At 36.3% G+C, this 72089-nt stretch overlaps 1 pseudogene; it reads left to right on the plus strand.

The window, feature by feature from the left end:
- Nucleotides 1-27519: 27519 nt before the first annotated feature.
- On the plus strand, nucleotides 27520-52500 carry LOC106831810 (rho GTPase-activating protein 42-like; annotated as a pseudogene).
- Nucleotides 52501-72089: the final 19589 nt, after the last annotated feature.

A 72089-nucleotide genomic window follows, 5' to 3' on the forward strand; every position in this document is an offset into this window, starting at 1 on the left:
TGGTCCTTGAGGGTATTATGCTGAGTAAAATAAGTCAGAAGGAGAAAGTCAAATACGGTATGATCTCACTCATAAGTAGAAGATAAAAACAACAACAAACAAACACATAGCAATGGAGACTGGATTTGTGGTTACCATAGGGGAAGGAGGGAGAGGACAAAAGGGGTGATTAGGCTCACATGTGAAGAGATGGACTATAATTAGTTTTTGGGTGGTGAACATGTTGTAATCTACACATAATTCGAAATATATTGCGATGTACATCTGAAAGCTGTATGTTGTTATAATCCAATGTTACTGCAATTAAAAATATAATAAAAAAATTTGAAAAATATTCAAAAAAAGAATTTGACATTGTTATGTAATAGACTGCTTGGTCTCTCTTAACATTGACAGGCTAATCAGACTGGCTCCTTTCTACCTCAGTGGGAATGTTTAAAAATTATTTTCACTATTTCGGTGAGGATTATAATTATATGCAAAGTCATTTATATAAAATCCCATGATCTGTACAATTGTGATCTTGTTTTATGTATATAAAATTGCAAATGTGACTAATTTAATAATTTTTTTTTGTTCCAGTCCCACAAAAATAGAAATTTCTTGAATAGTAAAGAGAACATAATCTTTCTTTACGTCTTCACTACCCTCCTTCCGTAAGTCTTGGTACAAATTGTGCAAGGAGTTAATTCTGAATACTCCCTGAACCAACAACAGTGAAAGATATGCATAAGATGGCACTTTCAGCCTTGAGGAGCTTACAGTTTTTTATAGACAAGCCACATCCAAGAAATATTTGTAAAAACTATCATGCATGTATAGGATACAATTTTATATTCTCGGGATAGATTATACAAAATAAGAGCATTTAAGAAGAGAAATCACAATAGAGTGAAAAGACAGGAGCAATGATTTCTTCAAGGAGACAAGACAAATTTATCACTGAAGGCTATTTAGGCTTTAATTGGTTAGAGAGGAGACTGGCAGACAGCAATCCAGCCAGGTAAATACATCCATTATTTCACCAAATTCTAGTGATTCTTTTCTAGCACTCTCACTTTTCTCTTCACGTTTTTTTCAACTGTAATGATGATTTACTTCTAACTATATTAAAAATATTCTGAATTCTATCCATCAATTGACAAATATCTAAATTTTTTTTCTCTCCATCTCAAAATATTTTTTAAAAGTTCTTACTTAATCTTTTTCTAATCTTACTGGTCTGGGATGAAGAGATGTTTCCCTTTCCCAACGTTAACATCTATGAAGAACTTCAAATCCCATTTTCTGGCCTTTTGCTTCTTCAGAAATGCAACCTCTCCATTGCTCTAGCTGCACATTCTCTCTCCTTTTCCTGAGTTTCTCTAATACTTTGTCTTCTCGTCTCTGATAACATCAGTGACATTTCTCCGTGTATTTGAACATATAAATATATGTCCTATCTCCTCTACTAGATTCTTGGTTCCTTTAGGATCAGTGGTATATTTAATTTATCCTTTTCATCTCAATAGTCTTGCACATGATATCTACTAAGTAAATACTTGTCACGTGCATGAAAAGCTGTGCACTTGCTTTTCTTGTCTTGTTCTGTCAAATGCTTTATCTCGGCAATTTACATAGCTTTCCTTACATAACTCCTTCTCTGAAAAATGGGGAAACTGAGATGCAGAACGGTTATGTAATGTGATGAAGATCAAACAGCTAGTAAGTGACCATGCCAGAATTCACATTTAGATTTCCCCCCTTAAATCTATAGCCATTTAAAAATCACTATTTGGATTTCTTCCTGTATCTCTGATATCTGATCTTAGCCCTGAAATTTGTTGAGCAACAAATAGAGTATGCCACTGCCCACTTGGATATCCCAACCTGGTTTAACGACACCCTCCAGGATAGATAATAGAGAGACACTATCAATATAGCTGGGGACATTGTTCCAACTGCTCTAGGAGTGACAGCTCTCATTCTTATCATATATAATTGTGTGTTTTTTGCTTCTTGATATTTTAGTTTTTATTTTTGGGTAACTAGAGAGGAGTTAGAGGACTTTTGGAAGATGGATAAGGTGTTAGTTGGCCCATTCCCAGTTAAGCTTGCTGTGCTCGATGTCCCCCTTTGTGGAATATGGACCCAAAGCAGAGTAGCTCAGGACAGAACTCAGGAGACCTTGGAGAGAAGCAAAACAGCTCAGGGTCCTGTTGACAAAGTGGAGCAAGAGCTGAGAAGCCAACCCTCTCCTCACCCACTCCTCCTCTCTGAGGGTGGCTACCTTAGAGGCTCCAGGAGGCGCAGTGCTGCAAGGATGGCACTGTTTCCACTGTGACTGTATTGAGTGTGATCTGTAGTGTTTGGTTCTATCGCAGAATAGCATTTAAAGAGGCACAGTTCAAGAGGGTAAAAATAATTAAACAGGAATTCCATTCTCCTCTCATATCTCCTGGAAGACAATAAAGAAAATAAAATTCATAAACCCTCCCTTCTTTTTCATTTCCAATTTTCCAGCACATCTACAGGCTCCAGAACATCTTTACCCAACAGCCTCACAAAACTTTCTCTAGCACCCTTCTCCTATGCTCCAACTCTGTGCCCATCCCCAGACACATACCCTTTGTTCTTTTCACATGGATTGATTTTTTTACAGCTTCATTGAGGTATCATTGATATACCAAAAAAACTGTACATATTTAATGAGTACAATTTGATGAGTTTGGATCTATAATATGACATAATAAACATATCTATCACCTCCAAAAGTTTTCTTGTGTCCCTTTGTTGTTGTCGCTTTTGTGGAAAGAACACTTAACGTGAGATCTATCCTCTTAAATTTTTGAGTGCACAATACCATATTGTTAATTATAGACACTATGTTGTACAGCAGATCTCTGTGATTTATTCGTTTTGTACAACTTTATACCTTTTGAGCAACAATTGTTCATTTCCCCCTCTTCCCAAGCCATTCTATTTTCTGCTTCTACAAGTTGACTATTTTAGATATCTCATATAAGTGGAATCACGCAGTATTAGTCCTTCTTAATTCACTTAGCATAACATCCTCACAAATAGTAGGATTTCCTTCTTTTTTTAAGGCTGAATAATATTTTATTGTGTGTATATATCACATTTTCTTTATCCATTCATCTGTGAATGGACATTTAGGTTGTTTCCATATCTTGGCTACAGTGAATAACGCTGCAATGAACAGGTATCTCTTCAAGATCCTGATTTCAATTTTTTAAGATATATAGCCAGAAGTGAGATTACTGGGTCATATGGTAGTTCTATTTTTAATTTTTTGAGTAATGTCTATACTGTTTCCCATAGGCGCTGAACCATTTTACATTCGTGCCAATGACATACAAGCGTTCCAATTCCTCTACAACCTAACCATCACTTGTTATCTTTTGTTTTTTTAATAGTCTTAACAAGTGTGAGGTACTTCTATTGAACATAGTACTGGAAACCTCAGCCAGTGCAACTAGGCAAGAACAAGAAGTAAAAGACATCGAAATAGTAAAGTAAGAAATAAAATTACCTCTCTTTTCAAATAACATGATCCTATATAGAAGAAACCCTAATGACTTCACAAAAAAACTCTGTTAGAACAAGCAAATTCAGTAAAGATGCAGTATACAAAGTGAACATACAAAAATCAGTTGTTTTTCTGTCCACTAATAATGAATAATCCTCGAAGGAAATTGAGAAAACAATCCCATTTAAACTAGAAGAAAATACTTAGGAATAAACTTGACCAAGAAAGTGAAAGACTTGTACACTGAAAACTATAATACACTGTTTAAAGAAATTAAAGAAGACACAAATAAGTGGAAAGACATCCCAAATTCATGGGTTGGAAGACTTAGTGTTAAAATGTCCATACTGCCCAGAGCAATCTGCAGATCCAACTTTATCTCCATCAAATTCCCAACGGCATTTTTTACAGAGATAGGAGAAACACTTCTAAAATTCATATGGAAGCACAAAAGATACAGAATAGCCAAAGTGATCTTGAGAAAAAAGAACAAGGCTGGAGACATCACACATACTGATTTCAAAATATTTTATAAAGCTGCAGTAATTAAAACAGTCTGGTACTGGCATACAGACACATAAACCAATAGAACAGAATAGACAGCCCAGAAATAAACCTGTGCATATATGGTCAACTGATCTTCAACAAGGGTGTAGATTGATTTAAACCACTGCTGTCTGAGCCTTTCTTCTTCTCCAGACCTGTTACCATCCTTTTTTTCTACTCACTGATTCTGCCTGAAAAAAATTCCCATAACATTTAGACACACACTAAATGTCTCTCTTAAGAGGGAGATGGTGATGGGTAAGAAGGAGTGGGTGATTAAGTTGGAAAGGCTTCTCTTTGACTAGTTAGGAGAGGAAATAGTTTGTGATTATGTTCGTATGTTTTGTACCATCACTCTGGGAAAAGCAAGGATAGCGGTGAAACATCCAAAAGGCTTTGAAAACTGTGAACATGGAAAAATGGAGCAAGAGGAGAAAGAAGGACTCATATTGAAATTTGCAGACCATCGTGGATATGCTGGTGTGTAACGTTGTTTGAGACCAGAACTCAATAATAAGGTGGATCTGCCAGGAAACTGCTTGGAGCACCAATTCAAAAGAAGCAAAATCACTGAAATAACTCAGAAATGATAGCAAGTTGTACACCCATATGTAACTCCTTTGATCACTATTGAAATATAAAGTATTCTTTTCTTCCTGCAGTAGATAATGCCCTTAAGAAGAATTTTAAAAAACCAAATAAAATGTTTCTGACTGGCTGTGTCTTACTATATAGTTGTTGAACCAATATTTAAAGACATCAGGTTGAAGGAACTCTAAATTACCTCCCTCCCTCGGCTACTTACATCATTCTCTAGCCCTTTTTGAATCTTTTTTAGTTCCAGAAATGAATGCAGTAATTTCAGTTTAGGCAGTTGGGAAACAAAAGCAGAGGTCCCACAATTAAACAAAAAGTGATGATCTCAACAGCAGGATTTTGGGTTAAATTGATATAGGCAAAACATATAGAACAAATGAAAGAATAAGGACATTAAATTGAGAGACATTCAATTATTTAAAAAATAAAATTAAAGACATGATTTTAAAGAATAAGTCTTTGACAAGACTTATTGAAATAGTGTGTCCTAAAATTTTTAAATAAAAATAAAATATAGAGATTGACTAGCCTGTTTGTTTTTTTCTTACAAAGGAAATGAAGATAAGGAAGTTTAAGGTCATTCAGCTTTTCTTTTTCTGAAGAAGATTACCTCTGAGCTAACATCCCCTGCCAATCTTCCTCTTTTTTCTTTTTGCCGAGGAAGATTGGCCCTGAGCCAATATCTGTGCCCATCTTCCTCTATTTTATATGTGGGACACCTGCCACAGCATGGCTTGATCAGCGGTAAGTAAGTCTGCACCCAGGATCCACCTGGCGAAATCTGGGCCTCCCCAGTGGAGCACACAAACTTAACCACTGCACCAGCAGGCTGGCCCCAAGGTCATTCAGCTTTTGATATCTTTGTAGAGTATTCTTTATGAACAAATATATTACTGTTCTTATTTCTTTTTGTTTTATATATAAGATTTTTTAACAAATAAATATATGCACATAGTTAAAAAACTCAAATGCTATTTTAAGGCTTGTAACAAACTCAGCAATCACCTTTTCACATCTGCCCATCCACCAGAACTTTTTTGTGATTTTAATTACATGCTTATATTTGTTCTTGATCTTTTCAGGTCTTGACATTATTATGGACTTCCTATCATCAAAATTGATCTTTTTTTTCCTTAGGCCACTTCCTCCACACACATAAAAATTTTTTTCCCCCAATCTCCCAATATGGTTATCTGGATTTAGTTTCGATCAATATTTAGTTATTACATTATTCTGACTTTGTAAATATTGTTCACAAAGTCACATAAAATGCAGTGATTACATTTTCTTTCCCATAATGTTCTATTTTCCTGAAATTAGTAACTGTTGCAGTGTGTGTGTGTTTGTTTTTTACGTGCCTGTTATTAATTTAGCCCTAACATTTCACACACAACTGTAAAACTCCTCTCAAAATACAGTGGGCATCATTTTACATTTTCCTTGGAGAATGTGGCAGAGAGATTGCATTAATCGCCCTACTTTTCGCATCTCCGTGCCCTTTGATAGCTCTCTCCCACACTGACTCTGGGCTTGGCCATGCGATTTGCACCAACCTCTAGGTCAGTAGCATTCTTGATACGGAGCAGGTTGAAGATGACAGTTTGTGCCTTTTTGCTTCCTCTCATGAGATTACTTCTCAGTTAGTTTGCTGTTAAGATATGAGGAAAATATAAAAGAAAGTTGAGTTGTCCAGCCAAGACCATTATAGCACAGTCAGCCCCCAGCCAACCTACTAGCTGACCACATGCATGAACTAGTCTAACCAAGATCAGTCTGGCCTAGCCCACATATGCAGACATGCTCAGCTGGTCCATAAACATGACAGGAATAATAAAAGATTTTTTTCTTAAAGCAACTAAATTTGGGGGTAGTTTTTACTCAGCGATATTTAATCAATACAAAGACATTTTTCCTAAAGCCTTTAGTTTTGCTCCAGTCTTGATCAGTGACCCTTTAAGTGTGCTAAACAGCTTTCTCCTGGGCTGTCTCCTTAGCATCTTGGGAATTCTCTTTGCCTATCTCCTATTGGGGAGACCATTTTTCCCGGATCCCATACATTTTGTGTTTCTTATTTCCTCCCTCATTTCAGCAGAGCACATCCTCCACTAGCATTTTAAGTAGGGATAATAGTTGGATATAAATTTTTTAAGGCCTACCAAATCTGAAAAGATGGTTTTCTGTCCTTTAGAATCAATTCATAGTTTAATCAAATAAAAAATTATACATGAAAAATCATTATTCCTCAGAATTTTGAAGATATTTTTCTCCTAACTTCTAATGTTGTTATTAAGAAATGTTTTTTATCTTTTTGAAAGCTTTTCAGCTCTTATTTTCATTCAAAATTCAAAAATTTCATAGTGCTTTGGTATGAATTTTCTTGAGTTTGGTACACTTTGGTATGAGTTTTATTTATTGTGTAAAACACTTAACGAGTTGCTACTATCTAGAAAATGATTTTCAGATTCAGTATTTTTTTTTATATTATTCCTTTAATAATTTTCCTTTCTCTATTTTCTCCCTCTAGAACCTCTTGTCTTGATATGTTAGACTTTTCAGATTGATCCTTTATTTTCCCCCAGTTTTCCAGCTTTTTATTTTTTTATTTTATCTGCTGGGAGAGTTTTCAACATTATATTTCAATCACTCCAGTGGATCTGAAATGTTTCTGTCATGCTACATTTAATTTCTAAGAGTTCTTCTTAGTTCTCTGACTATTTCTTTTCAAAAGCACTGTGCTTTTTTTTTTCCAAATAATTTTATTGGGATTATGATGATTTATATCGTTGTATAATTTCAGGTGTACATTATTGTTTATCAACTCCTGAATACACTGCATTGTGCTCACCCCCCGTAGTCCAATTTTTATCCATCACCAAACATATGTGCCTCTTTATCCATTTTGGCCACCCCCCCACCCCCCAACCTCCTTCCCCTCTGGTAACCACTAATTTGTTCTCTTTATCCATGTATTTGTTATCTTCCACATATGAGTGAAATCATGCAGTATTTGTCTTTCTCTGTCTGGCTTATTTTGCTTATCACACCCTCAAGGTCCATCTATGTTGTTATAAATGGGATCATTTTGTCTTTTCTTTATAGTATTCTATTGTATATATATATATCATATCTTCTTTATCCATTCATCTATAGATGGGCACTTGGGTTGCTTTCACATCTTGGCTACTGTGAATAACGCTGCAATGAACATAGAGGTGCATGAGTCTCTTTGGATCACTGATTTCAAGTTCTTTGGATAAATACCCAGTAGTGGGATAGCTGGATCTTATGGTATTTCTATTTTTAATTTTTTGACAAATTTCCATAATGTTTTCCATAATGGCTGCACCAGTTTGTGTTCCCACCAGCAGAAAAGCACTGTGCTTTTAATGGATGTGTATGTTCTTTAATCTCTCTGAATATATCAAAGTTTTTAAATGTTTTTTATCCCCCCTTTCCATTGCCTTTTTTCTCCTGAGTTCCTTCATTTCTGTGTATTTTCTTAGGTTTCTGTGTTTCGTGCTGGAGGCTCTCCTCACCGTTTGATGATCTTTGAATGTTAATTTATCTTTAGATCAGCATACATATATTTAGATCAGCTATGGAAAGCTGAATACTTGAATAGATGTTGTCGATTTGAGGCTTCCCTAAGGTGACCGGGCCGTGACCAGGCCTGCAGCTCTTCGTACCTGTCTTTCTTTTTTCCTCTGAGTTATTATTTTCCCCAGAGAAAACTTTAAATTGTGACTGGAAATTATAAATCCACTTTTTTGCTGAGCAAGATAGTGGGGTTGGGGGCTTCAGGATGTAGTACCCATCCTCTTCAGTTGATCCCTTTGTATTTAGTAAAGCCTCACCCTCTCTGCAGCCTCCCTTACCACCACTCCCAGCTCTGGCTCATGACACAGAATCCATATTTTCTCTCATACAACATTTCCACAGAGGAAAACTTTCGCCTTTTGCCAAAGTGGGAATGGATAATTTTGTGGTTGAAGGTACACAAGTAGCGACTTGTGTATAACTGCTCCTTATAATGATACACAATTATCTTGATTTCTTTTGTCCCATGCTTCCAAAATTCCCTCATGCCTCTATGCTTCAGACTTTCTCTGCTCCATGCAGGGCATAAACTGCCTCGATTGGTCTCACTGCTCCTCCAGTTTCCTCTGACCTGTTGGTCAGTTGCCACTTCTCTCCATCTGCTTTCAACTTCCAAAGTATTGAAGGCATCTCACGTCCCTCATTATCTTTTCCACTTTCTTTGTCCCTCTCTGTCTATACTATTATTTAAGATTTTTTGCTATCACTTTTGTAGACTTTGTGGAGGGAAAACATGTTTTCTACGTGCTGTATTTAATTTACTAACAACCTGAGTTCATGACTTTAAATGTCAAAATAGACCTTAAAATTCATGTAATTATATTATAACCTCTATTACTGTGGCTAAATGAAGTCAGACTAAAAATGCTTTTAAATACGTCCATCGAAAATAGCACAGACCTTAGGAATAGCAATAGTAAAGTATGGAAAAATATTACGTTAAATGATATACTTTTGTGAATCATAGGAGCCATAAAATGAAGTAAATATTTCATATGTCCTTGAAAATATATATATTTCTAAGATGGATTAATTCTAGGAAAACAAATGTAGAAAAAGCTTACCTGTTAAACAATGTCAAATTTTCCCATTATGAAATAAATATGCTAGTTTGGTTTGCATGTATTATTTCCTAACGAATTCGGGAGCAGTGACTATTCTAACCTACTACTATCTTTGTAAATAATGTTTTCTTACAACCTAAGTTAATGAGGTAAGTCTTGTTGATCTGCTCATTAAAGTTCTAAAAATAGCGCGAGTGATAAATGTGGTGTCAGAATTTCCCGGCAAGGGGAGAACCTGCAAGACTAACAGTGATCAATGCCCAATTCCAACGTCATGACGCTGCATATTCATTTAATGAACCTGTTATCTGTTAATTACTACTCTTCCCTGGATTACAACGATTACACTTTCTGTGAAAAACTTGTGATAATTTTGGGCTTTTGTTTATGATTATTTGTCATTTGCTGAACTTTTTGAGTGATCTGACATGGACTCCATTTTCTAACTCTATGAAGAGCTTCCATTATAATTTCAAAGATGAAGGGGATGATCTTCTCAGTAAAAACTTACTATGAAGAAATATCTTAAGAAACACAATTCTTTGGGAAGAGTTCAGTGCAGTTGCATTGGTGCTACTGAATTTTGTTCCGCAGTGCTATCTGTCATGAGTTCTATGCACTTACTAAAAATTCATGCTCCAAGATCCATCTCTTCTGAATTCCATGTCCCCTGAACAGCTAGGTGTTTTGAAATTAGCATTGTAATCAGGCAGTCGAGACTTGAACACCTACCATGTTTTAGGTGTAATAACCTTGGGAGACTCAATCACTCTGACACTGTATATATTCAGCTGTAAAACAGGGACTGTGCCACCCACCTCCTGAAGAATGAAATCTGCATATAAGACTGGTTAAGCTGTGCATGTGCAGCACAGTGCCCAGAGCCAGGCATGCTGCCGGTAGTCAATCAATGTTGGTTTTCTTCCGCAGTCAAAAAAAATGCAAAAGATGTATACACAAAGGTCCTAACAATAAGAACTTACAAAAAAAAAAAGGTTAACTGACCTGAATCATAAATTCACATAATTCAGTGTGTAATGAATTCAGTTCCTGATTCCATCTTTCTCCTGAGGAGTGGGCCATGCTTTCTGAATTTATTAGTATTTGAATCACTTGTTCTCACCAGTCAGTAGAGAGAATGAAGATGTGTCAGAATCAGATGTGGGGAATGTTTTTACCTTTTTTTCTGTATACTACATTCTTAGCCCCAGAGAGTCTGATATATCAACATCTCCTGTCAAAAATTCACTGTTTTAGGCCCATGAAACCCAATCCTTATTAAGACTTTCTGAAATCACATGTCAGGAATGTGAATTACTATAGAACCATGCTTGCTTTCAACTATGTTTGAATAAATGACAAAGTCCTCTCCACTAATTTCCTGATTTGTGACAGTATGTAGCTTCCTATTCTAAGTACTCAGGTATTCACTGTGTATATCCCAGGGCCATAGAAACCGCAAATTCTAAGCAGATGTATCAGGGCAGACATTTCTTTAAAACTTGACATGGCAGTAAATGAAAACTCTTATCTGTTTACAATGTTCAGATAGTATCAAAATATTAATATAAATTCATTCCATTTTAGCATTTTGTAAATCATGGAATTTCTAAGTTAAAGATAATTTATTTCTACTGCTGCTGTGGCTACTATTACTAGTAGCAGTAACATCACTGGAAAATATTTAGTCATTACTATGTGTTAACTACTGTGTTAAACAATTTTACCTTCATAATTTCATCTAATCCTTTCAACCATATGAGAAATTTCCTCTTGAGAATAATCCAATATAGTGGTTACAGTTCCACCTCATTGAACTATGAAGAATATATCTAACCCTTACTCCATATCAAAATATTTTACATAGTTGAGAACAATTTTATGTCTCATTTTCCAGATTAGCATTTTTATTCTTTCTGAAATGATGAGATGGTGATTCTCCTCTTACATTTTGGTAATTGCCCTCTAAGTGTCCCCTGGTTTCTCTATTTTCATGCTAATTGGAACTGGACAAAGCACTCCTGCATACAATAACTAAGGATTATCATCACCTCCCTTGTGTTGGATTTAGCGCTACTTCAATCTAATGGTTCGTTAGCTCTTTCGGCCTCTGCACCACATACCTATTAAGAGTTGTGTCATCCATGTTGTTCTTCTTCATCTTGTGCTCTGCTGAAAATTATTGGTGAACATATGTATGCATATGTATTTATAATATCTGTACCTCAAATTTATATATAGTTGATTACCATTTTTGTAAACTTGTAGAAATGATGAGTGCTACTCAATGCTATTACATTTTAAAAAATATAAAGTCAATTTATATTTTCTTTGAAGAATATAGACAGAGACAGAAGCTCAGATACATACTCTTGCCATCACTGATGTCTTGACCTCATTCAACTCTCAGCAATTTAGGAGCTGGTTGAAGTGTAACTAAAAAGGTACCAAAATAAATAATAAGCATAGCCATGGAAAACTGAACTGGTACTCGATTTAATTTTACTAGTGTGAGTAAAATGAAATGCCACTCTAATCTAATTCTTTAGACTTTTAAAAAAATCTAATGTATCCAAGAATACACACACAGACACACACACAGAGCCATTCACCACATAACAGACATTTCAGTCAGCAATGAACTGTATTTACAATGGTGATTCCATAAGAGTAGCAGCATGTAGCTTAGATATGTAGTAGGTTACACCATCTTCTTTTGTCTAAGTACACTCTATGACATTCACATAGTGACAAAATTGCTTAAAGATGCATTTCTTGGAATGTATCCCCATCGTTAAGCAACACATGACTGTTTATATACACACACACACACACATATATATATAAATGAGCTCTTAATTTAAAGGAGTGATTGTGAAGATTCTTGTAGCAAGTCTGTGCATTAGGTAATAGATTGTGGTGGTAAAGGGCCATTTGCGTGGCTATATGGAAGTTAGAGGATGCAAAAACTATTTAAAAATATTTCCAAAGCTTTAATAGTTTCCATAGTCTTTTATCATTTTCCCAGATTATTATAAAAGAAGTTAAAGAACCAAAGATAAGTTTTCTTTGTAGATACAGCCAAATGCCTACACAGAAAATATTCTATAATAGCTTTATTTTTTGGCTTATAAAATTATATACTTTGGACAGAATTGGACATTTAGAATTGGTCTTTGATCCCTCCATTGTTGAAAAAAGAGAATTTCTAAATAGAAAAGATGACTTAAACATTTTGTTCCCTCTATTTACCCAAAGTATTTTATTAGGTGAATGAAAATGTGTTTATATCTTAGGTGGTATTTTTTTTCCCCTAATAGATTTATTTGTCTCAGAGGATCTCTGCTTTTATATTCTTCCTTTCAAAACTGTACGTGAACTTCAAAATATGGCTTTTTCAGCATACATCTTTCTGCTGTGTATAACACCGAATCACATCCATGATTCTTTAGTTTATCCTGGCTCTATTCAGAGGAATGCCATCTCATGATTGCCCCTTCACATATAAATAATATTTGGTGAATGGCCCTTCTATAACTTTGAAATTGTCAAAAAGCATTCTTATACGCAAATTAAAAAGCAAACTGGTGAGAAAATATTCCAGAGTTACCCAACCCCTTTGTTTTTTCCTTTTTATTGTTTTTCCTTTTCTTGATTTTCTGACACTATCATTTTGTATTTAGCTCTTAGAATATTTCTCCAGTTTATATAGGTAAAATGAGAATCGATTCTTCAGGGATTAGGAACTTCTTAAATATCTTTTGTCAATGATGTTTATTTATATTACTAGAGATAAGAGACCAAAAGAAGTAACTTAGAAGTTAGTGAACAAGAATCACAAAGAGGTGAGAAACACTGGGTGTCCAATTTAGAATGTTGGAGGGCTAACTTTGACACACATTATTTTCCTCTTCTTTGCCATAATGCCTTTTCCCTAGACTTTCTATGTTTGGTAAGTTGCTTCCTTCCACTTCCCCTTAGTGACCAGTCATGTAAGAAGGGATTTGTTAGAAAGAGTCGTTTTAAACATGCAAAGAGTAGGAAAGTCAAAAAAGAATTTTTACTGTAGTGCTTTCTATCTCATCTCACTTTGAGTTATCAGGGGCACATTATAGGAGATTCTGAAAGTGATTAAACACTAAAAACCAACACCCTTCATTAATTAATTAATTTATCTAGTAAACATTTTATGAACATACCTACCTTGTGTCAGAAATTGTGTACAGTACTGGAAAGACAGATAAATACAATTTATCTTTACTCTTAAGGAATTTGTGGTCTGTTAATTGGGATGAAAGTAAAAACAAATAATTGAAAAATATTGTGTCAAATGCAGTGACAAGTATGTATAAAGCACTTATGGAGACAATAAAGAAAAGTACTTAACCCATCATTGGAAAACTAGGGGTAATTTCTTGGGAGAGAGAATGCCTGAGCTGACTCTTTTGTGCTAATTGGTGGTTAGACAAAGAGAGTAGACCAGAAATTTCAAGCCTGGCAAACAACATAAACCAAGGACCTAAAATATCAACAGTTTGGTATATTTCAGAAACATCAAGTCTTATAATGCTATTGCCTCACAAAATGTCAGCCAGAGAGTGATGGATAATGAGGTTACACAGGTAGCCAAAGGTCATGAAATAGAGAACTTTGTGTGCCACCTTAAGAATTTTAGAATATATCCATAAGGATAAAAATCACTTGAATTTTTTATTAAGAAAGAGAGTTTGTTAATTTGACACTCAAGCTGGTCAACTTTATTTATCATGTGGAGGATGAATTTTAGAGAAAGTGGAGTGTAGGAAAAGAGAATATTTAAGGTGACTCTCTAATAATCTATTGTGAGTTTTTTGAGACTGAATTGGGTCATTTTTATCTTTCTTTATGCTAAATTTATTGAGCACTTTCTTTATATTAAGCAATATTCTAAATCCTGGGGATACAAAGTTGAGTGAAACGAAATACATTCCCTATTCTCATGACTTTTATAGTATAGTGAGGGAGACAGATTTTAACAAAGTAATTACATAGATCAGGAATTGACAATCAATAACTCTCAGATCAAATATGACCTTCAGCTTTGCTATTGGTTGAATTACATCTTCTGAAAAAGATATGTTAAGTCCTAACCCCCAGCACCTTAGAATGTGACCTTTTTTGGAAATAGGGTCTTTACAGAGGAATCAAGTTAAAATGAGGTCATTAGGGTGAGCCCGAATCCAATATGACATGTCCTTATGTAAAGGGAAAATTTGGACAGAGAGAGACATGCAAAGAAGGAGAATGATGTGAAAGCACACAGGTAAGAGTGACTATAATGCATGGAGTGGTGAATCTACAGGCCAAAGAACACTGAGGATTTCCAGCAAAGATCAGAAGCGAGAAGAAACAAGGAAGGATTCTTCCCTAGAGGTATCAGAGAAGAGCACGGCCCTCTTGACACCTTGATTTCAAATTTCTAGCCTCCAGAAATGTGAGACAATAAATTTCTATTCTTTTTAAGACACTTAATTTTTGGCACTTTGTTATGACAGCCTTAGGAAACTAATACACACCCGTTTTTTAAAATATAATTTTATTAGAACACAGCCACATTCATTTTTGTTGTTGTTTATTTACTCAACAGCAAAGTTAAGTAGTTGTAACAGTGACTGTGTGGCCAAGACAGCCTGAAATATTTACTATCTGGCCTTTTACAGAAAGGGCTGATCCCTGGCACAAAGGAATGTAAAGTTACAAATGAAACACTAGGGAGAGAAATATACCTATAAGAAAGTGCAACAGAGGAAAAGAGAATGGGAATATTAAGACAGAGAAGATCTTCCTGGAAAGATACAAAGCATTATTGAGTATTAACCAGCTGAAGGTGGTGGAAGAAAGATTCCAAGCATAGGGAAAAACATATGGGTCCTAGCCTGAATTACCCTGATGGACAGCCTTTGAGGCAAACACTTGTATGGAGATATTTGATTTAGGAAATGACCCCAGGGAATAAAAGTGAGGGACTGGGGGAGTAATGCAAAGAAGGAAGAAAATCCAGTACAAAGGTACATTATCTGTCGGTCCCACTGGAGGCAACTAGTATGAAATATGGCCATGATCTTCTGAAGTGCATCTCAGAATTATCTCTGTGAGTATCCAAACATAGGCATCAGAGAAGGCCCTGGACAGAAAGTGAGAGAGAGCTGGCCAAGGCTAGATGCTGCCAGATACATCTGTGGGAAGCTAATCAAGGCCTTGTGATGCCTTGGCCATTGCAGCGAATGCTATGAGGAGTGAAGTGGTACACATGTGGTGCCACAATGTGTTCAATGTGAAGTATCTACAGATGTACAGTTGGAGGGAACGCAGTACAACTGAGGTATGGTGAAAAGGCTGGGAAGGCTATATTACAGAAAGTAAGGTGGCGAGCAGCATCCAATGTCGTTAGAGGCAAAATGAGGCTGAAGAGCTAAGGTAGATGCCAGACAACATAGCTTTTTGTTAATCATATTAAGAACTTTGTTCTTTATCTAACACCAATATCAAGCCATTGAAATATTATAACCAAAAGAAGAAACCGACTAGAGTTGGATTTTGGAGAGTCACCATTAACTTCAAACACCTCTGGCTATAGGTAACCCTGGCTGCAAGCATCCCACTATGGGGAATGGATTGGACAAATGAAAGAGGGACAAAAGGGAACATTTTCAGAAGCTATCAAAGTGGTCTGGTTAAGAGAGGATGGTAGCTTCCTTTATAGTGCAGAGATGAAAATGGAAAGAAATAGACATATTCAGAAACTGTTTAGTGTTCAGTAGGAAAAATTATAGCACCTGCTAATAGATTAGATTTTGGAGAAGTTAGAGTGGTTAAAGAAGGAGTTGTCAAGAATGGTAAACAAGCATCCATCTTGTGGAAATTGATGAATGTTGGTGCCAGCCATTGACAAGGAGACTATAGGAAGAACCAGATTTAATATAGAAGCTTGAGATACCTTTAAGACATCTAAATCACTATGTCAGCAAGGCTAGTAGACATATAAATCTGGAGCTCAGAAGAGTAGAATTGGCTGGAAAGAGAAATTTGGGGGCTACCTGAATTAAAAAAGTGATTAAAGCTGTTTTGTGGGCTGAAATTGACTGAAGAGACTGTAGAATGAGAAAAGAAGAAGGGGTAGGACAATCCTTGAGAAATGTAGATATGACGACCAGATAGAGAAGGATACATTTACAAAATAAATAAAAAAGAGAGACAAAGAGTGGGCACAGACACAGATCCAAAAAATATTTATGAAACGAAAACAGTAGACCTGGAAATTGATTAGAAGTGGGGATAAGCTCAAAAGATAAAAGAAGAATGACTCCTCACTTCCTAGTTTGCATGAGCAGATGGATGACAGCCAAGCTGGAAAGAAGATAGGGTGAGTTTTAAATATTTGGAATTTGAGGTGGCTGCGAGGCGTTTAAGTATACATATCCAAAAATTGTTATTACTAAGATTAGCTTTCAGATATATAACACTTGCAATATTCCAAGTAATTTTCAAAGCATTTATTTATAATAATGCATTAAATATCAAAACAGATACTACTATTACCTCCATTTTACACATGAGAAAACAGAGGCTCAGAGATATACAGTAATCTGCTCAGAATCACACAGCTACTAACTAGTGGAGCCAGAATTTAAAACTAAGAAATCTGGCTGAAGAACATTATCTCTTTATCACAATATTAAACTACTTTTACTATGTAAGTCTAAAGATAAGGTCGGAATATGATCTGGATATATAAATTTAGCAGTAGTCAATACAGGTTGGTGTTAAAACCGTGAAAGAAGAAGAGGAAGCATGAATAGAATAAAAAGAGTAACTAATAAAGGAACACCAGGGGGAAAAAGCCATTTGTAAGGTGGCAGAGCATATTTTCTAAAAATACAGAATAGGAATTATTGGATGAGTACAGAGAAAACCAGAAAAACAGGGAGAATCAAAAAAGCCAAGGACATAAAAAATGTTTAGAAGATAGTGACCAAGTAGCAAATGCAGTTAGAAAGGTCTGGTAGATTTAGGACAAATACATTATATGTTTATAGGGTGGGGAATCAGGACATCTCAGGTGACCCCAAAAAGTGCTTCTTTGGGAGTGTGGTAGCGATAAAAGCTGAACTACTGGAATTCATTGAATGAAAGAGCAATGAGAAATGAAAATAGCAAGCAGGCTTGCTTGTTTCAGACATTTGTATGAGGAAGTAAAACGAGATTGTGCAGGAGCTAAAGAGGGCGTTCGGTTAAGAGAGAGGTTTTTTAAAGATGAGATAGAGATTTAGATATGTTTATAGGTTACAGAACAAACAGCTAGAGAGGGAACAGGACTGATGGAACAAAGCTCTGAAAAAAACAAAGACGGGAGGTCTTGATGTCAAAGGCACTGGTGAATAGATCATGTTACTATGAGGCAGACTGCATTATTCTCTTCCATTTTCAACTAGAAGCAAGGGTAAGGATGGTGTTGATATAGATTTTTTTAAGTTACAAAGGAAAGAAAATTAGATAGATTATGGTTTTTAGGTTGTCTGCTGAAAGCGAAGTTGGTGGCGATTGAACTGACATTAGAGGAGAGGTGAATTTCTGGATTAGTTGAAAGAAATCAAAGAGCAAGATAAAAAAGAATAAGTAAAATGATTGATGGGACTAGCTAAAATTGTAATTGAAACACACTACAGTTTTCCTGGTGCTCATCTATACATCGGTTTAGTTTTAATCCTTATACTGGTAATCAGTAACCTGAGGATAATTAGTGGAAAAAAAGGGATTGTATTGTTGGCCCTAAGGACCCAAGAGTAGAGTGTTGCTGCATAGGTGCAAATAAAGAAAAAAGCTGCAAGAAAATATGAGGTATTGTTGAGAGTTTTGTTCAGATGCTCAATCACAGATTTTGATACAGGGAAGAGAGAAAGAAGGACCATGCAGGTTTATTGGATTCGGATAAAAACAGGACAATCTAGAGCCTGGAAATTTTGGAGTTTGATGAACATGATTATTGGGAATAATATCGTTGTGCAGCTGGAGACGTAGTGAAAGAATGGGATATTGGAGTTAAAGGTTTCTGCAGGGCATTAGTTCTGGTCTTTGACAAGATAAAAAGCATAGTTATGTGGAATAGTAGGGAGAGGTGGGTGGCTAAAGACTGGAGATGATTAATTAAGTTAAAAAGAGCCAGGCTTTGAAATTTAGGGTTGTGATGGATGTTTGGAGGCTATTCTTTCACAGAAGACGACCATAAGACATCTACTATAATTCTACTCAAGGAGATTGCCTCAACTCCAGTCACATGATAATACTGTTCTGAGAATACCTTTACCTCATTTTAAAGAGTCCTTACAAGGAATAGGGAAGGCAAAGAGTCTGATTTTTGAATATGAAGTAAATCTGAATTATATTTACGTACCCAGTCTGCTGGGGTGAGCAAGAGAACTACAGCCAGATAATAAGCAAGTTACTCAAACTGGTCAGAACTAAGAATGATATCTGATGAGATATAAAGTGTATGAACCATCATAACTGACAACCCGATCTTAAAACAACTTAAGTGCTTCATCTAAAGGTGAAAAATTAACATAATGAAGAAGCATCTAACTGCTTGTTTAAATACGCATTTCACATGTACCTTGATTTAAATCACACCTTTGCAGTCTTACGGCTGCTTGACCTTGGGCCAATTAGTTAACCCTAGGGATCACAAGTTCTTCAATCATTGAATGAGGATAATAATATTTACCTCAGAGTTGTTGTCAGAATTGGAAATAGTACATACCTATCACATACAACATGCCTAACACACTTATTACTTATTCAATGCATTTGTTTGAATTAGAAATAATAGTACAGGGGCCGGCTCTGTGGCCAAGCGGTTAAGTTCGCATGCTCTGCTGCGGCGGCCCAGGGTTCGGATCCTGGGCGCGGACATGGCACTGCTTGTCAGGTCACGTTGAGGTGGTGTCCCACATCCCACAACTAGAAGGACCTGCAACTAAGATATACAACTGTATACAGGGGGATTTGGGGAGATAAAGCAGAACAGAAAAAAAAGGAAGATTGGCAACACTTGTTAGCCCAGGTGCCAATCTTTAAGGGAAAAAAAGAAAGAAAGAAATAATAGTACAAATAATACTAGGATATTGCTTAAAACAGATTACATGTAATAGGTGTAGCTATTTCTCTAGGTTACTAGATTAAGATTTATTATTTTACTAAATTCTATTTACAAGTTTTAGATATTTAAGCTTCTCTCATAAATAATTATGATCCCAATAGTCCTCTAGGTCTTCAAATATATTGGAATAATTTTCTGGAATTATCTTAAGATGGTGATAAAAGGACTGACTGGTGACAATAAAATGAGGAAAATGATAAGCTCCCTTCAAGGTGGGGCAATCTGGTGTGGGTCCACTAGTATGGACAATCAAATGGTACTCATCAAAGTGGTTGTTTCCCAAGTCTACTGCCTCTAACCCCCTCTGGATTGGAAATCAACCCTGGAAACTTTATTGGGTAGAGCTCAGAAATCTGGCTGCATCTGGACTCGGATCCCTTCCATCTTTCTTCCAAAATTCTCCTTCCAGGACCCCAGTCCTCCTCTTTTTGGCTCTCAATTCCAAAAAGACTTATGCCATTCTTTCATGATTTCTTCTCAGACATCTGAACTTGATTGCCAATACAAACGGTTCTTCCTTGGAAACTCACACATACTTATTTTTCTTCCTTGAATATAGCTCTGTTGAATCCCAAACATTACAAACACAAATGCCTATCCAGTTTCTCTGAGGAGAGAGGAATGGTACCCTCCACTTTCATTTTTCCCTGATGTGTCTCCATATTTTAAGAATGAACAAAGGGAGTTATTTACTTGTAATGTTTTGGAAGGAGAACAACAACAAAGTCAAATCTTCAAAGCGACACCATCAACAACTGTGATGGTGCTGGGTTTAAGTTCCAAAACCCCGACTAAACTTTCTTAAATTTCCCCTCTAGCAGAATATTTTGTTCCAAGACCATTGAATGATAAATACAGCATAGGCAAAAATGCATTGCTCTTTTAAAGATATCTGTGTTTGTTAATTTTTTTCCTGCTTCCCTCTGCCATATATTTCACCACAGGATAAAAAGATGTAGAAAGAGGGAAGGTATCTTAGAACACTTCCCATAACTTTGGTTAGCTTAACATTAGGGAAGGAAAAAGGTTCCAATGGAAGTGTGGGTAAATCCAATCAGCTTTGTGGAGTGGCAGAATTTGAGTAGACAATGTGGCTATTGCTCATGGAATTCGGAAGTGGAAATGATTCTCAAACTTCTTCTATCTTTGAGCGACTTGCTCCAAGTCCTACCTAACCATTGAGTGTATATATTGGAGAAGGGCAGGTGGTGCAACAAGTGCTCAATCCAATCTAGAAAAAAAGCTAAAAAGCAAAACTTAAGCAATCATGTCAAACCATTTAAAACATAGGTTTTTGACCAGAAGCCAATGGAAATACCTTGAGTCATCTGTGGACCTACTAAAATTACAAGCAGAATTGCATGTTTGTATAAAATATTCAGTTTCTAGTTGAAGAGTCGTCAAGTTTCCACAAGTCGAAACTTTAAGAATGACTGCTGAATGTAGTAGAGTGGGGCAGGATGGGATGTAGGGAATGGAAGAGAAAAATCCTGTGTAGCCAGATCATCCATGACCCCGAGCAGGAGGCTCCTGAGATCACAGAGCTGAACCAGTAACAGCGCATCACCAGGGAGAACCAGTAATGGCTCTGAAGAAGAAGTAGGTTCTGGGTGTCTTATCTGAAGAGGATGATTTGAATTGTGTCTGAGTTTTTTCACAACTTTGAAAGGTGTGCAGAAAGAAACAGGGGAAAGAAGCTGCATAGTATTAAGTGTTCTCAGGTATAAGAGGAGGCATCATAAGCAAGGAAAAATATGCAAATGAACAAACTCCACATTATAAAAAATAATAGCCTTTACTACTCTTTGAGAATTATATTTTAAAATAAAGCCAAGTACATTTTCTGCTGTATCTTCAGGTGGAATTAAACCTCTAAGTAATAGAAAAATACAAAAAGCCCCAAGCTTAGTTCAAAATAACTCCTTCTGGAACTCCAAAGCAGAATACATTCCATAAACGTATTTTTATAGTAATAGTCTAAAATGAATGATCACAATGAAAAATTTAGTATTTTACAGGAGAGGCCTGAACTCTGGACTCTGCCCTTTAGCACACCGGTAAATTGACCTGGAATAAAGCTTCATGAGAAATGTTCCCTAATAACTGACCAACAATATTTTCTTTAATCTCCTGGTGAGACAATAGTAAGAGTTAATTTATTATTGTAAGTTTTTTGTGGATATGTAATGAGGAAAATCAAGACAAACCTAGTTATTAAAACCTTGGCACAAGGATTAGAATTACCCTAAAAACTCAGAGATTAAAACATTGGGTAACTCACATAGTATTAAAAAAATTCATCTCAAAATCTTCCAAATACTCTTGTTTGCTTATTAGTGCCAAGTTAATTTAGTTTAAATAGCATAAGAAAATCACTTTACATTAATTATGGCTTTTAATAATACATTGATTTTTATATGTTTTAATTTATGATTATTTTTTAAGTAAACAATAAGAGAACGAGAAAATAGCATTCATTTTTACTCTTTTCTTTTAAAATCCAGTTTTTTTCGAAAACAGTTTTTTCTTAGTAAGGCCTTATTTCTCTTCTTTGCAATAAGTCATCAAATCTGTAAAGAAATTGTTGGTACCAGTGAATAAGCTGGCAAATGGTTTGAGCTGTGTAGTGTATAATCAGACACTGCCCATTTTATGATTTTGTTCTACAGAAAAACATTTATAAGTAAGTATATAATGATTCTCTATTTTAGATCATTTTCTCCAGGTGAATGCAGAATTCTATTTGAAATAGAAACTGTATCTATGTCTGTAAGTGTGGTATGTTTGAGGAGACCAGTCATAACAAGAAATCAGAGAGCTAATTATAAATCATTTATTAAAACTCTGTCAATCAGAAGGGGTAATTTTTCTGTCAGTGGGAATTTCTAACTTTTCTACAAGAAGCTCACTTATAATAAAGACTAAATAAACAAACATTCTTAGTAGATACATGAATTATTAAACATATTTTCAAAAAGAAAAATGAATAAGGGATGCTAATATGCTTATAAATCCCTGGAGTCCCCCTGGTACCATACATGAGTAATAACATAGATCGGGGGGCATTGTGCATCTACAAAATTGGAACCATAACTAGTCATTTATCTCTGAATTATCCTTGACTTTTAAAATGAGAATAATTAAGCAATGTGAAGAATTCTAGAATCTGAGATGCTATGAATAATAGATTTTAAGGAGACATGAGTAAGAAAGTTACGAAGAAAGGGAAATACGACAAAAAATGAGTCCAAAGGAATTGAGGCTGCACTCATTCAGCTAACAGGGCCCAGACTAGCCAAATATTATTTGTCTAGCATTCTTTTAAATGTACCATAGTTTAAGGCCCCCTCACTTTTTATTTTGCTGAGGAATATCAGCCCTGAGCTAACATCTGTTGCCAATCTTCCTCTTTTTTGCTTGAGAAAGATTAGCCCTAAGCTAAGATCTGTGCTAATCTCCCTCCTCTTTTTATATGTGGGTTGCCACTACAGCATGGCTGATGACTGGTGTAGGTCCACAGCTGGGATCCAAACTCACGAACCTGGGCCACGGAAGCGGAGTGTGCTGAACTTAACCACTATGGATGGGGATGGACCCATAAACCCTACTTTTTAAATCTTAATAATTACCTCTTAAAATGTTTAAAATGTTACAGTAATACTGCCTGCTCTAACAGGTAAACCCTGAAACTCAATGACTTACAACTAGAGCATTTTCACTCCCTTGCACCACACGCAGTCCAAGGCTGCCAGGAGTGGGGATGGCGAGGGCCTCTACTCCACATGATCATTTAGGGATCCAAGCTGATGAAGACTCAGTCAACCATACCATTCACTACTTCCTCAGTCACTCTGTAAATTGTGATAAGAATAAGAGAGAGAAAGAGCACAGAGTCATCTGGGATAAGACTGAAAGGAGTATTTATCACTTCCACCCACATTTAATTGGCCAAAATGCAATCATATGATCATTCATAACTGCGAGAGAAAGTAGGAAGTGTAATCTAGCAGTGTGTTCAGAAGGAAAGAGAAATGAGTTTGGCAAATAGCTACCCGGTATCTGCCACACATGTGTGTAGGAAGAATTTTCAAAAGCAAAAAAAAGTAGTTGTTAGGACTTTTTAATGCAGTGATCTCTTACTTCTCAAACTTCAGTGGACATACAAATCCTTTGGGTATCTTGATCAATGCAGATTATGGTTCAGGGGGTCTGCAGAGGGGCCTGAGGGTCTGATTTCTAATAGATTCCCTGGTGATGCTAATGCTCCTGGTACACAGATCTCAAGAGCAAAACAACAGTTGATCTGGTCATTATGTGAAAACAAATCCCAAATTAATGACCAAAAACAACAGACTCAATGAGATGAAGTTTAAGCCCTATAGCCATCTTGTGTTTTTTCTTGGAATATATATTCCCTTTCCATGCCCTGATTCTGCTAAGTAAAGCGACTTTAATAATACATAGTTCTTTCGATGCTCAAAGAAATCTGGAGATTTATGAGATAATATCTGCAAAATGCTGTGGCCTCCTTGGGGAAGAGGTATTAGAAATATACTAGGTATTATGTTGTTATTAGCTTGTCATTGGCTACAAGGAAAGAATGTCCTCTTGGAGAAGAAGTGTTGCGTATTCCCTAAGTCTCTAAAAACCTGTGCAAAGAAGAGGAACCCTTTCCCCTGCATGGACCCTTTTCACCATTACTGTTTCCGTTGTTTCATTTTGACATTTTCTACTGAGGTATACAACAATCTGACTAAAGTATACATACAATCAGCTAGAAATGTGATGACTCTTTTAGCTTCATAACACACCTACTAGTAGTACAGAATTCAAAAATTAAAAAAGAACATATATATGGTATATATATATGTGCTGTGTATCTATACGTACATACACACACACACATCCACCACTTGCTGTAGCAGCTCAGGTGTCATGTGAGCAATAAGATTTAAGTATTCACAGATCCCTGGAAGATCACAGATCCTGTAAACTTTGTGAAAATTTTCCCTGTTACGGCTACATTTGCTTTTTACCTTTCTCTACCTTGGAACAAATAAATATCCCTTTTCATCTTCTCTCTGTAGCTGAAGCCATGAACACAGGGTTGTCAAGATTGGTTGATTCTTTGATTTATTCATTCATTCATTTATACTGATTTTTACCACCTGCCCCCAACCTCCTAGATAGGCTCAGAATTAGCTAGGGACAGGATTAACGGCAAAGAAAAGGACACAATGGGAAAGTGCACGTTAAGTTTCTCTCTTCAGTTTACAGCCTACTTTCCCATTTAAATTAAGAGGTTGTTCTCAGCACTTTGAAGAATACAAATAAAAAATTGCAATTGTTGTATCTTATGAAAAAAACATGAGTAAAATATAGGTAAAAGTCAAAAGACAAAGTATATTCTTATCCTCCCTCTTTGTTAATCTTTTCTAATGAGTTAAAATGAGTGCAAAGTGGAAAAAATGTCAAGTGTGGGATTTTTGAATAATAATATCATCTAGTCCTGAAAACATAGGATATAGTTATAGTTATTTTAAGGTACGAATATTATGCAACGTTGTCAGCATATAGCATTCATTTAAATATGTAATTTTTACATTTTGAGTGAATAGCAGGTTTTGTTGGTAATATTATCTGAATTATTCAAGCAAATGGAAATTTTCTCCTCAATATGCACAATATTGCCTCCATCACTTGAGAGTTAGACACTTGACCACAGTTTATTACCATAATAACACTAACAATACAGTATGTTATAGTAAATCTGGTTTTAACTATAACACAACTCTGAAGGGTGGACTAGATCTGATTATATTGTTCCAAATTCACTGCTGAGAAATGAAGATGATTTAGATGAAGCCCTTCTATATCAACTGTAGTACTGTTAATAGAAGAGAGAGAACTAACTAGGTTTCCTGATTCCAAATGCAAAATTACTTTAAAATTAGACTGATTAGATCAAATTAGATTTAATTTCCAATTCTCTTTTGTTAATTAGGTGTGAGTTTTTTCATTATATAAAGTCACATAGGTTCAGGATTTTTAAACAATCAGAGAGTACAGGAAGGTAATTGGCAAAAAGGTAAAATTTCTCCCATCCAAATTTCCCTACCAACCAAATTTTATTCTATTCCCCAGAGGTATGTGCTATTAACAATTTTTTTGTGTATACCTCCAGGAATTTTCTGTGCACATATAGGCATATATATGTGGTAAATATCTTCAACTACCTTTCTAACTATAACCCCAGTGTACACATTATACGAATTATATAGGCTATATAATTTCATGTCATGGTAATGATTAAAGTCCTGCTAATTACTTTAAATTGAAGAAGACTTTTCATTTGGATCACTTCAAAAAGTTTAATTTCAGAATTTTTACTATGATGAGAAAGCTACACTATGATAGTTATCCTTATGTCATATATACAAGCCCACATGTACATGGCCCCCTATCTATGTAGAAACACCTCTCTTTTCAGCTTTTTAAAATCATAAAAACCATTGAAGTAGGTGAATTCCCTTAACCACACTTCTCTCTTGTTCAGCCTTGTTGCTGAAAGGTAGCAGGTGCTGGGCTCGTTGTCCAAATTACACCACTAGCTGTATGTGGTGCTGTTTAGAGCGCGGTCACAGTGAATTCAAATCCTGTCCAAATACATCCTAAAAATGTTGGTTTGACCCCTAATTAGTTGGTGCATGTCCATAAGCCACCCAGTGAGGCTGTAGGGGTTGCAGAGTCGCATTATTCCTTCCAAGTGAGCTTTTTCCCCACCTTCTCAGCAGACAGATGAGTCTCTTATCAGAAGGAGCAGATGGCAGCGTGAATCTGTTTGAAATTGCAGACATGCACTCGGAGAACAGTTCCTAGAATTTTTTCGTTAGAGTGTATTACATAGGAGGACAATGGTGTTAGAAGCCTAGAGAAAAATTTCTGAATTTTGGTTCAGAAATGTTTCCTTGGATTTGCTTTAATACAATGTTGGGATTGAAAATGAGACAGCTTATTGATGCTTGATATTCTGAGATGTGGAACACTGATAAGTCTTTAAGATTTAAGAATTTCTGAACTTTAAACTAGTGGCCACAGAATAACAGTAATGAAGTCTCTCATCAGTTTACAAGTGCTTTCACATTTAGGATCTCATTTATTCCTCAGGGAAAATCAATTTTTTTAAGTCCTCTTTTACACATAAAGAAACTGAGGATCCAAGAGGCAAAGTGCTTTATTCTAGGGCACATGGCTAGCAAACAGCAATCCAACAAATTAAGTGTACTGATCAAGATGTGCATAAGTGAAGTTCAGGACGTGGGTGGGTGATGATTATGTGACAATCATTGTGGCAGATGTTTATATACATAATGTCTTATTTGTCACAAACTTCCTACACAGAAGGAATTATTACCTCCATTGCACACATAAAGTTACTATGCATAACTTGCCTAAAGCGGCCCTTTTAGTGAGGGGTAGACATGTTTCAAGCCGACGTCTGGTTAACTCCAACTTTCGTTCTCTTCCTACAATAAAAAACTAAAATGGCAAGTTAAAATGGACTTCAGCCCTACCTAGTAAGGATATGGTACCTGCTAAGGCTGATGGAATTGATAACTTGGTGTTTTAGTTTTCTCCAAAGAATGGTAGGTGAATTATGATAAATGCTATTATCATATGGCAGCAGAATATGGGCTTTTGTTGCAGCTAAAATGTGAATAGATATATGTACTCTTCCTTTTGATATTTTAAACAACATATGTACAACGCTTTGTGAATTTATGTTCACAATCTTTCTGTGTATGCAACTCTGAATTATAAGAGCACAAAGAACCTAAACACCTGGTACCTTATCCTGAATACACATACTTAATTATAGCTTCATTAAAAATTAGAATAATTGTACTCACTCCTGAGGAGTTGTAGAATTATGAATCATAGTACCCAAAGATGTCTGTGTCCTAATCCTCAGAACCCTTGAATATGTTAGGATGAATGGCGAAGGTAAATTAGGGTGGCAGATGGAATAAAATTTGCTAATTAGCTGACCTTAAAATAGAGAGGTTATCTTGGATTATCCAAGTGAGCCCAATGTAGTCATGAGGGTCCTTAAGAAAATGAAAGATGGCTGCAGAAGAAGAAACTCAAAGTGAAATGGACTAGGAAGAATGATCTGAGAAATGCAGTGTTACTGGCTTTGAAGATGGCAGAAGGGATCACAAGCCAAGGATTATGGGTGGCCTCTAGAAGCTGGAAAGGGCAGGGAAATGGATTCTACCCTAGAGCTTCCAGAACGAGTGCAGTCCTGACAATATCTTGATTTTAGCCCAGGGAGACTCGAGTCAGGCTTCTACAGAACTGTAGATAGTAAGTTTATGTTGTTTAAGCCACTAATTTTGTGGTATTTGTCATAGCAACAATTGGAAACTAATACAGGAGTGTCATTGACATTAAATGAGATTAGATAGATAGATAGGTATATAAATAGACAACCTGGCATATAGTAGGGATTCAAAAATAATAATTATTATTTTAACCATGTTTTATTTTCTTTGGCTACTAAAATGTTTTTAATCAGTTGCATTTTGGGTGGTATTCTGCACCTGATTTTGTGAGTCTTACAAAATGGCCTGAAACGGTTATATGTAAACTCATGCAGAGCTTTTGTCTGTGTGCACATGTATTTTGTACAAGGAGACATGTACAAAGTTCATAGGTTTGAAACCAGATCCTTTCTTCTATTTCTTTTTAGTTTTATTTAACTGTATATTTGGAAAACCTAGTTAATTTTTTAAACCTTAAAGGGAAGAAAGACAAAACAAAACAAAACAAAAACACAAAATAAAGTAAACAACACTAACAGAGATATGCAGAGAAACAATTGTTTTTATTTAACATTCTAGAAATCCCACAAGGATTAGTTCTCTTACTGTTTGTTCTATTAGCATTTGTTGCCATTTTATTTATTCATATTTTATTAATTTTGCTAGGAATGAATTTTTAATCGAGGAAGCTGTGCTTCAAGGGAGTTAATGACAGAGACTTAAATAGTAAAGGCGTTGTGGGATTAACATCAGTTTTGCAGGTTGGAATCACAAGGACTGCTTTTAATGCTCCTTTGTTCCTCATGGGTTATAAATCAAAAGTAAAAATTATGACCCAACTAGTATGTGCCAGAATTAATTTAGGTGCTGTGGATATAACAATAAACAACAGAGACAGAAATTCCCACCCTTCTGCTGGGGAAGACAGATGATCAGATAAGGAAGGAAAACGTTTACTTGTCTTAAGGCAACATGGAATTGAATGTATTTGAAATCCTCATGGTTAATTTCAAAGAATGGAAGAGCTTGAGATTTGGTTAGCTCTAGAATAAAGCAGCTGCGTCCTTTTCTGGATGATACAGAAATAAAGAATTTCAGATAAGTGAATCCTCTCCCTGTAAACGTCACTATTGGTGAGTTTGTAGGTCCTACAATTTGAAATTTTTGAGGTAAAGTTTTGAATGTGATATCATTATTATTGTGGACTTTGAAAACAGGGTATAATAAGCATAATTTGACATTTGATGATTATTGGAGTCTATTTTTATTATAAAGATGAACTTGGAAACTATTTAGCTGCACGTGGCAGATTAGCTTTACACAAATGGCCCCAGACTGTTGTCTTTTTAACTCATATATTTATCGAAACTCTTGTTTTCTCCTTCTTTCTTGGTTATGTTATGGCACCTAATCAGTGTACCTGATTTTTGCAGTTACTTTACTACTGTATTTTAGTGAAGTTATTTCTAACCTTGGGTTTGAGATAACTACATCTAGTAAATTTTGGTTTAAAATAAAGAGTTGGAGGCCTTAAGTAAAAACTTTCCTAAAAGTGCTTTCCAGAAAGTAAAGCCCATACACTTTGGTTCATGGATGTTTGCATTATTAGAGAATTTGATGGCTTACTTCTAGGGTCCTGGTTTTATCTACTACCGCTGAAGTTGCCATGGAAGTGAGGTAGTTATACATGAACCAACTCAGATTAATTCTTAGACACAACTCTACTTAAACATAGTTTGGAGCCTGAAAACTTGCATGAATTCTATTCATTTTAAGTCAATAAGTTGCAGAACATCAATCTCAGTACCTCTAGATCTGGAATCTGAAATACAATCTTATTAGAGAAACTCCTTAATCCAGTTTCCAGGACTGCCATGCTCTCTCTCCTCAATTTATGTGGCTGAAGGGTTTTCCAGTCAGAACCTACTCTAGACCATATGAATAAATAAACTTTGTTTTATTCAAACACATCCTGGTGTGAACTTCCAAGGAAGCCAATTTATCTAATTCTTGCTTTTGCCAGTTCCAGAGTCTGAAAGTTCCCACCCTTTGGAAGGTAAGATCTTCCTTCATAAAATTCTGGAAATACTATTATAAACAAATATAGTAAAAACCAACAAGTAATAATAAAAGAAGCACTATGATTTTAAGGAAATGAAAAAGAATTGACAAGGCGATATCTTATATTTTAGTGAATATGGTTTTAGCTTGCAATCATAGAATGCAGGAGCTACAGGCGTTCTATGATTTTATGCAAGATGCCCAGGGAAATGAAATGGAATCAATCCCCTAAAGTAACATATTAGGGAGGGAAAGAAGTAGGATGTGAACTTGGAAATTTGGCTCCTTGCCCATACTTTTTTTGTACCATACGGTGGTACGTTGCTCTTTTGCTGAGCAATTTAATAATAACAATAGTTGCAGTGTTTTTTGGTTTCTTTGAATCTTCATATCAATTACATAATGGTGGGTATATTTAATCCAATTTAAGAGTTTAGGAGGCTGAAGCTAAGTGAGGTTTACTGAAGAGCACAGAACAGCAGAGCTGGGCATAGCAGCCAGGTTTTTATTATTTCAAAAACTTTGTGTAAGATGCTAAAAATAACAACCACCCTATTTACGTTATATAAGTATCTGAAGATAGAATTTGTGATAAAAGTCTTTGAAAGATGGAAAATACCCTTGTGAGATTTTATTATTTTATCTGTTTTAAGAGAAGAGGCTGAATTATGGATGGGATTAGGGTGGAGAGATCTTTTACCTGAGCCCGAGTCAACCCTGCTGAACTTCTAGTTACTTAGCATGAAATCAGTAACCCTGCTCACCCAGACACCCGACCAAATTACATTTGTGATTAATGCAGAGATTTGCCTTTGGCCGTGCAAATAATCTGACATCCCCAGGACTCAATTAATTTAACTGCTGAATTCATGCACTGTACTTTTGCTCTTTAGCCACCCACAACTTTGCTGATTAATTTCTTTCATATCTATATAAGTTCTGTTTCAGATCATCGGTTTTTGGAATTCAGTGGATCTGAATAGGTAAGAATATCTTTTCATCTGACCTTTATTCTTATTTGTTAGATAGACTTTAATGTGGAAACATGGAATGATGCATCGTTGTATGTGTAAAAAAGATAAGAGTCCTAAATTTAGCATTTATTATAAGAAACCAAAATGCCCTGAATACTATGTTCATTGACAGGGGTGAACCACCCTTCTCCTTGAGTTCACTTCTTTTTGGCGTGACTTCCATTAGCCATTGGGTACCTCTGACTTCTTTCCTCACTTATCACAACTTTCTGTGGTATATTTGGATAAATGTCTATGTATGTTTATTTTAGCTCTTTCCTCCTTCTTTTTGGTAATAGTTACCTGAGAAGGTGTGTCCTGGTCTGCTCCCCATTTTGTGGGAGGCTTAGTGAGGCAGGATAATCTGTGTAATCTGTGTAATTCAAGCAAATATGTTAACAAGCCATCTGACCAAAGATTTGAAGCTGCGTCTCCAATCAGATGTAATAGTAGTAAAAATGATATCATGATCTTCAACTTTGACTCCATATATCTCAACTCTTCCTCTGTCTCTCTCTCTCTCTCATACCCCTCCCTGCCTCTCTCTTTCTCCCAGTCTTTCTCCCTGTCTCTCTCTCTCTCTTTCTCTCTCAATTCTGAACCTGGAAAAAGAAGAAGGACGATATTCATTAACTTCCTACAAGAGTAGTAATACCCAGAATATCTAATAACCAGGATAGTACCTCTATTAGTTGGAAAAGAAGCTGAGGGAAGGGGTGAGGATATGCCTGACCAGTATATCTTGGCTGAATATAAGACCTGACACCCTAAGATGACAACACACACTTGCCAATTTCCTGTAAACATAAGAGAATCTATTCATTCATTTAAAGATAAGAAGCCCTCATTTCAGAGGAGTATAAACATCTCATTTCAATAAATACCTTTGAGTTATAACTAAACATTTTTACTGATCACATTATCCTATGTTTATAAATGGTATCCATCCATCTGTCAACTTCATCGTGTTCATCCATTCAATAACTATCTGTTGAGCACCTACTATGTGCCAGATAGTACTAAGCTAGACTTAGGGACACAAGATGCACAAATTAGGGTCCTTGTCTTCAGAAAACATATGGTAAAATTTGTTCAAGTGGCTTAATCCTGATTTTTAAGGACATTTGTATTTTCCTCTTAAATTCTCTTGTAAGAATCAAAATATGTTTTCTAAACAAGAATACATGAACAAATTCAGAAGCCTAATTTTAGAATTGATATAACCCTAAAGAATAATGTTTGTTGTGTCAGAGCTCAAGATTTGCATTATTACAGAAAATTTGATTTATTACTTCTATTGGTACAAAGCAAGTCTATTTTTTCCAAAATTCATTCATATTTTATAGTTTTAATTTTTTTTTGACACAGGGATGCTCATAATAATATTTTATAACTCTTGTCTCTGTTATATGTTTAATTTTTGTCCCTACTCTCTCTGATGTTTTGTTTGTTTTATTTGTTGTTTGCTTTTTGGTAATCAACTTTTTCATTCTTTTGTCCAGATTATGTACCTTTACAAAGAATTAGCTTTGTTTTTGATAATTTACCTTTATTGCCTTTTCTATTCATTCCTGCCCATTTTTAATTGCTTCTTTCTCCCTTTCTTGGATTTACTTTCTTGCTTTTCTCCATTCTTGCTCATTTATTTTCAGTCTTTCTTATTTCCTTATGGATAAACATACAAAATCGCTGTAAGTATTACCTTAACTACATTCCCCAAACTTTAACATTTAGTGCTTTCATTGTCATTAAGTGCTAAATACTTTGTAATTTCCTTAGCAAATGCTATTTAGCTAAAGGTTATGTAGCATTCTTATTTCTTATTTTCAGGTACCACACTTTACAAAATTAATTTTTACCATTGATTTCTAATTGTATTGCACTTTTGCTCGAGATCATAAATGGTCTGCACTTTGTGGCCTTGTTGAAACTTCCTATCTTGGCCTAGTACACAGTCCATTTTGGTGAATGTTCCATGTAGTCTCAAAAAGCATGTGCACTCTATGTATTTTGTGTGATAAATTGTTATATTTATATGGGTGCATATATATTCACATGTATGTATACAGGTACACATATATATAAATTCAAACGTATAGTGATTTTTTTTTCTTTTTGAGGAAGATTAGCCCTGAGTTAACATTGGCTGACAATCCTGATCTTTTTGCTGAGGAAGACTGGCCCTGAGCTAACATCCGTGCCCATCTTCCTCTGTTTTATATGTGGGATGCCTGCCACAGCATGGCTTGCCAAGTGGTGCCATGTCCACAGCTGGGATCTGAACCAGTGAATCGTGGGCCACCAAAGCGGAACATGCAAACTTAATCACTGCACCACCAGGCTGGCCCCTTTATAGTGATTTTTTTTAACCTTTCCAATAATTTGCTTAGTTTTGATTGCATGATCTATCCACTTCTTAAATAGTATGTTAAAACGTCTAATTACAGCTGTTGATTTTTCTATTTCTTCCACATAATTCTGTAAGTTATTGTTTTAACATGTAAAGCTATATTGTAAATGTATATATTTCTATGTATGACAAACTCTCTTGATCATTTTTTCTTTTTTCAGTGTACATTATTACTCTACCTTATGATTTCTTTGCCTTATATTCTATTTTGTCTAATACTGAACTTGCTACCTTAGCTATTATTAGGTTAGTATTTATCTTTGTATCTTTTCAGCTTTTCTCTGTTTTTTCTTGTAAATAGTCTGCTTGAGGTCACATATTGCTGAATCTTCTTTCATACCCAGTTTATGCATCACTTTTCTCAGTGTGTTTAATTTATTTACATTTGTAGTTATTACTTTAAATAGGACTCATGTCTGGTATCATGTTATTTAATTAATAAACTTTATTAACATAAATATATATTTAATATAATTATATTGTCTTTCCTTCTTTGTCAAAGATCAGTTGACTACATTTTGGTGGGTCTATCTTCAGGCTCTCTATTCCTTTTTTTTTCTTTTTCTTGGTGAGGAAGATTCACCCTGAGCCAACATCTGTGTCAATCTTCCTTTAATATATATGTAGGATGCCTCCACAGCATGGCTGATGAATGGAGCAGGTCTATGCCTGGGATCCACCATGGGGCCAGCCCCAGCTTCTCTATCCTGTTCCATTAGTTTGTCTATTCTTTCACCAATATCACAAAGTCTTAAGTACTGTTGTTTATTTATAGGTCTTGAAATTGGGTAATTCCCGTCCTCTGACTTTATTTCTCTACTTAAATACTGATTTGTCTACAGTGATTGCATTGAATCAATGGATAAAGTTGAGAAGAACTGAAATCTTGTCAATATTGAATATTCCTATCCATGAACATGGAATATCTCCTCATTTATTTAGTTCTTCTTTGATATTTTTCATCAGAATTTTGTAGTTTTCCTCATACAAATCTTGTACATAGTTTGTTAGAGTTATACCTAAGTATTTTGGTTTTGGGGGTGCTAATGTAAGTAATAATTGTTTTCAGTTTCAAATTCCACTTATTTATTGCTGGTATATAGGAAAGTAATTTACTTTTGTACATTAACTTTACATCCTGCAAGCTTGCTACAATTAGTTATTTGTTCCAGGAGGTTTTTGTTGGTTCTTTAGGATTTTGTATATAGATGATCATGTCATCTGTGAACAAAGGCAATTTTATTTCTTCCTTCCCAATTTGTATACCTTTTATTTTCTTTTCTTGTCTTATTGCATTAGCTAGAATTTCTAGTATGAAGTTGAAAAGGAGTGGTGAGAGAGATAACCTTGCCTTATAGTTGATCTTAGTGGGAAAGCTTTAAGTTTGTCACCATTGAGTATGATGTTAGCTATGGGGTTTTTTGTAGATTTTTTTAAATCAAATTGAGGAAGCTCTCTTCTATTCCTAGTTTACTGAGAGTTTTTATCATGCATGGGTGTTGGATTCTGTTGAATGCTTTTGCTGTAACTATTGACATGATCATGTGACTTTTTTTTCTTTAGCTTGTTGATGTGATTTTTGAATGTTGAGTCCACATTGCATACCTGGGATAAATAAGATTTGGTCATGGTATATAGTTCTTTGATACATTGTTGGATTCAATTTGCTAATATTTTGTTGAGGATTTTTCATCTATGTTCATGAGCAACATTGATGTGTAGTTTTCTTTCCTTGTAATGTCTTTGGTGTTGGTCCTAGGGTAATGCCAGCCCCATTGAATGAATTCAGAAGTAGTGCCTCTGCTTCTATCATTTGGGAGAAATTACAGAGAATTGGTATAATTTCTTCCCTAAGTAATTGGTAGAGTTTGCCAGAGAATTTGTCTGGGCTTAGTACTTTTTGTTTTTGAGGATTATTAGTTATTAATTCAATTTCTTTAATAGGCATAAGCCTATTCAGATTGTCTCTTTGTTCACATGTGAGTTTTGGCAGATTGTGTCTTTCAAGGAATTGGTTCATCTGTTCATCCACTTGTTCTAGGTTATCAAATTTGTGGGCATAGAGTTGTTCATAATATTCCTTTATTATCCTTTTAATGTCCATGGAACCTGTAATGATGCCCCTACTTTCATTTCTGATATTATTAATTCATGTCTTTTCTCTTTATTTCTTAGTTAGTCTGGCTAGAAGCTTATCAAATTTATCGATCTTTTCAAAGAACCAAATTTGGTAATGTTGGTTGTTTTCAATTGATTTTTTTTTGTTTTAATTTGTTGGGGCCGGCCCGGTGGCACAGTGGTTAAGTTTGCGTGTTCTGCTTTGGTAGCCCGGGATTCGCCAGTTCAGATCCTGGGTGTGGACTTGGCACCACTTGGCAAGCCATGCTGTGGCAGGCATCCCACATATAAAGTAGAGGAAGCTGGGCATGGATGTTAGCTCAGGGTCAGTCTTCCTCAGCAAAAAGAGGAGGATTGTCAGCAGATTTTAGCTCAAAGGTAATCTTCCTCAAAAAAAAATTGTCATCTTTTGCTTATTTTGGATTTAATTTGCCCTTCTGTTTTTAGTTTCCTAAGGTTGAAGCTTAGATTATTGGTTTCAATCTTTCTCATTTTCTAATGTATGCATTCAATGCCATGAATTGCCTTCCAAGTTTTGTTTTTGCTGCATCACACAAATTTTGATAAGTTGTATTTTCATTTTCATATAGTTAAAAATGTTTTAAAATACCTCTTGAATTTCTTTTTTGACCCAGGTGTTATTTAGAATATGATGTTTAATCTCCAAGTATTTTGGTATTTTCCAGTTGTCTGTCTGTGGAGAGGAGACATCCTTTAGTCCTGTGATTAAGTCTCAATCTTTTTGTGACCCTGTGCCCCTGGACTGTGAATTTCACCAGTGCTTCTCATTTTCTCCTTTCTCTCCTTGGATGAGAGAGGATGGCTAGAATGGGCTGGAATCGGGTATTTTCCTTACCTCAGGTAGGTTGGGCCCTGATAAACCGCAGCAGTTATAGGCTATGGTAAAGTAGTTTCTTCTGAGGGCAAAACTTGTTAAGAAGACATTATGCTCTGGCATAATTCAAAATGTGTAATTTTCCCGTCACTCTGCTGGAAGTATTAGGGGATTTTTCTCTGTTATTCAGTGGAGATATAAGGGAGGACAGAATAGACCCACCCCTGATATTTTTTATGCTTACAGATCAGTGCGTATTGTTATGAATAAAATGTTCAGCACATAAATCGAACTACTTGAAAAATACTTTTATTTTATAAGTCTGATAAATTGTTTCTTTGTCTTACCTGAAGTTTTTGGAAAAATACCAAGTACTTCCTCTCTTCCTCTTACTTCAGCATCGCAGTATCTGTAAATATTTCTTTCTTTTAAATGTCTATAATAATAAGTCAGTTTTACATGGCATTTTATAGCTTACAATTCACTTTTATATTTGATATCTCATTTAATTTAAACATTTTGATATTAAAGTCATTATCCTTTATTAACAAATGAAGCAATAGTGGCAAAAGAATAGTTAGACACTTGCTCAAGTTCACACAGATAAGATACATTATTCGCTCCAATGCAAGATCCATAAAGTAGAATCTGTGTTTATGTTTGTCTTCCACTAAAGTAGTGCCTAACACAGTGCCTGGCATAGTCAAGGTGATCAGTGTGTGTTTGTTGAGTGAAGAAAAGAATGAAAGTCTACTAAGTTCAAAGCTCTTTCCAATACATAATGACAAGGAAGGGAAACACTTAGTACCTAATGTGAATTCTTTTCCTATAGACTAGGCAATTATTTTCTTATTTGCCATGTATTATTTAATATTTAAAATAAAGTCTTTACTTAAAGGATAACTGTTTTTACATTTACATTACAAATAAGAAACTGAGTTCAGCAAGATCAATAAGTTCTTCTGGGACCCACAGCCAGTATGGAGGAGGTCTGATGTTTAAACTATGATGTTTTATATCAAAACCTGTGCTATTTTTATTTTATCATGAGATATATACACCTAATAGATGGAAATGGACCTGGGGAATACTTTCAACTAAAAATTGCATGTTTTACCTTGATGCTGAATTGATGTTGAAAGACACAAAAGTAGTCATCTTACATTCAGATGTACTGTGGACAGATCACTGTTTAGATCATTGACAAACCTAAATGTTTTAGCTTTTATTAGTGTTAGTGAGATTATCTTTGGTACATAATCAGCAGAATTTGTTGAAAATTTAGAGTTATTTGAGACTATTAGTATGTTCTGTGTAGATTAGACATATTGCTAATTATTTAAGAGAATAGAAATAGTTATTCATAAAAATGGAGCCCTGATTAAGTGCAAAAGAAAGTTGCTTTTTATTTACACTATTTGTCGTAGTGACAGGGATGAGGACTAACTTTCAGGTTGATAAACCAATAGAAAATACTGAAAAATGCTGATTAGGAATTCTGCTGCCATCATACTAAAACCAGCAATTTTTGATAAGAAGGAAAGTGCCAATATACAAATACTTCTTTTTTACAATTGGAATATTTTATTTATTTATCCTTTAATTTAAAATTCATCCTCATCATTAAGACAGACATATGTCTGTCTGTGTTAGCTGTGAACACACAAATGTGTATGCACATATATGCATACATATATGTGTATTAGCTACACTTATTTTTATTTATTCCTCAGGCAATTTGAAGTTTTTACTTTTTGTTGGTTGTTTGCTTAAGCTAGCTTAGTGATGCCATATTGTCTTTCCCCATTATAAAATGGAAAAGATGAGAATGAGGATATGTTTTTTCTCCTGCTGTTGTGCTTTAATACTGATAAGGGAAGATGTATGGCTCTGACAAGGTAGAAAAATATATTTAAAAAGATATTTCTAAGTGAAGAATGTTGGAGGAACACCACAGGGATTAGGAAGAGATTTGTAGATAAATGTTCATGATAATGGTGAAGTAGAGTCTGTAATACGTCTTTTCAGTAGAACATGGGAAGACTTCAATTAGAGCACGTTAAAGAGTCACCAGTGTCTGAAACTGCCTCAGTTCAGCTATAAATACATGGCAATCTATACTAGTTAAATGGAATTCTAACTCGTAACTAGTTTCGGATGTGCAACAGCAACTCACTATCTGAATTGCAGCAAGAATAATAGTGTGGACTGCGTTCCCAGAGTAGTTCATATCATCACACTGAATCAGGACAACGGTCTATCTATGGCTGTAGGGATTGTGATCACAAATCATTGAGGTAGCTGAACCACTAAAATAGCATCAATATAATAAAATGCAGCCTGAAAAACCAGTGTATCACATTACCCCACGGAGAAAGCAGTTGTTGAAATTTACATCTAAGCCACCTGATATTGTGTAATCAATAATAGATCTCCTCCAAAATTTTGTTTATCAGGGTGAGCCTCAGAAATCTAATAGAGTAGCTTGCCAGTGATTTAAGCTGGAAGGCTCTGTTTTCCATGGCTTTTGCACAGAGAATTGAATTTATAGACTCTTCACGCAGCAGTGGCTATTACATGCAAGGTGCCAATGACTACTTGATTATCTCAGAAGGACCTCAAAGCTAGTTGGGCATGAAATAGAGGACCTCTTCAAATGAAAGGGATCAGAATATTCAACACAGTTTATAAAGTGTGACAATTCTATTATGTAAGTTTGAACAGCAGCCACTGTTGGAAAAAAAAAAATCCATGAGAATATCCAAGAGAAAAATAGCTTGGCAGAGCTAGTGACCATGAAAATATATAGGCTTCATTACTAGTCGGAGAACAGTGTTTGGAGATTTTCTATCTTGAAAACCTGAATTATGCTCCATAGAATATGGGCCTAGTCCCTGGTAATGTGAAACTATTATGGCATATATAATATTTGTAATGGCCAGCTCTAGATTTAATGTAGAAAATTTTTCCCATGATCAGGTTTTGAAATTATTGATAATACCAAGGCAACTCCAAATAGAGACCATGATGACCTTAACTTTCGATGATAGATAGGAATCTTGGGTAATTGTGTGCAAGAACAAGGAACAGGTTAGTAATCCATTATTTCCTAAGGGACAAGGAAATTTTTTAAATAAACTTTTTATCTTACGACAGTTTTAGATTTACAGAATTGTTGAAAACAGTAGCAGAGTTCCCATATACCCCACACTGTTTCTCTTACTATGAACATATTACATTGGTATGGCACATTTGTCACCTTTAATGAACAATTAACTGTTACATTATTGTTAGCTAACATTCATACTTTATTCAGTATTTATTACTTAGTGTCCTTTTTCTGTCCCAGGATACCTAATTACACTTATCTGTCACGTTGCCTCAGGCTCCTCTTGGTTGCCACAGTTTCTCAGACTTTCATTGTTTTTGATGACCTTGACCATTTTGCAGAGTGCTGATCAGGTATTTTGTAGAATCTCTTTCATTTGGGATTTATTTGATATTTTCTCATGATTAGGCTGGGGGATATATTTTGGGAGGAAGACCACAGAGGCAAATTGCCATTTTCCTCACATCATAGCAAGGGTATAAACTATCAATATGACTTAACTTATCATTACTGATGTTAAGCTTCATCACCTGACTTGAGGTAGTGTTTGTCAGTTTCCTCCACTATAAATTTACCTTTTCCTCTCCTTTCTATACTGTATTCTTTGAAAGAAAGCCACTATGCACAGCCCACACTTGAGGAGTGGGGTCATCCTTTACCTCTGTAAAGGCAGAGCATCTACATCAATTATTTGGAATTCTTCTACAGTGGAGATTTGTCTCTTTTCCTCCCATTGCTTATTTAGTCCACCATTTATTTATAACTAAGAATATCTATTTTGTATTTTGGGTTATAATTAAATACCATTTTACAGATTTTCTTGCTCAAATCGTTCTAGTTTTGGCCATAGGGAACTCTGTCAGTGGGCTCTTGTATCTCTTTGACATATGCCCATCATTGGTTTATTTTGGATTTTGTTTGTTTTCTTTTCAGTACTTATTTTCTGTTACTACAAGATTTTGGTGATAGGTGCACTCATTGCACCCAGGATGTCACAAGTTCTAGGACCTCTCAGATGACAGACCAAGAAGATATTATATGCATGTATATTCACTTACCTACAAATATTTCTGCATGTAACCACATGCATCTCTTTAAATTTAAACATTAGTTCATATTGGAATAGGAACTTTTTTTCAGGATCCGGGACTATAGGATGATGTTCAAAAACTGCATATTCTATATGTCCTTTTTGACACTCTTCAATAAACTTATTTTATATAATGTTGCATTGTTTGTAATTTTGTTAAAAACAAAAATAAAAGGGCAGGCCCAGTGGTGCAGTGGTTTTGCACACGTTCTGCTTTGGTGGCCTGGGGTTAGCCAGTTTGGACCCCGGGTGTGGACATGGCACGGCTTGGCAAGCCATGCTGTTGTAGGTGTCCCACTTATAAAGTAGAGGAAGATGGGCACGGATGTGAGCTCAGGGCCAGTCTTCCTCAGAAAAAAAAAAATTCTCTCACAGAACTGTAACTACTCTCATTTTAAGCAAGCTTTTTAGCTTTTATATACTAGAATTCTGGCATTGAGGGTATAATATCCAAATTCTGATGATCCGAGAGCACTGTGGTCTCTCCCTTCAGGAGCAGTGAATTGTTGGGGAACCAGTTTATACTTTCACAATCCATAGGATACTGGTTTTTCTCTTAGAAATTCACTGTTCCTTTTTTTCTCTTAATTTGGCAGAGTTTCTATAAAGATGTGTCTTTCAAACACACCTGAATGCTAAATCACATGGAGAACTTACAAAACAATAAAGGCAGTACTAATACGATCTCTCTCCCACAGACTGAATTCAGTCTGTGTAGGATGAGACCCTGGACATACGTTTTTTAAAATCTCCTGGATGATTATGTTATAGAGCCAGTATTGAGAGTAGCATTGGAATAGATGACCTCTGAGATCTTCTGGTCCTGAGACTTGGCAAACCTCTGGTTTTCATTAGTGTGATCTCTCTGGATCAGACTGTGCTTCATTCCTAATATGATGTAACGCATGCAAAATAACCACAGCTCTAAATTATCCGGTGCCTGCACAGTCAGATTAAACAGAGTTTGCTTTATGTTTGCTATAGACCCTTTTATCTTGGCACCATATAAACCCAATTTTAGACAATGGGCCTTGTAGCCATTTGAGAAAATAAAATTGAACTAGGCCAATGTAAAACTGTTATTCCAGAATTCAAAGTTCAAGTCCACTGTGGGTGATTGGAAATGCTTCCCATACTGGTGAATTACAGACTCTTTGTTGACCTACTTCGAGATAGAAAGAGCCAGCTCTTCAAAAGCAGGAAAATACTGCTCTTCCACCTTTTGTACCCACAGCAAAACAACAGTGTGGGTTGTTCTTAAAGATCCTCAGGGAAGATTTTACAGAGTGCTTTAATAATACTTTCAGATATTGCGTAAGGCCCAAGGTCAGGAAACATTAAAACCTAACGACTAAAAGTATTAAACTAAAAACCTAGATACTTGGATTCTAGTTCTGAGTCTCTGTAAAAGCCTTTTTGATACTAGGAAAGTCAGAACACTCCCGTGCGCTTTGGTATCTCCATCTGTGAAACAGGCATAATTGCTGCTTCTTCATTAGAATGCTGAACGGATCCACGAGGCAACCTACAAGAGATGCTTCAGACTCTATAGTGAAAGAACCCCCTACACCATACCACAGGCCAAGTTGTTGCGCTTCTATTCAATCCAAATATCTTTTGTAATTTAAGCAAATTTCCTCCTGGACAGCATTGGGGGAATTAGAAAACTAGTTTGCCACAGCTTATTTGCAATAAGGTGCTCCCCAATGTTGAAGGTCCAGTGTTTCTCTTTCTAACACCAATCATCTTCGTCGTGTAGTCTTATTGTATTAATCTCTCTCTGCATCTTAACTCAAGTTGTGAGTCACCTAAGTGAGCCTAGAATATTCCTCAAGGGTAAACAGAGTCCACTACTGCTGATGGATTCATGTTAAAAGACTGACCTAATTTTTAGTTTTCTCAGCTTTTGCTCTTCCAGCTCTGAAATTCTGTGATTCTAATGGCGCATGTGAAAACTCCAAATGGATTTAGTTTCCTCATTATAAAGATCTCTGACCCAATCACACACTAAATAAAGGTAGGTTGGAGAAAATCATATTAGGAACCTTTATTTGGGGTTTTGATTATGAGCTATTTAGTTGGATGGCTTTCTCTATTAGCTTCTCTGAAAGGCTTCATTTAGTGGAGAATGAGGTAAGGTGACAGTTTATGGAGAGTACTGCTGGGCTCCAAAAATAAGCTTCTTAATTTTTTTTAGCTACACATTTTTACAGCTTCTCTGAAGGTACTTCTTCACTTGGAACATTTGAATGCTACTTCTCTGTAGGTGAAGATGGTGACACACAGATGGAACTCACTACCTGCGGGGCCACACACAGCTCAAGAAAAAGTTTAATGAAGGGCAGGAAAAGTGGTTCAACTCTTACCGTCGTCTCTTTGCACCCCTTATCTAGACATCCAGACAGCTTAGGGGGGTGGAGTGAGCAAAAGTGGGTTCAACAGACTTGAACCTAAAGACAGGATTGGACTGCAGTTTTCACATAAAAAAAAGCAAACTGTAAAAACATATTGGACAGTCACACCATAAATTGTAGATTCACAAATATGCCTGGCTGCGTAGAATCTCCTGAGCTAAAGGAACCTTTAAAACTAGAAGTATCTGGCCAGCCTTCTTGGAGGAGGAAAATCTTCATGAAGAAACACTAAAAAGGGATTTGGAAGTTATGGACATCTGGACACTGATACAATATGGGGAAAGAATCTCAGTGTTCCGTATCTGAAAAGAAGCTAAAGATTTTTCTTTTAAGGTGAACAATAGATTTATTTTGAGAGAGTAACTGTAAAACAAACCATAACTTGTGCTTTCATTTGGTACTTATGAAAGCGTAAAACTAGTGTCAGGTACTTTTTATATGACACCTCATATTTTCTACAGGTCCTATCTATCTGCCCAAAGCGCACCCAGCTTTTTCAACCATAGTTGTCTCAAACACATCTACTGACACCCACTCCTCGCTGTACAGACCTTTTTATAATAGACAGAAACGGACTCACCTACTCCCTTTTCTCTGAGACAAATCAGAATATGAAACTCTAATTAAAAGGGAAAGAAGGTGATTTCTAATCCCTTGAAAATCTGATCCTCGTGTTTAGCTAGCCTTGGGTCACAGTGAAGACAGTTCTGAATTATAACAGGCAGCAGTGGGAAGGGAGAGAGGCACTTTCTCACGGGCTCTCCCTTCATGCTTTGGTGTGCTGCAGAGCAACTTAGAGGCAGGCTGAGGGGCAACACACACCTAGTCATATCTGGTCTCTGCCACTCACCACCTTTCTAACTTTGAAACGGTCACTTGATCACTCAGAACATTAACCCGGGGGGTTAGCCTAAGGCTTGATAAAATCAGGTGACAGATATACCTGGTAGAAAGTAGACAATGTAGTAATTATCATGTTATTATAACATTCACAAATAACATATATTATCCAAAGTTGCCAATAATACAGAGTTCTAAATAAATTAGTCAATACCTACAGCACATTGTCAAATTTTAAACCCCTGGTCTTGATCTTTTACCTTTTTGCCACCTAAATGAGCTCAGTCCTCCCAATGGCTGAGTTTCTATCCTCAGCCTGTCGGCCTAGGCCTGCCCTCTGTTTCCCAATCGCAGGTGACAGAGGTGTACCATGGAAAGATACTTTCAAACCCCTGAAACCTGTCCTGAGGTAGGAAATTTTTTTTTTTTTAAAGATTTTATTTTTTCCTTTTTCTCCCCAAAGCCCCCCGGTACATAGTTGTATATTCTTCATTGTGGGTCCTTCTAGTTGTGGCATGTGGGACGCTGCCTCAGCGTGGTTTGATGAGCAGTGTCATGTCCGTGCCCAGGATTCGAACCAACGAAACACTGGGCCGCCTGCAGAGGAGCGCGCGAACTTAACCGCTCGGCCACGGGGCCAGCCCCAGTAGGAATATTTTTAAAACACTATAACAGGTAATCATTCTAAAATGCGTCCCCTATATCCCACAGGGTAAACAAACATAGCTTTTCTGGTTTATTAAAGGCGTGCCATTAGAGCACTCCATCTAGCTGCCTGGCGTTCCCTCACCACCCTCACCTCTATAGCTAATTCAGCCATGACAGCCAGTTGATTCCTCTACCAAATTGCTCTCAAACTCATTCGCTTTTTCCTTCCTGTCTGCCACCATGGTAATCCATGCTGCCATCATCTCTCATCATTGTGGAATACTGCCATGGCTTCCTAACACTCTCTCTGCTGTCGCTCTAGCTACCCCACTTCATTCTCCCCAAATCACTCAGAGAGGCTTCCCCTTGCTCTCAGGATGAATAACAAAGTTCTAGGGTGGCCTGACTGTCCTGCATGATCTGGCATCTGCCCTTCAGCCTCATCTCCCACCACTCTTCCCTCTTGGCACTCCAGTCCCTCTGCGTTTATGTCAGTCCTTTCCGCGATGTCTTCAGAAGAGATGTTTCTTCTTCTGAAATGACCACACTTCTCCTCCTTCCCCATCACTGCAGTTAATTTTAGTTCATCCTTTGGAATTTAGCTGAAATAACATTTCCTCCAGGAAGCTCTCCCTGACTTCCCAGACTCCCCAGAACCAGTCAGTCTACAGTGTATGATACATTCCTAGTGTATCGGGCCTTGTCAGGGCACTTATCACTAGTGTCATTTTTTAATTAATTTTGCAATTAGCTGTTTAATAATCATCTCTGCTGCTAGAATTTAGCTTCAAGAGGGCAGGGACAAATTAACTTTCCTTTCAGTATCTATGTTTGTAAAAGTGTTATAATAGTAGCCTTTATCATGGCGATAAACAGATGATCAGGAAAAGTGCTTAGTATGGTGACTTGTACACAGTATGTTGTCACTAAAATAATGTTACCATAACTGCTGTATTGGGTGCTGGAGGTGGAGGAGGGAGAAAGAACTGCCTGAATGAGATGACAGTGCCCAGGCCTTGACTGACTAGTAACGCCTTCTCAAGAGGTGGTCTCAGAAAGGAAAGGCCAGAGCTGCCTTGCCACATCTGAGGTGAGCTAATTTTAGAACAAAGTAGGAGCCTGCATAGAATGGAGGTACAGCAGCAGAAAAGAACTAACAGGATGGGTGATGGTCTTATTTATGTGTCCAGACTATGGAAGTGGAGCAATTTTAAAACCTCAAGCCTAAGGTTTGAAAGTTGCACCCATTGAACGTCGGACCCGTGGGACTGTCAGCAGAGCTGAACCTGCACTGGGAGCCACATGGACTTCTCTCTAGAAAAGTATGATCACCAAAAGGGGATTGGTTAAATATGTCAAAGCCCTATGCTAATGCATTGATTCTAAAGTTAACTCAGGTGCCACGTAACATTCTCTGAAGAACTGTACTCTTTTCCTGAAGAAGCTTACGAGTTGTCAGTTCCACTGTTGACAGTAAACTGCCTCAGAGAAAGCTTTTTGCTTTATATCAAATATTGGTGAAGAAGAGAGTAATGAGCAAAATGCAAATGAACAAATCACGAAAGCGACATTATTCTCACTCTCTGGCCTAAAGGAAAGGCAAATTTTGTCTGATTAAGAAGGTGAGAAACTTCAACTTTTTCTACTAAAGTTTCTCTTTTGCCTAGGCCATTGAAGAATTTAAAAACAATCAACAGAAGCAGAGAAAAAGAGCTGTAAATATTTTTGAGACTCTAAAAATGTTTCTAAACATCCTCAGTCTATCATATTTAAATGCAGACAAGGGAAGAAGTAAATGAACATACCTTGAACAGCAGATATGTACCTGGCCCTGTAATAGCTGGTTTCTTTATATTTTTCTTTGTTTTATTTTAATCTTTAAGCTACTCTGAAAGAAAAATGTTATTGTTTCCAATTAACTGTTTTTTAAAAAAGTAATTTGCTAAGTCTAATCATAGATGCATCTGGCATTTGGAAGCAAGTTCACCTAGCTTCAAAATCTGTGTTCTGAAATACTTTTTCTCCCAAAGGTAATAAAAAACTTCTAAAGTTTCTTCCAATTCTAAAATTCTAAAAATATATTTAAATTTTAGCTTTAACAATCTTCCTTCCAGCAAAATTTCAACATGGTTAAATGCAACTCTACACATATTTCTTGCCTACACCTGAAAAACTGAAAGTGGATTGAGAAAAGCCATAAAAATGCTGACTGGACTCACTTTAAATTCATGATTACAAACCTCAAAGGGTCTTTGGTCCTGCCAGGCAACCCCACTCTCCTTCCCTGGGAGATTCACTCTATCATGGGACTCTTCCTCTTCTGCTCCTCCGTCCTCAAACCCTACAATCTCTTCTCTCTCCTCACTCTCAGTTACCAACCATGCTTTTCATTAACAGAGGAATTGGCAAACTTCCAGATGCTTCCGTTTACATGTCTACCAACTCACTTGCTTCGGTACGTATACATTTTGTCTTTCCTCACGTCGCAATGGATGGGCTGACTGCCACAATCTAATAATAGCACCTCAATTTGTGCATTGGATTCCAACATCTCATTAAATTATAGACTATCCTCCTTAAATAGCTCCCTTCTCTCAATCATTATCAGTTTTTTCATGCCTACTAGAACATTCCAAAGAGTGTATGTATGTTTATATATGCTTATACATATGTGTGTGTGTGTGTGTGTATGGTGCACTTGCAGGGCATTTTAAACAGTGAAATCACCAACATAAAGCATAATAACGCAAAAAAAAGTGACACTAAGTAGACTGTGAAAAGAACACTCGTTTATTGCATGAGAGCTGAAACAAGAAGGCAGAGGGCTGCCTTGTTTGACCTCAACTGAGAATGTACACATGAAGTGACTCAAAATTTTCACTACTCTGCAAGTCTGCAAACGACTGAGAAAGCACCACGGGTGTTGATTTTGGAGTTACAAGTAAATTTTAGCAAGTAGGTGAATTCGCAAATACAGAATCTGTAAATAATGAGTATCTAATAGGGGTGTGAAGATCTATAGCCAGCATTGGTGGTCTAGTGGTTAAGATTCAGTGCTCTCTCTTGTGGCCTGGGTTCATTTCCTGGTCAGGGAACCACAACACCCATCTGAAGCCTGTCATACTGTAGTGGGAGCATGTTGCTGTGATTCTGGAATCTACAAGTATTTCAAATGCCAACATGGTCACCCATAGTGGACAGGTTTCAGCAGAGCTTCCAGACTAAGACAGATCAGTATTACAACTTTTGCCTCAAACAAAACTTCAAATTCTCAATAAAATCTGGCTGTATTTTTCCACCACAATTATGTAACACTCCTAAAGTTCTGACTGGGAAGTTTTCTCTCTTACCAAACTAAAGAATAATCTCACCTTTTTCTTATCAACAAGTTGTGTCTGTGATATTTAGGGATCTCACATCTGACAGTCAAAAACAAGCTTTGACTATAGATCACTATATGTTTTGGGCATTAAACTTAGGAGTTTTAAAATCTAGTGACTATCAATTCCCATCTACTTATGCGAGCAAGGTTTTTTGGAGTGCTTATACATACACACAAATATAATGAAAAATTTTAAAAGAATTGATGCTAAACTATCTCATTATTAGCTTTATAATCAAAATTCATATTTCTGTGTTTATATATAATCTGCTACTAATAATTATAATATTATTGTATTATTACAATCAAAAATAATTTTCACACTTAGGATCTTAGGGAAATTTTTACACAGAAGTCTTACATCTCGATGATTTTAGGACATTACAAACTTACATTTAAAAGCATACACAGATGTATTTTTGTCAGAGAAATATTTTAGTGAGTAAGCTTTAAAACTTTTTCAAGGGGCAAGCCTTATGGGCAGGAGGTTAAGTTCGCACGCTCCAGTTTGGCAGCCTGGAGTTTGCCGGTTTGGATCCTGGGCGTGGACCTACACACCGCTCATCAAGCCATGCTGTGGCAGTGTCCCACATAGAAGAACTGGATTGACTTACAACTAGGATATACAGCTATGTGCTGGGGCTTTGGGGAGACAAAACTTTTTCAAGCATAATAGCATATTGGATATATTTTGCAAAAGAAGTATTACAGAAATATTAGTTCAAAAGACAAAATGTAAAATTTCTGATTGTTAAGGAAGTCTTGCTCAGGTATTTTTAGATGAACAAGGGTAACCATCAAAGTATGTGGTCTTAGAATCACTAAGCATATTTAAAAGGTGATAGAACAGTGTTATTTTAAACTTTAAATATTTCAATATTTATAATACAGTAAAATTATATTCCTTAAAACAACTTAGATTCATAATGAAAAATTTTAGTGTCAATTTAAAAATATGCAAAGGGATATCTAGTTGTTTCAAATCCTTTCGTGGGACCCAGGGAAACACAATTTGAAGGCCACTGGCCTGTTCTACCTCTAAGCTTATGACTATGAGGACTTAGTCTTCTGACCTGTTCCATTCTCTATGAGTCTCTTGGAGGGGGGCTATTTTTGAATCCCACGGCATTAAATAATATTGCTTCACTTACTACCACCTAATTTGTATCTCCACTCTCCACCCCCCAGACTTATATATCCAACCTTACATTTGACATATCTACTTAGACGTCAAAGATGCATCTCAAAAGTGAATGTGTCCCAAAAATGACTCTCGACTTTTACTCCCAACCCACCCTAATATTTTCCTCTCCATTATTTCCCATCTCTGCAAATGTTAACTAAAAAAAAATGAAGAAAAAATTAACTTGGAGTTATCATAGACCTTTCTCCTTTTCTCTTCCTCTGAAATCACACGTCTAATCCAACAGCTGCCCTGTGGGCTCCACTTTGGGGATATATTAGGAGTCTGACCACTTCTCACCATCTTCACCTCTAAAATCTAAGAAAGGTGCAATCATTTGCTCCCCTTTCCCATTTCTCCCCCTGTTGATCACAGCAAATGAATCTGAACTAGTCTCCCTGCTTCTCTTCGTGCTTATAATAGTCTCTAGAAAGTAGGAACAAAAATCTTTACAATTTAAGTGAACATTTATTATTCCTGTGTTTAAACCCGCCAATGCCTTCCCCTGTATCCCAGGGTCCTAGCAGCTACAGGCCTCTATTTGTTTTATCTTATTTCCCACCTCTCCTCCTCACCCCTGCACTTCCAGTCCCACTGCCCTCTTTTGTTTCTGTACCAGTCACACTCTCATCTTTGCACTTACCTTTCCTTCTGTCTAGAATGCAACTTCCCCAGCCGGCCACATGATGGCAGTCTCTGCAGTCATTCAGGCCACCTTGACCACCCTACATATTAGCACCTTCACATAGCATTTCCTATTGCCCCTATCCCTTACCCGGCTATATTGTTCCTTCATAACACTCATCACCACCTGACACATAAATAATTTTTTGCTGCTAGTCTTATTATCTTTTTTCACCTCATACCAGAATATAAGCTCCTTGAGACCAGGAATTTTTCTGTTTTGTTTATTACTAAATTCTCAGAACTTCGAACAGAGCTCAGCAGGGAATAGGTACTCAGTAAATAGTTGGTTAGTACATAAAGGAATATCTTTTTGGCACAAACCAAACAAGTAAGGGAATTGATTTTTTCCAGGCTATTGCAACAGGGCGATCTGAAAATCAGTGTCTGAGTGGTGCGGTTTTGCCCTAGACTTTTACAGAGAGGAGTAAATAAGTGTAGAGGAGCAGAATTTCTGACCCCAAAATGTGCCTGTTTGACATAAGGATTATTTTGGCTGGTTGCTCTTAAGAAATAACAGGCACAACAGAAAACCAAGTAGAAGTTACTCTTTGTAGAAGACTGATTCAAAGTGCTAATGATGTATTAATTGTCACTTGAGAAATTTCAAAAGGAACAGATGAGTGCAGCAAAAGGTAGAAAGAAGAAGTTTGACAAGGAGAGTGAAAAATACTGTTCTATTCTTGACAAACATTTAAATTTGTCTGCAAAGAAAAAGGAGTCTCCTTTACAAGAGGCAGATACATAGATTGACCAAGAATATCAAAACTTCTAAGAAGCATCACTAGAATATGTCTTTAAAATTCAAGAGGTTCGAGAAAAAAAGAGGTTTGAATTCATTGAACCGCTTTTGTCATTCCTTTGCAGTTTATTTACCTTTTACTGCAAGAGAGACGAATTTGCCCAGGAATTTGCACCGTATAAACAACGGCTGCAGTTCAACTTGCAGAATACAAGCAACAATTTTGAAAATACTTGGCAAGAGGTAGAGTGGTTGACAGCAAAGGATGAAATCTGCCAGCCAAGATTCCAGACCCCCCAGCCAGGGAATGATGGAAGGCTATCTTTACATCCAGGAGAAATGACCGCTTCATTTTACATGGATTAAACATTATTGTACACACGATAAGGGAGGTAAAACATTTACAAAGAGCATTTCAGAAATGCAATCCAGTGGGGAAGTGAATGGCCTTATTACCAGCTCACCAGAAATGTCTAAATTAAAGTCTGGTATCCAACTAAGGACAGACTCAATTGACAAATGATTCTGCTTTGACATGGAAGTAGCTGACAGGCATGGGAGCACCACATTGCAGGCCGTCTCAGAAGCTAATCGGAAATCCTGGCTTAAAGTCATGGATGGGAAGGAATTGATTCACACCCTGCCTGCCATTACCAGCAAGAAAGAAGAAATGTACCTAAATGAAGCAGGGTTCAACTTTGTAAGAAAATGCATTCAAGCTGTGGAAACAAGAGGCATCACCGTTTTAGGCCTGTAACGAATAGGAGGCGTGAACTCCGAAGTTCAGAGACTCATGAATACCACATCTTCTTCAAAATCCCCTCCTGATATTGACATTGATATTGAACTATGAGATAATAAGACAATAACAAGTCGGCTGAAAAATGACCTCAGGTGCCTTGCAGAACCACTGATGACTTACAACTTACACAAAGATTTGATTGTTGCTGTTAACTCCGATGACCAGAACTTCCAGGTGGATGCATTGGTGCACAATTGCCAGAGAAAAACAGAGAGATGCTGGAAATCTTAATAAAGCACCTGGTCAAAGTATCACTACACAGCCAATAAAATCTTATGACTGTCTCAAACCTTGGTTTCACATTTGGCCCAACTCTAATTGAGAGCACAGGAAGAAACTGTGGCTGCCATAATGAATATTAAATGTCAGAATATGGTGGTTGAAATTCTGATAGAACACTATGAAAAGATTTTTCATTCTGCCGCAGACCCAAGCATTGCTCTTCCTCAGCTTCAGTCTTGATATGCATCCTGAAGGACAGGAGCAGCCTGCCTCTCCACAGGCTCCCAGAAGCCCAGAAGGAGGTATACTCCATGCCTGGCAGAACACTATAGGGACTCCTATAGCGGCAGCCCAGACTGCACACCCACAGGGAGCGAATCACTCTTCTCTCACTCCTCTGAACAAAACAGCACTACAATGTCAGCTTCCTGCCAGCCCAGGGACAACTCTGGAGGGATTCCGTCATTGCATCCCCACCACCTCCCAATGGACGGAAGAGTCTTGGTCTGTGGACTAGTCCTGAATCAAGTTCTAGAGCAGATGTAACCAAAACAGATGCAGAATCAGATTACCATACGGTTGCCTCCCTCACTAGCCCAGGATATGTTTCCCCACCCACAGACCTGACCAAGAAAGGGCCCTATGGACTTTCAGGACCGAAAAGAGCCTCAGCTTCCTCTCTCTGATCCCTCTCTGCTGCTAAAGGAAGCAAGAGCTACAGTGGATCCATTCAAAGCTTAACTTCCATAGGTTCCAAAGAGACACCCAAAGCCCCACCAAACCCAGGCCAGCCTCCAAAAATGTGCGGGAGATTAAAGCTAGACACTGTCTTAAGCAATGGCTACCAGCTCCCTGGCTCCATTGTAGCAACGAAAGCGCAACTGTTTGAAATGGTGGTTCCCTTCAGCCAGTTTCTTCCGGGCGGCGCCAAGCGAAAGCCACGTACGCCTGCAAAGCAGAGCACAGCCAGAGCTCTCCTTCCCGCAGGGGGCGATGTTTCCTAACGTGTGCCCATCAGTGGAACCAGGAGACTCGAAGGTATTTTAAGAAGGCAAAACAGGACTAGTCCCAGAAAATTATGCTGTCTTCTTCTAATACTATTTAGTGGATAGCAGTATCTTCATGGTATCCATGGTAACAAGTGATAAGTGCTATGATTTTATCTGACACAGATATGGAGATGAGCCCACTCAACGAAAACAGTCAATTTCTATCAAGTTCTACACGAGCAGACTATGTAGCTGTTTGCCATTGTTTTTATGTAGTTTGGGGCAGGTTTCTTATTTAAAAATATTGCTTTTTTTTTTTTTTGATAAGTAACTCTCCGCAATGTCTCTTCCATAACAATTTTAGAATCTCAAATATTGTGTTAAGGAGTATATCCCAGAAATTTTGAAACTGGAAATCTGCTATAAGAATTTGAGATCTGACCTTTAATGTCTGGCATTCTCTGAGGAACCTTGAAATCATTACGTAAAAATGTAATTTAAATTGTTCGTTTATTATTTTTTCTTAAAAATATACTGCTTTTATATATATCTATATATAGGTATGCACAAATATAAAATATAAAAATATGTGTATAAAGAAGTTACCCTTGTACAAGATATTTACATTTGTAAGGGAAATCTCCATTTGTAAAGTGTGTCTCTCTTGCTGTACCAGGAAGACAAATAATGACATTTCTGATTCTTGACTTTGTGGTATATTATTACAATTATTCTTTTGTATAAGTACTGAAAATAGCTATCATACATTCTTTTGTGTACTATAGCCTATCTGACCAAATAATATCGGCGTTTTGAGACTGCACATTTTTCAATGTTATTTTCTCCCTCCTGTTTTCCCTGGCATTCTACTACTGCTGTCACTTGGGCAGGAACGTGTATTTGGAGTTTTGCAATAGGTGACTGAATATTTATGGTGCTCAATGCCATCCTACACATCCAATAAACAGCAGCTAACGACATCCCTACAGACATCCCACAGCAATTGGGTCCTTGCTTAATCATACAGCATATGACTAAAATGAGTACCAGTTGCTCCGGTGAAAAATTTGTTGTGTTGTTCATAACATGGAGTATTTCTCATACCAACATTCATTAAAAATTAACAACTTTTAGAATACATGGTACCATACACCAATCACAGTGGGGAAGAAAACTGACACAGGGTCAAATTACAATAGAGGGGAAAGGAAGTATGGTAGTGATGGCTTTGAGATCATTCGTGGACCTCTTATTAGTAAAAAAGAAAGAAAGCAAGCTTCTTCGCTTCCTTGCTTTGCCTGGTGTTCATTTATCAAGGGTCAGGTCAGCCATCACCTTGAATCCTTTTCTTGAGATTTATGGTACTTATAAGTTTGTCTCCACGTACTAACCTTTAAGTTCATTGAGTATAGATGCCAAGTATTTTATTTTTCGGTTTTATCTCTGAGCAGTTGAATGAAAAAATGAATAAAAAAATTATAGAGTGGTTTGTTTCTGAGTTTTCAGGTTGTTCTTTATCAACTTTAGTAATACTGTTAAGCTTTTGAAATAAATATTCATTCATTCGTTCATCCATTTACTTAAAAATACTTAATGAATAATCACTATGTAATTACTAGATGTTTGGCTGACTCCTTGTAATAAAAGAGAGCTTTACAGGAGAAAAACAAACACAATTTTAATAACATGTATACCACCACTATGCATGGGAGATGCCCAGGAAAACTGAGTTACTCCAGAACAGGACCCAAGCTACCACCTTAAATACCATCTTCAGCTAGAGACAAAAGAGGTTGGGGGTTGAGGGAACAGTTATGGGAAGTTATCAGGCAAAGCACAGTAAACGAGGATGTGGTTGTTAGGCAGATTTAAATCCATTTCCATTGATCTGTTTCTAGGTATTTAGTCATCCTCCTTTTTCTGGTACAGAGAGGGAGATAACTCTTACAAATGGAGATTTCCTTTATAAATGTAAGTTTCTCCTACGGGTAATTTCGACTGGTTTTCAGAGCTTTTCCTGTGTCTGCAGTTTCTTAAAACTAACCAACTTGAAATAATCCTTATGCCAAAGAGGCATGTTTTGGAGTGGTATATTCTGCTTCCTTTCACCATCAAGTAGAGTAAAATCTTTAAGGTACTGTTATCCTTGTACTCAAGATTCTCTCCTTTCATTTAAACTCTGAGAGCTCTTAAAACTAATGCTTATTTGTATTTACAATGCTTAATTTGTCTGAAATATTTAAGTACTTGTGACTGACTTTTCTTTTTTGAAAAGCAGAAGGGGTGAAATATCCAGTAATATAAGTGCTTGAAACATAAAATGAATTCCTTAAATTTATTTAATGACCATATCACTGCATTTAAATGTACATTCCTGAAATTTTTTAAATATCACTTTGCTTAAAATAAGATATTTCAGTCTTATATGTTGAAAGAAATTATTTACTTTTGTAGTATTATCTTTCACATAGTGACAATAGTATTGTACTGATAATTCTTTAATGCCAAGACAATGTACAAGTAAGCACTTTTCGATTCATCTATGCACCAAGCATTTTTTCCTCTCTTTTTATTCTATGGAAAGAATATTAAATGTTCTGAATGGTTGTGTGAAAGAATTGTATCCTTCCCTGTTATAATAGTATGCCCAATTAATATAATATTAAAGAATCAACTTTATTCATATATAAGTTTTCTTCCTCAGGGACTTCTATTTATAATTTTAATGAAATTCCAATCACATTATGTAGTCACATTTTAAGACGATCATCACTGTCCAAATATTGCTTCTCATGTGTATTTTTTATAGTAATTAGTCTGATTTACTTAAATGCAGTGTAAGATAACAAACATATGCAAATAAAGTCTAGAGGGAATAGAATCAAAATTAGTCTTCCTGATTCAGAATGGCCTGTTCAAGGACACCTTCAGGCAAATTGAAAAGTATAGAGAATTAACCGATGTCGTACCATTTTTGGTATCTGCCTTCTTCCCAAGGGTACGATATAATTTCTTCTTTTAACCATCTTTTGCAACTGGATCAAGGCTCATGGATGTTGTAACTCCTCCCCTAAATGGGTGAACCCATGTGTTTTTGCCAACATAAGAATTAATCAAATTGAAAAATCAATATACTCTAGTTGATTCTGATAATAGAGTTCCATCTAAGTTAGTACACATGGGATTTTTTTAATAATCAGGGGCACTGAGGTATAATTTACATACAATAAAATATATAATTTAAAGTGTATAATTCAGTGATTGTTGGCAATAAATAAGATAATGTGCAGAAAGTGCCTAGTCGATTGCAAATCATACAATAGTCTCTCAGCAAGTGGTAGCTACTCATCATCTCACAGTCAGTTCAGTTCGTGTTTCTAACCACTGCGCTGCAAGATTCGTAAGCATTATGAATCTCTTTTGCTTCACATTCTCCCTCGAATTCTTACTCCACTCTGTGGAAGAGACACAACACAAACGTGTTAATGCATGAATAAATGACAGTTCCTCCTGTAGGGGAGGAAGACTTTTCCTCTGCCTAATGTGGGTTCATCTGGCCGGAGAACGAATTAAATTCACATGAGACAGAATAGCAAGAGAAAATTAAACAAAGCTTTATGAGGAACCATGGCCTGGGGCCTTTCTTCCCGAAGGAAGAAAGGGCACCGAAGAAGTGGGGTGCACAGAGTGGTTATATACCCCCAAACAGGATATTTCACATATGAGTGAAATGTCCCTCCCACAATAGTCACAAGATTGCCCTGTCGGCACAGCCCTTGATGGACACAGTAGATAGTGGTCTCGTATCTTAGAGGGCGTAGCCAGAGGGAAGTCTATTGTCTTGAGCTGGGTGGTCACAGGTGAGTGCAGTAATCAGTTCCTAGCCTAAGGAAAGATGCTTAATCCTTAAAGAAATGCCAATGTTGGGAGGGGGAGGGAAGTCAGTTACAGGAGGTTACCAGACAAGCACAATAAAATGCAGATTTAAGTCCTTGCCTTTGGTATTGATTAAGAGTTTCTAGAGAGAAGGTCCTCTCCTTTCTTCTTCCTGGTACAGAGAGGGAGGCACCTTTACTGATAGAGATTTAGTTCTACTTTCTAGTTGCTTTCCTGTCTGCAAAGAAACCAGCCTCAAATAGTCCTCATGCCAAAGAGATATATCATGGGGTGGCCATTCCAGTCCCCACACTCCTATGCTCCTATTCCTGCTCTAATACTGCTTCCACTACTTCACCTGGAGTAAAATCTAGCTTCTCCCATGATACACATTCCTTGAAACACTCCTTACTGATGTAGATAATTGAGAGGGGAATAATGGAAGGCCCAGGTGAACCCCAGTAAAGAGTCCCAATCCATTAGGCACCAACCTCCTGGCCCAGATGGATTGTATTTGCCATATTTCCTCACAGGAAAAATAGTACATGTATTTGTAAGACAGTCTCCAATAAGCCAGTTGAGCTACGGGATGAAATCTCCCAAGGGACACGCCAGAACAATGATTCCAAGACTGTCAAACCCAATCCTCAGTTTTTATAACATATATCACTATAAAATGTTAGTTTTATAGGAATGCTCCATTTATTATCCTGAAATAAAGTTCATGGATAACATAACCTAACTAAACACAAAATTTCTAAAAAATTACATATGCTTCTTACTTGCAATATAAAGGCAAATAAAAAAGTAATTGAAAATAAAATTTTGCATTTCAATGTAAATTGCTTGGACATGACCAAATAAGAGGACATAATGAAATAGCCTGATACTGGGACCCACTTATAATTAATAAATATTGGCTTTAGAAAAGTAAAGAATCAGAGGTCATCTATGATGTGGGGTCAGTGAGCCAAGGAGTCGAAAGAAAGATTTCTTAGACTCTTAAGATCTGGCAGTATTGCTCTTTTATTTAGAGAATAGAATAGCATGGGGACAGGACCCATGGGCAGTCAGAGATGCTGCTAGCATGGGGAGCTGCTGCTGCTGCCGGTGGCATGGGGACAGGACCCATGGGCAGGCAGAGCTTCTGCCGGCATGTTGCTGTTGCTGCTGCCGCTTCTGCTGCCAAGTTGGGTGGAGAGTAAGGCTAAATTTAAGGCATAGGTATGTGAGTTATCTCTTTACAAGACAAAGGAAAGAATATATAAAAAAATTAAAATGGTATCAGTGCCTGTAGGGTCTGGCCATTTGGTGGTCCCACAACTTTTAGATAAGAATCAAACCAGATTGAGTAAATGGCAGAAGTCACCACTTGAATATTATCCTCAGCTAGAGACAAAGGAGGATTTGGTGGTGGGGGGTCAGTTACATGAGGTTGCCAGACAGTAAACAACTTAAGTCCTTGCCTCTGGCATTGATTAAGAGTTTCTAGAGATAAGGCCATCCCCCTTCTTCCTGGCACAGAGAGGGAGGCATCTTCACAGGTAGAGGTTTCCCTTAGAAATGTAAATGTTTCCCAACAAAGGGACAAGCAAATTCCACTCCTCGGAGCCTGCTTCTCATCTGTAGTTTTAAAATTAACCAGCCTAAAAATCCTCATCAATCTATATAAAAAGTACAGAAAAATACGGAATAAAAATTGGTATTAGGATAAGTAAAAATAGGCCAGATTTTGGTTTTCTTTTGTTTTTGTATTTGATGAGAGAAATAAATAAATGACATTAATGGGCATAGAAATAATATGCCAAGACAAATTACAGACTGTGGAGGAGACAATGAAGACAAGGTATTCTCAAAAATAAACTGTCCATTAGATGTAAGTTGATGTCAAAATAATTCTCTGTATTATGACATAGAATGGAGTAGTAACAAGTATCACAGAAAACAAATCATGTCTTACAATTTGTGTTGTTAAGAAATAGACTAACAAAGAGATTCAAAGTGGCTTAAGCACAATAGAGCTTACTTACCATGCAGTCTAAAGGTAAGCAGTCCAGGGCAGATCATACAGCTTGGTCAATGCCAACAATGGCTTCCAAAGTGGAAGCATTGTTAACATTTCCCAGCCACCAGCAAGAGGGGAAGGAAATCCAGAATACAGGGCTCCATCACTAAGGAGATGATTCTGAATTGCAAATACTATCTCCTCTTTATGCCATTGACCCAGACTTAGTCATATGACCATACCCAGATACGGTAGAGTGGGAATGTGACCAGCTGAAACACAGGGGCATCTAGTTCTCACAGAAGCAATCTTTGACACAAAATTCTACCCCCTGTTGAGTCAAATATTCCATTTCTGTAGTTTAAAAAGACCTTACAGATTATGTAGAACTAGAAAAAAAGTTGGAAATTTAAAAAAAAAAGACAATCCTACAAAATGCTTTAGAAATATAGTGTAGACTTCCCTGGACTGTCATTATAGGACTGAACAACAACAAAATGCCTCTAACAAACAAATAATTTCCATATATAATTTTCAAAAATTAATAAGTGAATATGAAATGTTTTTTAAACACCTTTAATAAAGAAGTTCAATGAGATCCCTTTATTTCATGAATCTCTGCTAATTGAATAAAATTTGGTTCTTCCGCTGTTAAAAAGGACCCCCCAAATTTCTTTCTTATAGATTTGCAATTGGTTTTGTTACTGTTTAGTAACACTACTACTGTGTAAAGACAGCTGTTTTAATAGAACTATGTAGTTGGAAATGCTTTCACAATAGATTTAGTTTCTTCCCAAGGAGTGAGTATGTAAGTTTTAATTGGGTCCAAAACTTATCATAATTAGACACATTAAATCATGCTTTGGCTTCAAAATAATTTTTTATATTAATTCTTCCTGAATTATTGGCTAACATATTTTACATCCATTTCAAATAGATTAATCATCCAATCTAATATTGCATGTTCATACGGATTTTTTAATTTCAGCATTTTGTCTTTTTAAATAGAACGCAAATGAGAGGAGTATGATTCCATTTCTGCATGCTTGAGCTTATCCTTATTTAACTGCTGCAAAGATAGAAACTGAATGTTTTTGGTAAGAAAGGATTTTTTAAATAGCCTACGATTGTTGATATATTTGCTAATGCTCCCTTTATTTCTTTATAGGATAAGAAAGACTTCATTTATATTTCTAATGCATATTAAAGATATGTGATGTCGTTTCATAATATTTTAACTTTGATATTCAATTTTTTTTTGATTAACTAAATTCTACAACAGAATCAATTAATGAACAAGATTCTTTTAGGGTAATCTTAGAGTTAGTTGTTTATTTCTTCTTTATTGTCTTTTCACAGTTTATGAAATTTATCATTCAATAGATTACATTAATTATATGAGTATCACTGATAACAGCATTCTTTAGTTTACGAAGTCTTTAAAAGTCTTGGTAGCTAAGAGTGATTGATGAATGTTGAAATAAATGCTAAAATACTTGATTCAATTTTTAAAATGAGACTTTAAACCCATGTTATTGACTCACTATACCTAGGGCTCCATCTGTTTCATGAGCAATGATATTGGAGAGGGGAAATTTTTCATGTGAATATATAAAGGTTATAAAAATTGTCATTTCCTTTGTACTTCTTGTTAATGTGTCAGTTCAGGTTTTCTGAGAAGTAGAGACCAAGGCAGGATTAGACGTTCAAAAATTTATTGGAGGAAATGTAAAGAATAAAGAAGAATAAAGGGGAAGAAAACAGAAGAAGACGGGAAGCATCCGGAATACAACACAAGCCTGACCCCTGTGAAAGGAGAGGGGAAAGAGAGGACCAGGAAAAAGAAGCTTGGACTATAGAGCAGTTTTAAGAAGAATATGAACAAGCAGATACAAGATCCTCAAGCTAAAGTCACCCATTGAAGAGCCAGCCCCGTGGCCTGTTGGAGTGGACTTGTGCTGGTCCCAGCGCTGTGCTCAGCACGGGAACAGCCTACAGGAAACATGGCCTCAGCTTGCGCGCAGTGGTAGATCCAGGGGGTAGATGGATCCCCTGCACCACATCTGAGCAGCACATTTCCACAGATGCCGAGTTTTCAGCGATTCTGCAAATCACATTTCCTCTATGACTTTTTAATTAGCGATAAACCATACATCTCCAAGCAGTAAAACTTTATTTTCATGCAGGGTGCTTTCATTCGCTTTTAAAGAAAAGATGCTTATCTGCTGTTCATTGCAAAGATGGATTTTTTTAACTTTCACTATCTCATTGATTCTTCTTCAGTCAGGTTCACTGCTTAATTCAATACAAGAAAATAATTTGATTTGGGTTTTTCTCCTTCCTTGAACTAATGACCTGCTGCAGCTGAGAAATTCATTTTTCTCCACTGTTCTGTAGTTTTTGATATTTTGCTATTCTTTAGGAAATGAGTGCTTTATCATTCTTATTAGAATATTTATAAGCATTCCAGGGACAATGTTATAGTTCTCAGACATTACTTTAAATCCTCGAAGCAGAATTTTGTCAAATACAATGGTGTTTTCTTTGTAAAAGGTACACTTAATCTTGACCATTCCATGGCTTAATTAGAAATAGAAAAAAGTGTTGGTAGAGTAAATAATTGGTAACCATGGATTTGTGGAAAAGCTATAAAACTCAACTTCAAATATTCAACTGAATATTGTTAACATTTTGCAATGAGGACTAGCTACACACACACACATGCACATATATACACATGTGTGTATAATTACTTTGTGTATGTAAATTTATATATCACCATGAATACAAGAGTCACAAATTCACATTGATAGATGTGTTTAAAGGGTGACTCAAACCCCACCATTGGTGATGTAATTTTTCTAAATGTTAAACCAATCTTGGTAATGTTCTAAATGGACCAATGTTAAAGTTTTCTCTAAATTTCCAGTTACACGAGTAAAGAATTTAGTGTCTTTTAAAATCACGCAAAAAATAAATTCAGAAAGTCATAAATACCCATGACCCCTGAAGGTCCAGTAAGAATTAAGTCAGCGGGATAAGGGGTGGTGCCTCATTGTATAGAAAAACTATGCCTATCATTGCAAAATAGCTACCATTTGTGACTCCTTCAACCAATTTCAGCAAGGCCCCTCAGTCATTGCAATAGTCAAAAGGATCCTCACCTATTTCCAAATTGCCCCAGGAAATGCCTTCTGGGGCAACAGTCCTGTGAACTGTGGAACTTTTCCTGCGTTAAAGAGAGTACATGAGCTGCCGCTGCATTTCCTCCTCTGCTCTACTCCAGACTCCTTAACTGCTTTTCTAAAATAATGAAGAAGAGTTATTTTAAACATATTTATTTGAAGGGGCATCAATTCATCATCCTGTCAGAATACTGAACTTTTTTTGCCTCTGGTTTGTTCTCTATATTGCTTAAAAAAAATGAGTGAAGAGAATTGCTCAGTATATACCTGGAACCCCAGAATTTCAAGTTCAGAAAGGGTTTTGGGAGAGTTGATCCCACGAGGAAGAAACAGCGATTTTTGCTACCCTGAATTCTTGCAGTCCAGAGCATGAGGTTCTCGCAGCTCCTACAGGCTTTTCAGGTCTTCCCTGTAGGACTTTGCTGAGAACAACATGATTGACCACTGAATTTCTTGTCTTTTACAGCTTTGTCTGATAAGGAGTAGATAATTATTTCCTTGCCAAATTTTCAACATTTATTCCTAAGAACAAATTATAACCAAGTACAAATAGAATCATGAAAAGAATTAAGAGGGGCCAGCCTGGTGGTGTAGTGGTTAAGTTCAGCATTCTCTGCTTTGACGGCTTAGGTTCATGTACTCAGATCCCTGGCACAGACCTACACCACTCATCAGTCATGCTGTGGCAGCGACCTAAATATAAAGTAGCAGGAGGTTGGCACGGATGATAGCTCAGGACTAATCTTCCTCAGCAAATAAAAAAGACAAGAAACCAGAGGAAATAAATATATGTATTTTAAAGTATGCTATTTTATCCAGAGACTAGACTGCAGTTTATTTCCTTGCCCTGAGCAGGAAACACATATTTTCCTAGCTACAGCTAGATCTTGTTGTGAGGCCTAGATAATCCAATTGATATGATTCTAGAAATCCTCACCCCCACACCATCCCTAATTTAACATTACTGTTGACCAGTCCTCTTGGGGAAATTACTTCAGATCCTTACTTCAGGCTATTTTGCAGTTGAAGTCCCACCTCTGTCCCTGAAATATCAATCTCCCTCTCACTGAAAGAGACATTCTTCTTGGGATTATCAGTTTAAATATGATGCTGACAAATATCATCATTAGGTCTACAGATATATTAAATTACTAAGTTTTCTCTGGAAATAAATGGAAATATTAAACTTTTCCTGAATTTATAGTGGTTAGAGCAAAAATATCAATAGACATAGCTGGGTTAGAGTCCTGGGTCTAGCAAATTCTGACTTTAATATTTGCTGGATGAGTAACCTGAAACCAGTCATGAGGCCTCTTTATGGCTTCGGTTGACTTACTGGAAAAATGAGGAAAATAAGTGTCGTGTCATGAGATTGTTGGGATGGTGAAATGAGATGATGTTTAAAGCAATAGCTTAGTGCTTGGCCTATAGTAAGAGTCAGTAATATTAGTTACAATGAAAGTATTATAATGATAATATTCTTCTTTATACTTCGTATAGTAGCTAGCGTGACTCATAAGTGATCCAACAGTGTTTTAGAGGTTTTAAAACATAGAAGTTGGTTTCCCTCTCACTTCACAGTCCAGGGAAGGTGAGCTCCATCAACAAGTGGCAGTCGTTTGGGGATAGGTTAATGGCAGCTCTTCCAACTTTAAAACATAGCTTTAAGTTCTCTCTGATTATCACCATTCAAGCCTCACGAAGCAGGGAAGGAATGTAGAAGAAGCGTGATACCACTTCTAAATGCATCGAGCAGAAATGGGACGTATTGCTTCCCCTCAGGTTCTGTTGGTGAGAGCGTGATCTTGTGGCTTACCTCTCTTCAAGTGTGGCTGACTGGGCAATCATGTCGCAGGTACGGTAACTATGGGCCAAGGAGAGATTAGATTTTGGTGGACATACAGCCTCCCTGCCATGACTTTCCTGAAGTCATCAATGCAGCAGTCTTTTCTGTGTATTTCAAAAGAGTATAAGGATTCTCTCTATCAGTAAGGAATGAAAATATGAGTATTGGTTTTTACTTGAGCCTCTAGATGATTGTTTCTTAAATTGAGAAACAGCATGCGATTATAACCCAACTTCCTGGAAAACTTGTTAGCATTGTAGATTCTAGGCCTCTAGCTGACCCACTCAATGAAATATCTCTAGGGCATGACCTGGGATACAACTTTTATCAAGTAAGGCAGGCGATTCCCACATGCATTCAATTTGAGAACTACTGTCAAAAATCTAAGGGACACTTCATTTTAAAGTCACGGTTGACTGCGAATTTCAGTTCTTCAAAGACTGCTACTGTTTGTTCTTTAATGTAAGAGGAGTAAAAATTTAAAACAAAAACTCATGGTGTTTCTCTCTCCATGGTGCATCTTTTTATCTTCTAAATGACATTGCTATCCTTCAGATCAAAGGCACACACTGATAAATTAGTTTTAGTAAAGATTTTATTGTTTGGTATCTTACCTTCTAAGTCCATCCCAACCCAGAATTATAATATTGTGAATAAAATGAATATAATAAATAGCAAATTATGCTTAAGACCTAAGTAGGCTACTATTGAAGGGAATTTTGATTTTTCTCAATTATCATATATTTTTCAACGATCAAAATTTATTTCATTACTTTAAATCTCGATTGAATATCTTATTTTGAACAATTCTACTTTATAGAAAAAACCTTTTAAAATAAAACTCTAAATGATAGAACATTTTACATAATTATATTTCATTCATTAGAGTTTTTTTTAGAACAAATCTTCAAATTCATTTTTTTCAGTAGTTATTATGTTATTGTTAAAAGCAGTAATTTTTTTCATAGTGTAGTTTTATGTGTTCCGTGATATCCTGAATAATTTTATTTTGTTACATTTAGTTTCATGCTTTCAAAAACGCTATTTCTGTTTTTGAAAGTATGTCCTTAGCATTCATGATTTGTCTGGAATCTCTCATCTTATATTGAGCTAGCAAAAGATTAAGCTTTCCCATTTTTTCTTTTTTAACATAAAGATCAAGCTTTCTTGAAACTTAGTGTGACCTTTTTCACTTTTGATGTTTTTTACATGCCTCAAGCCAGTAGGCTTCATATCTCAGTTTCCACAGAGAGCTCACATCTGTGAGAATTAGCAAGGGATTAAAGTGTGGTTTTCCCCCCTGTGCTCTTGCTTCTGGCTACTGTGCTCTTTCTTTTACTGCATAATGTTTCCAGGAGATTTTTTTAAATTCACTATTCTCTATTATGTTCTGTATTTTTCTAATATTCTTGTCAGATTTTCTTGACACCACTTTGGCCAACAAGACCATCAATGTTGGCTTTTTTTCCCTGTAAATACACTTGAATGATTTTGAAAGAACAGATACAATGTGTAGCTGTAATCCAAATTCGTGTTTATCTGTCACAAAAAATTTGAACTAAGAATGAATTTCTCACCTCCCATTAAAGAAAACAAATGAATTGTAGCTTAGACAATATTGAATTTCATTACTGGGTTCTGGGTGTTAGAAAGTCATTATTGATTTGATGTGTTACCAGGTTAAGTGAATTTCCTCACTCATTATTCACAGGTGCAAGGCGCAATCACATACTTAGATGTATTAACCCATACTCAAATAAGAAAAGTCAAGCTTTCATATTCTGAATAGACTATAATAGGTATATAACCCTAAATACTCAATTAAAATATTTTGCTTACTTTACTACCACATTTATAATTAAAACAGAACAGTCCTAGTGAGAGAATTCACTGTAAGTCTTGAAAGATCTGATTTTTAAAAGCTTTAAGACGGCTTACATGGTATAAAATATAAGATTCTGCTTATTTGGTTCAGTACAGATAAAAGGAAATAATTGATAATCCATTCTTGTAAATACATGTATAATCACACAAATGCCTTTGCACTGTTGATTCCAAAGGTTATAGGTAAGGTAAAACATTAACAAAGGGGTAGAATCCTGACCAGGGCGATAGAGAAGAACAGAATTACAACTATATAGTTGCACCTTTGCTGAAATTTCACTGGATTTTAACTTTATAAATATTGCCACCCACTGTTCATATCAACTTTTGATATTGTTTTGGTTCTAAGACCAAATATGATTTAGAATTCTGACAGGAAATCTAATCCAACATATCATTATTTTAAGTAAATATGGGAAAAGAATTAGCGTCTCTTCCTCCACATCTGGAGAGATGAAAGAATGCCAGGCACTATTCTAAGTGTCTTGTGTGCACTATCTCATTTAATTATATTGCCTTTTTAGTTCCCTTTGACAGATGAGGAGCCTGACTCAAGAGATGAAATCATCTGTCCAAAATTACATCGTAATTAGAGGAATCAGGAGGTTCAAGCACAAATTCAACCCAGAAAGATCAGTCTAATGTTTAGACCTGCTGAGTTTACATCCCAGGGACTCATATTAAATCAAGCCAGTACTAGAAAATCTTATTTACATAGATTATAGGAATGATAGGAGTGAATATTACAAGGGTAGGATACTTTTATGCCAATAAATTATATAGTGTCCAGCGTTGTTTATGGCTCACCTTTGGCTGCAAGTTAGCCCACTGGCACATATGAATATTGCCATATACCTTTTGGAACAGTTGGATGGGGACACAGGGCAATAAAAAAGACTTGCGAAGGGTCCAGGTTGAGCTTCTCAAAGAACCTGACAAGATCTTCATTGTAGCCAGTACTGAAGGCTGTGATGTTTCCCTATGATTCAAGGCCAAAAAAACTTGCAGAAGTGACTATGTGCTGTACACATCCTGATCTTTGCAAAAAAAAGGTACTGTAGTCTTTACCCGCATTCAAAGAAGTTGTTTCCTTTGCTTTGATGATGTCTTTCCAGCAAGCAGAGACTCTCTTGTGATAATTGCTAAAACACCAAGACTAAGGCTCTTCCCACTTAGGCTACTTCTCATTTAGGCATGCTTCTGTGAGAGTATGCAAGTGTTAACTAATTTACGTAGACACTTAGGCATCAGCCAGTTTCTTCCTGAGATTCTCATTCTATGATGACAGAGTATATTGATGGAAGCAAACTCTCGATCAACATGTGAGTAGTTTTAAAATGCAGGCATATTATTGTTACTATCATTAAATGATGCCATAATTATCAGCATCAATCACAGATATATATATTGCACTCTCTGGGTATAGGAGAGCAATTACATGTTCTTACTTAAAAATAAAATTAACATACAGTCTCTCTTTTACAGAACTACAATCAACTTGAAAAGACAGAGTACATATACAAAATACACACATACTCTCAAAATAATACCTGTCAGGCTAATTTGTTTTATAGAAGCAAAGAAAACACAGGAATTTAGGGATGTATTGTACTCTCCTAATATTAAACATGGGCAATGATAAACTCAAGAGACCTCAATAGAACAAGCAGGATTTTTCAGTTTCCAAAAGAAGCATAAACATGAAGCTGTTCAATGAACTGTCAACCAGTTGTAGATATTAGCACAAATTCTCTTTTTAACCCTAACATATGAATTGAACAGTACACAAAAGCAATTAATTTTGAAAAAAAATTCAGTTTTCTCTCTTTAAAATTTCAGCTCTGACAATTCAAAAGATAACAGTCCATTGGATCTAATGAACATTATCCCCATATATTTTGGGGCGCTTATTTGCTAGCAAAATCTCATTAGGCAGTGTGAAAAGATTAGCCCCTTATAAAATTACACATCTAAGAGAATTGACGGCTTTTTTGATAGCGCCTGCATTTGTCAGAAACAGAGAGCAGAGTCACGAAACATGGTGTGTTTTGCATCATAACAGTGCCAATTTACTCAGGCACCCCTGTCAGTTTGGAGGGTCCAGAAGCTCAATATCACAGAATCTCCTTCTGGGATAAAAAGCTGACATTCTTTGAAATTTTGAAATACTTTAGTGATGGCGCTGTGCTATAAAGTGATTTTGGTTGAATGGGTTTGACAGGAATCTGACAAAACCTTATTAAAGTAATGTGAGTTTTGAGATTTTGAATAACAAAAAGCTCGTAGTAAACTAACTTGCAAATTATCAACCCATCTTGGTTTGTAAGTTAGGTCTAGTTTATTCCATATTCTTTCATATTTGTATATACGTTTGTATATCTCTGTAGGTACTTTTACAATTTATGTTTATCTTATGTCCAATTAGAGTTTTAAAACTCAGGAACTACAAGATCTTACATATTTTTTAAAACAACAATGAGATCTTACAAAAATTTTTTTAAAAAAACAATGAAGTTATTAACTAATAATATAGCCAGCAGATAACCAGAGAAAACATTCATGTAAACAAACAAAATTGAATTTTCTCACCTAACCAGTAGTCTTGAGGTAGAGGTTGCAAAGCCAGCCATCCAACTACACAACAATGTCATCAGCAACCCCAATTATTTCTAAAGTTCCCCTTCACCGACAGTTGTATTCTTTTGTAGTCATGCTTGTTTCTTTGTGTATGCAAATTGTTGCTATAGCTTCAGACATCATGTCCACATTCAAGATAAGATGAAGGGCAAGCAGGGCTGTGCTGGAACATCTGTCCCCTTTATCAGAGCTTACTAGCAAACTTCTGAGTGTGTTCCACTGGCCAGGACTGAGCCATACGGCCAACCACTAGCTTCTAAAGAGGGTAGGAAATTGGGAGAAATTTTATTGGTTAAGGCCAACATGGTACATTGTTGGATTTTATTAGCAGGGAAGAAGTCAGAAAAGGTGTTAGGAGACTGTGTCTGCCAAATACATATTCATAGTAAAAAAAAAAAAAATGCAAGGAAAATAAAAGCTCTACATTAAAGATGGAAAGTTTTTGCTGTTTTCCTTCAATTCAAGTTCAGAACAAATCCTTATGCTTTTCTTAATTTAACTTAAAAAAAAGCAATTTCAGTTTTTTCTATATATTAAAATTATATATGTATTGTAACTGTAATCATATTTGATGTATGTTTTTTGCTCTTTGCTTTCTTGATTGCCCCGTGGGCCACTAGTACTCTTTGTACCTGATGACTTTGAAATTAGAATTTCTCCAGGGCTCAGTAAGGAAGAAGGAGAATTGGATATGTAGAATTCTTGTCTACACGTATTTTTGGATTGTATGTCTCTGATCTGTTTCCAGTACCATTTTTCTTTTTTTTTTTGAGGAAGATCAGCCCTGAGCTACCTACTGCCAATCCTCCTCTTTTTGCTGAGGAAGACTGGCCCTGAGCTAACATCCATGCCCATCTTCCTCTATGTTATATGTGGGACGCTACCACAGCATGGCTTTTGCCAAGTGGTGCCATGTCCGCACCTGGGATCCGAACCGGCGAACCCCAGGCCACCAAGAAGCTGAACGTGTGAACTTAACCGCTGTGCCACAGGGCCGGCCCCTCCAGTACCATTTTAAAACCACATTTTAAAAATAGAAATTCTCCTAAATTTCTAATCAGCTGAAGGAACTCCTTCTTATTTTCCAGGGCTGTTATATATTAATTCTTCAAGAAGTATTGTTCTTATTATGTCAGTGTCATATGGGGAGGAATATCCATTTCAAGCATAATTCTCAATATGAAAATTCAATTTAGGAGCTGAATCGAGAGTGGTGATCTCAGGCAAATTATTTAACTGCTTCCAAAAAATTCTAAAATTCATGCATTAAAATAATTTGCCTAGTTCTGCACATCATGTCAGCAACAGATCCAAGGTGAAAATTCACCAGTAGTTCCGCAATATAAAGTCATAAAATATACATGTGTGTTGGTGTTTGTGTGTCTGTGTATGTAATTTGTATGTGTTTTTTCCTGCATTTGGTTTTCTGTATTTTACTTAATGTATATGATATTGAAAAATATGATTATGCTAATTAACAGTGAGCGTACACAAAGAAAATGGGAGAAATGGTAAAATAAGTCTGTCTCCATTGCTGAAAATACATTTCATCACCTGAAACTCATTTTTAATTGATCCCTTAGGGAGAGTATATAAGCAGTTATTTACCTGGCTGAAATGAATACTGTGGGAAATCATAGTTTTCACTATTTCCTCTACAGCTAATACTTCCTTTGTGTTCTTTAATGTCTCCCAATTTCATTTACTTATTAGATTGGTTGTTGACTCGCTGCAAGCAATGATTTCTAAACAGATGAATACTGAATTGAAATTGCTCAATTACTAAAGTTTTACTTTTGTGATATTTATAAATATTTGGCTACGAATAAAAGTAAAGTGACTTTTGGACTTTGCACAGGTGAAGAGCTTTAGTAGGTTATTACTCTATTGGAATATTTTGTGGTGTCCTGGAAAATCCTGGCATGTCTATCTGCAAGCAGAACAAGGATAGCAATAGAAAATAGCGATCATGGGATGGTCATGCTGACCAGATCAACCTCTTTCCCTACTCATCCACAGCTCACTGCGCTGGCTGTGAGAGTCAAAGTCATGAAGTTCTTAAAGGTTTTGAGCTCTTCAAAGAAAGATAAGTATAATTTATTTATATTATCCCTATATGTTGCAAATTAATATTTATTTTAATTAAGCTTCAATTTACTGTTTCTAGACATTCATTTATCAGTGAAATTTCAGAAAAGATGTGGAACTCTCTCTACATAGAAACTTGTGTAGTCTTTCTTACGATATTATATAAGGAAGCCCAAATTGTTGCTATCATGTTCTCTTCACAACATGTGCATCTAAGCAAATAATTGACAATGTCAAGAATTTAAGGCACTTGGAGAAAGGAAAAAAAAAATCCTCATTAATAGTAATAGTTCCTGATCTCTTAAGTAATAGTTATTATGAAAATTTAACTCAACACCTGAGTGGGAAAGGGTAGAAAAGATGTTCACATGTGAAGAAAAAAAAGGTGGGGATCTTTTTCAGAATCAATAAGTACAAAATGTCTGGAGAATACTGACATACATCTTATTGTGAACACCAAAAACTTATTCCAGTTATCAAAAATACCAGGTACTTGCAAAAAATAGACTGCTTGGTAAATGTGCTGCAGGTGCGAAGATGGGCAGAATGATGAGAAAAGAGAAGTACATTGATATGAACCACGAGCAAGTTGGGCAAAGGATACTTCATGGGAGCGTCAAAAGCCAACAAAAAGTGTTTCAGTGTTACTTAATGCAGAAACCCAGCTGGCATGTCATCACTGGGATCTCTGAGTGACCTTGGGGCAAATAATATACTCAAGGATAAAACTATGAGGCCTAATAGACTGAGTTAAATCTTTGCCTTAGATTCTCATTAGGAAGATATTAGGGAAATTTCTGAATCCAGATTGTTCCAGGAAATGAGCAGGTTGGATATACAAGAGCAAATAGTGGTCAATACTCAGGGTGTTTTCACAAAATTAACAAAGTAAATGTAGATTAATCACCAAGACCAGATGGTATCTACCCGAGGGTTTTAAGGAACTCTAGGGTGAAACTGAGAAACAGTTGGCCATGTGTAACCAATCATTTCAAAGAAACACTGTGCCAGAAGACTATTTGTTTGCAAATTTAACTCCTCTAGGGGAAGTCCCAGGGAACCATAGTTGGTGAGTTTATTTTGGAAATAGACAAAGATAGTATATCTCTAGTAAAGAACAGTCATCGCCTACTTTCAAAATGTCTATTCTTTGTATTTAAAAAGAGGCTCATCTTTAAAATTACTCTCCATGAATTTTATATTCAAGTATGTAAAATTTATCTTTGAAAATTTAATTAGAATATTAAATATATGTGTAAGTTCGTGTATATATGTACAGATATACATTCATACTATACTGTATCTATATAATATATCTACTTATCTAGATTTGTATGTGTATTTACATATATAGAGAGAGAGATATTAAACACATTGACCATGTTTCAAATTTGATCTCATTTGTGGTTCTATTTTATTATTGCCAAGGGCAGAGTGATATATCTCCACTCTAAACACTTCATCTATGTAGTTGGGAAAATGTGTATGGGCAGTAGTCTACCCTTTCTTCAAACAAAAACATTGCATTTTCAGGGGGTGTCTATCTTTAAAATACTAACTCTTTACTCTAATTTTAAAGATACTATTGCATACTCCATTTAGGAGTGCCAGCCATGCTATCACAGTTGCTAAAATAAAGCAAGACAATTATTATTTTCTCTATGCTTTAGCATCCTGGCTAATTGCATCAAAAGATGGAATTGTGATTACAGGGACTAAATAAATATAAAAACATTTGAAAATTAAATCTATTGAGTTTAATACATTTTTATTGTGTTTTAATCCTCTTGTGCTCGCACTCTCTCATTTCTATTTATTATCTGCAATGGAGTGATTATAATGCGGTATATGGTAGACCAACATACACAATGTATGGAGTGGTCTCGCTTTAGGTTATTGATCACAAACCTCTAGTGGGGCCCTCAGCCATGCCTTGCCACTCTATATATTTCTGTGTTTAGTGCACTTCCTAAATCTCCAAAAGCCTGTACTCTGCCCAATGTCAGTTGAGGTAATTGCTTCTCAATTTACTCAACAAATGGAAGCAATGAAAAGTACATTGGATTACTGTTTGTCATGGAAACCTCTCTGCAATGCATCCTAAGCCCTTCATTCTTCTGGTTTTCCTTCAACCTCACTGGCCACTTCCCATTCTCTTTTCCAAGATCCTTTTC

The sequence above is a fragment of the Equus asinus genome, chromosome 7 (assembly GCF_041296235.1).
Source record: "Equus asinus isolate D_3611 breed Donkey chromosome 7, EquAss-T2T_v2, whole genome shotgun sequence".
Classification (NCBI taxonomy): domain Eukaryota; kingdom Metazoa; phylum Chordata; class Mammalia; order Perissodactyla; family Equidae; genus Equus; species Equus asinus.